This window comes from Thalia democratica, chromosome 7, assembly GCF_965202585.1.
Source record: "Thalia democratica chromosome 7, ktThaDemo2.hap1.1, whole genome shotgun sequence".
Classification (NCBI taxonomy): domain Eukaryota; kingdom Metazoa; phylum Chordata; class Thaliacea; order Salpida; family Salpidae; genus Thalia; species Thalia democratica.
The window spans coordinates 35825551-35897639 of NC_139171.1; the positions used below are offsets into that span (position 1 = coordinate 35825551).

At 28.0% G+C, this 72089-nt stretch overlaps 4 protein-coding genes and 1 long non-coding RNA gene across 5 annotated transcripts in view; 3 read left to right on the forward strand and 2 right to left on the reverse strand.

The window, feature by feature from the left end:
• The first annotated feature begins 4582 nt into the window (after positions 1 to 4582).
• LOC145841323 (anaphase-promoting complex subunit 1-like) lies at positions 4583 to 38517 on the forward strand. Its single transcript, XM_082948684.1, has 45 exons — positions 4583 to 5727; positions 7619 to 7743; positions 11775 to 11861; positions 13649 to 13749; positions 14900 to 15031; positions 16501 to 16668; positions 17015 to 17203; positions 17487 to 17651; positions 18206 to 18417; positions 18898 to 19154; positions 19635 to 19810; positions 20143 to 20208; positions 20906 to 21097; positions 21288 to 21495; positions 21797 to 22023; positions 22460 to 22522; positions 22598 to 22717; positions 22868 to 22987; positions 24628 to 24799; positions 25064 to 25212; positions 26068 to 26144; positions 27060 to 27144; positions 27419 to 27566; positions 27944 to 28157; positions 29378 to 29476; positions 29673 to 29768; positions 30253 to 30333; positions 30514 to 30631; positions 31044 to 31164; positions 31482 to 31608; positions 32099 to 32283; positions 32603 to 32792; positions 33321 to 33470; positions 33867 to 33999; positions 34322 to 34506; positions 34846 to 34942; positions 35201 to 35296; positions 35504 to 35604; positions 35738 to 35837; positions 36220 to 36405; positions 36875 to 37012; positions 37222 to 37309; positions 37554 to 37648; positions 37958 to 38117; positions 38335 to 38517. The coding sequence occupies exons 1-45, from the start codon at positions 4583 to 4585 to the stop codon at positions 38505 to 38507; spliced, it is 7317 nt and encodes a 2438-aa protein (XP_082804810.1). The 3' UTR covers positions 38508 to 38517.
• Positions 38518 to 40722: 2205 nt separating this feature from the next.
• Positions 40723 to 45216, reverse strand: LOC145841324 (gap junction delta-2 protein-like). Its single transcript, XM_082948685.1, has 11 exons — positions 45184 to 45216; positions 44771 to 44861; positions 43970 to 44082; positions 43548 to 43646; positions 42974 to 43093; positions 42726 to 42833; positions 42291 to 42452; positions 41769 to 41872; positions 41380 to 41502; positions 41027 to 41079; positions 40723 to 40766 (listed from the first exon to the last, which is right to left on the reverse strand). The coding sequence occupies exons 1-11, from the start codon at positions 45214 to 45216 to the stop codon at positions 40723 to 40725; spliced, it is 1050 nt and encodes a 349-aa protein (XP_082804811.1).
• A 5153-nt stretch (positions 45217 to 50369) lies between these two features.
• On the reverse strand, positions 50370 to 54893 carry LOC145841325 (gap junction beta-1 protein-like). Its single transcript, XM_082948686.1, has 10 exons — positions 54861 to 54893; positions 54447 to 54537; positions 53646 to 53758; positions 53180 to 53278; positions 52607 to 52726; positions 51921 to 52082; positions 51398 to 51501; positions 51032 to 51154; positions 50674 to 50726; positions 50370 to 50413 (listed from the first exon to the last, which is right to left on the reverse strand). Exons 1-10 carry the CDS (start codon positions 54891 to 54893, stop codon positions 50370 to 50372), a joined length of 942 nt encoding a protein of 313 aa, XP_082804812.1.
• Positions 54894 to 62271: 7378 nt separating this feature from the next.
• LOC145840714 (uncharacterized) lies at positions 62272 to 63780 on the forward strand. Its single transcript, XR_014370117.1, has 3 exons — positions 62272 to 62622; positions 62820 to 62987; positions 63495 to 63780. It is a non-coding gene; the product is annotated as an uncharacterized LOC145840714 (long non-coding RNA).
• A 3860-nt stretch (positions 63781 to 67640) lies between these two features.
• LOC145840207 (TBC domain-containing protein kinase-like protein) overlaps positions 67641 to 72089 on the forward strand; it is a 9980-nt gene continuing 5531 nt past the window's right edge. The window contains exon 1 of the mRNA XM_082947375.1: positions 67641 to 67843. The gene's annotated coding sequence lies outside the window, so the exon portion shown is untranslated. The remainder of the gene's footprint in view (positions 67844 to 72089) is intronic.

Genomic DNA, 72089 nt, shown 5'->3' on the forward strand with positions numbered 1-72089 from the left:
TATATTTTATATAATATATTTATGTATATACGTATATAGCATTAGAATAACTCAAAGTAAAACATCTGTTTATTTGCTATCAGTCTATAATAACATCAAATAGATACAACTGTAAACGTTGTTTATATTCTTTTAAAAGCAGTATGGCTCACTTGTTTTGTGTCTAAATCAAAGTCAGGCATTACTTAGTCATATTTTAAAGTATTAACACAAATGACGAAGCTTAGATTAAGCTATTAGGTTAATACTATTAGTCTTTTTTTATAATTATAACTCTGAAAAGAGTTCAATTCCTAAATGTTGCGAAGTCCAATTCAAAAAATATATTCTAAACTACTTGCTTGCATTGAAATTAAAAAAAAAGTCTAAGAGACTATTTTCAAATAATTTTGACACTTTTAATAATACCACTGAATACTTATTTATAAAATTGTAAAAAGAAAATAAATTATGATCTTTTTAAAATAATGTTTTTTACGAATACTTTCTAAAAATAACGTGTTTGAACGGTGTATCTTAAAGTTTGCAGTTGTGCATAGTAGTGTGCATGTATATTGTTTAATCACAGAAAGTATTTTAAAAATAGAAAAAAATCATTAAGTTTGTATTTTATTTCAAAATATATTTTAATTTATGTTTAAAACAGTTTTTTTTTTCAAACTACGCGTATATTTTATCAAAATAAAGAACTGAACTATAATAGCAGTAGTCTTTATTTGAATAATTCAATCACTTTAGGATTGTGAAATATTTCAGTTCATTTATATGTTAGAAAGCAGTATTTCTTTTATTATTACTTAGCAAGGTGAACAAAATAAAATAATGTTTTTTAAATATAAAAATAAACCACTGTAATATGTTAGTAAGGTTGTGCGTACCACACGTCATTGAACTTGATGTTTTATAATACTACAAAACTATTGCTACATAATTTAAATGAGTGTTTCAAAATTTCCAATGGTATTATAACTTTATGTAGATTATCTAAGTTTAGACACAATATAATAATTAATAGCTCATGATTGAGTCGTATTGTTTTTACCTTTTGTAGCTGATAAGTACAGGTTTTGTTATAGTATGTTTTAAAAAACTAATGTTTTTGATTGTTAATTTGTGCGCAACACTATTATATAAAAAGTACCTAAAGTAGTAGAAGCAGAGAAAGAGATATTTTTCTAAATAATACTTTTTGTTGATTAAATTTTAAATTTCAAGAATCATACATTCTAGATCTTAAAATGTAACATGTTGGCATAAACAAAAAGAACTCAAAGTTTAGAATTTAAAAAAAATAAAGTTAGTTATTTTGATTCAAGTTTAGTTGCTTAAATATTTTGCATAAAATCTTATACAAACAAAAAAATAGTTTTGTTTTATTTAATCCAAAAAAAAAATTTTTGATATAAGAACTATCATTTAATGTTTATTTTGTCATTAATTCAAATGTTTGTTTTTGTTTTGTATTTAAAATTTTACATTTATAACAAAGTAAACAAGTATGAACTACAATGTTAATTTATTTTTGAAAAAATATGTATAAGCTAGTTTAGTTTTCAGTTCACGTTTTGATTTTGTAATAACTAAATGTATTAGCTATTTCATATATTTAAAACAATAAAAATCAGTACTATATAAATAAATATATCTTTCTTGGTTGAGTTTATTCACAAACTAATTACAAGAATGATAAAGTCTGTAATTCAAAACATAGTTAAACTAGGTAAATACTTATACATCTCCCCCCAGATTTTATCTACGAAGGAGATAAAATGGTAAATTTACCTAGCGAAACAAAATTATTTTAAAACAATTTGTTACAACTTAAACACATTTTTCAGGTCTAAAATTCAACGAAACTAAACTCAAAAAGACAAAACATTTAAAAAATTACGATTAACTTAGTTCACTATTAAATGATTTGTTAAAACAAACTACAACTTAAATAAACAAACAAGCTGTAACAAAAATTTAAGACTTAATCTTAACTTTTCTTCACTTTGCTGAATACAAGCACTCAAAAACTTAATTGCTTCAGCGATTTGAACTTTTCAGCTTTGAAGAACGAAACCACACGCCACTCATCTAATTAACTTGAAACTTCACTTATTTTGCCGATAAACATCTTTATCATAATTTCGACTTCAAACAAAGTAGAATGTGCATTACTGATGGCATTAAACACTGAGGAAATACTGCTACACTTGTTTTCCAAATACTCGATACCAACTAATAGTTCGAATTTTTGGAAGTCAATCCCTGCGTCCTCATCCAAGATTACTTTGAACAGATGGCTGTTAGACAAGTCTACTGCAAAGTCAACTACAAACTTTATGACGTCACCATTAGACTGAAACTCATTCATTAGTTAGACCATAAAACATTAATTTACAGTTAGCATTCCAACTTGACAATAAATGAATATCAGCAACATTGGTGTCACGAAGCTTTTGAAAAGCATTATAAAGTCTTAGACGGAAACGCTGCAAATAATCCGATAATTTCACACACTCATCCCGGACACATTATTGTTCGCAAGTAAACTTTGGTGGTCTGTTTGCTTTTCTGTATAAAATATAAGTCAGAAAATATAGATCTAAGCAAATCCGAGACATTCCGGTTCAACATCAATATTGAAGAAAACCATTAGTACAGTGAGAAATTACTTAATTCTTTTTCAAAAAGAATCTTCCTTCTGGAAACACAGAACATCAAAATTTTTCTTGAAATGTTTTTTCTCAACTTTACCAGAAAAGACAAACTTTTACAGTGGTATGTTTGCTTTTCTCAGATAAGGGATATTACTTAGACATTTGCAAACAGGAGGGGTAAATCTTCTTAGAAACTTACGATTTTGAACAGTTAAGCGACCTGATCCATCAACTTTGACAACACATTGATGACAGTCCTTCACTTCCACCACCACTCCACTTTTCCCCCACTTACTAGGAAAGTTACCTGTTTGATTTAATATCACGACATGATCACCGCAATTCAAAGGTGGCAATGATTTTGTGTTCTTTCTGACGTAAGGTAATGACTTCTTATCATTTGGAGGTAGGTGAGGATTGCTTTGGGATTTGTGCGGTTTCCGTTGCCATCCAGTGTGTAGAAATATATTTTTCTGTCCCTGTACCTCCTTTTTCTTCTTGACGTTTTTACGCTCGAACATATTTTTCCTACGACCTCGGCTGCAAATGTTATCAATGTTTTGTGTATACAATCCACCAACTAGAAGTGCATTTGACTCATCAGCATAATTTTGGTGACTTTGATAAACTTTTTTACGGGACTTTATCCAGCATTGTTTGCAGGCAGAACACTCAATATACCTCATATTTTTACTGCTCCAAACAAATTTATCAGTTGATTTATTACATATGCCACAAGTTGTTTTACCACTTGGTTTTTGTGTGGTTTTCTTTGAGGATTTGTATGAGAAAACTGAGGCTGTAACATCAGGTTTCGACATTGCATCACGTGCCATCTCTTTTCCTTCGATAAAACCGATTGTCTCATTGACATTTTTCTCATCTAGGTTTTCCCATCCTAGCACCTCTTTACGGATATCCTCATCGGCTAAACCTGTTACCATGACATCTTTTAGGATTATGTCTGTAAAATCTATCATTTGATTACAGCCATCCTTTGGGCATTTACATGTATACGAGCATGTACTGGCTTTTCCCTTTAAACGGGCGGCAAATGATCTAGTATTTTCAGTCAAATCCTGTCTTGCACTAAGAAAGTCTGATCGTCGTACAACAACTGAAACAGGAATAACTGCAAGCTGCTTGATCATCCTTAAAAGCTCTTGCTCATTTAAATTTACTACATCTTTATGTCCTTTTAGAATAGCATCGCCTAAATCTTCCTCACAGCACTGGTACAGTTGACGGCGTTTTTCTACATCTGTCATCTGCATGCTATCTTTAAACATAGTCCACTTTTGTACAAATATGTTCCAACCCTCTTCACTGCAGTCTGTCCCTATTCGAGGACGGTCCATCTTTGGAAGCTTTGGTTTTGAAGAATTTGCATTAATGTGAACATTATTGTGAATGATAAGTAAAGCGGCAACTACAGAAGCATCGACGTCTGGTGTTTCATATGTGCAACTCTCAAGAGGGCATTTAATCACAGGCATTATTGATTCAATTCAGCTTGACTTTATCATAAATAAATATATCTTTCTTGGTTGAGTTTATTCACAAACTAATTACAAGAATGATAAAGTCTGTAATTCAAAACATAGTTAAACTAGTTAAATACTTATACACAATATATCCACTTTATGTTTGTTTTTTTTTTTCTTAAGTTTTAATAAATTAAAAACATACTTCTAAAAGAGTTTTACAAAAAAAAGTTTTTTGTTATGTTTTTACAGCATATACAGTATCCATAAAGATTAGTTTTGTTTTATTTAAAACTTACTTATTTTGATTTGAATAAAGTTTTGCAAACAATTAAGCTTTAGTAAATTTTCAAATTACAATATAAAAACTTAAATATGTCTTTATTTTTAATAAAAAAAATTTTCATTATGTTAAAAGCAAAGTTTTTTTTTAGCAGTTTAGATAACAAAATGCCGCGCAACATTTTGAGAAGCTTGCAAAGCAGAGAAATAGGTGATTCCCCAAACTCTGAAAAGTTTTGCGCTTCCAACTACTTCAACGAGGGAATGTTGGGAAGGCTGAGGGTGGAGAAGTCGGTTTCGATCGTCAGAGACACTTCCTGCAACGTCCTCACTTGCTCCTCCTGGAACGACGACGGCTCGCTGCTCTCATACGGCCAGTACAACAAGGGCATGCTCATATACAAACCTCTGCAGCCTTGCCAGCAGAAGATCCCCATCTCCCAAGGACACTTTCTCGTCGACTCGATTTTCCTGGCCAAATACAACCGCTTGCTGGCGACGGCGTCGAGGAGCTACTCCGACGCTGTTTGGGAGGAAACCGCGGGACTTTGCTTCAACGAAACCTTGAAAGTGTGGGACGCGGAAAGGGCGCAGTTGGTGAGGAGTTACAACTTCAGCGGGTTCATGCACAAGATACAAGCGTCCGGCGCCAACCCGAACTGCTTGTGGGCGAACCGCAACCCGAGGATCGACTCGATGGTGGAAGTGGACGTTCGCGATTCGAAATGCAGGAGCTTTCAGTTGCACGAAAGCGACGGAGCGAGGGAGCTGACCCACAAGCGCTTCGACGTCAACCCGGTGGACGGCAGGACGGTGGTGGTGGGAGAAAACAACAAAGTTTGCTTCTACGACCGGAGAGCAATGTCGTCGCAGTCGCGAGCTCTGCCTTTCAAGACGATTGACACGGGAACAGTCGACAAGTCCGCCCTGGCGCGAGTCACCTTTTCTCCCGACGGCGGCAGCGTTTTCCTCACAAAAGTATCCGGCTTGGCTCCCAAGCACTTCATAAGAAGCCGCGGGAGCGATGACTTCATCGAGCTCAAAATGCCCGAGGTGTCCGAAATGGCGGGCATGGCGACGGGAAAGTCCTTTTTACTGGGCGACGGCCACGTGATGTTCGACACTTACTTCTGCAACCACTGGACAGTGTTCGAGTACGGAAGGGGTAGCACGGGCGCGAGGTGCGTGGGGAACGTTGAAGCGCCGCACCAGCCCGACTTCACCTCCAACGTGCCGATAGTTGCGCACCCGCTACACTGCCTCATTGCTGTCGCCAACCAGGGGTTCATTCATTACATTTCCCCTACTGATCTGTGATGACGATGTGCTATGTAATAATAATGGTAGAGTTTGAATGAAGGAAAAAGATTTACTTGAATAGTTTCAAGTCTTAATTTGAAGACATATTCTACAAATACTCGTTTTGAAAGTGATATTTTTTTACTCCGAAATTATTTTAACTAAACTATTCTAAATGTTTAACATTGTACAAAGCTAAAATGAGTAAAAAATTATGAAAAATATTTGTAAAACTCAATTTAAATCTGTTTAAACATTTTTCGTTACCTTGAACTATTTATTAGACTTAATTTAATTTATTTAAAATTTCAAAACTAAACTTGGTTTCTTTGCAACAATTTATAATGACTAATAAGACTTTTGTACTAGTTTTAGATTATCTACAGCTGCATTTTTATTAGGTTAAACGAAACTGTTGTTCCTGTATGTTTCGTGAGAATAGCTTTATTAAAATATTTACTTTTATTTTACACTATTTATATGTTTAAATCCTTAAACATAACATAAGTTAATCGTTTAAAAGAATTAAATTTTAATTTCTAAGTGTGTTGTTAAAATATTGATAGATATTTATTTTGAATACCCATTATTTCAAAACTTTCGCGGACAATACTCCACAAATAGTTCTTTTAATGAAAATATAAAACTAAAAGTTATTAATTAAAAAAATATTATACAAATATTTTCAAATAATTAGCTTACGTGTTAATGTATTATTCATTGTCGTTTTAAACTAATTAGGCATTTTGTTAAATAGTTAAACAACAACTTATTGATAAAACTAACTATTTTTTTTTTATAATTTAAGTAACAAACAAAGTATTAAAGTACAAAAAGATACTCATATACTGAAACAAAAATATAATTTACAGTTTTAGTCGTTACAAAAAAACTTTTGCACAAAAACATAGCTCTGTATGCAATCTAATCTTGTATTTTAAAACTTTCTTATTTGTAAAAAATTTAGAAAATGGAGCATAAAGTAAAAATAAATCTTTAAAAAACTATAAGCAAAACAAAATGATTATATGAAAACTTTAATTTAAAACCTAACTTATGGAACACTGTCTAATATTGTGATATAAAATAATAGCTGAAAAAAGGATAGTTGAAGTTTGTCTTATATTTTTTATTATCAAACTTGTATACATATTTATTCTAAAATATAAAATAATGTGATTAATTAAACTTAATCACTTTTTACAGAGCCCACTTGAAGGGCTTTTAAATGATTTATTAGGTAAATGCGATTTAAAAACTCCAAAACATATGTTGCATGAAGACAAAAAAAATTCTTTAATCTTCAGCTGGTTGAATTTAAAATAATTGGCACTTTGGTAAACGAGGATGCAAAAGTTACACAAATGGTTTGTAAGTAATTTTAGTTTTGTTTAGATGGAAGACTAATTTTTGCACTAAATATTTCTACTGTACAACATTCAAATTTACGTTTTGTTTTTATTTTTTGTTTAGCTTTTGCATCTTTGTTTACCAAAGTGCTAATTATTTTAAATTAAACCAGCTGAAGATAAAATACATTTTTGTCCTCATTTTAGCAATATTGGGCATTTACCCAAAAAATTATATATTTATTTATACATAAAGGCCCGCTATCAGCTGAGATCGGCTATGCGTAATTGTGCATACAGAAGAAAAATAAATGCCTATAATAAATATAAAGCGCAGTGATGCAATAAACAAAACAAAATGATTACAGATAAAGTTAAATAAAAATAATTATACTTTTATTTCTTTATCTTCTTTGGTTTATTCTTTTACTCTTTCTTTTAGTTTTTTGTGCATAGTAGATGTCGATTTTGCGCGGTCATTTACAAGCAACTCCCACTTATCAGTTATTATACTTAAGATTTTTAAGTCGCACTTGCATACATCCTTAAAACGCAGTTTTGGACGACCTCGGTTGCATTTGCCAACGACCAATTCGCCATACAATAGAGACTTACTTTCGGATTCACTCAGCACCCATCCTCAGAACATAACCAAGCCAGTGAAGCCTGCGCTGTCAGAGGGTAAAGTATATGGTAGTAAGATTTATACGTTCCAACACTTCCTCATTGGTGATCTTTTGTAAACTTATGATTTGTATAAAAATATTTCAATTATGAGCATCTTGTCTGAGCTAAAGAAAAACACAAAAATAAATATATTCAAGACTTTTGAGTCAAAAATAATTAATTTACCTGTACTATTGCAATTGTCTATACTTTTTTATTGATTTTGTTTACAATAAAATATAAATACAGACGAGTTAAAAATAGTTAGTTTTGTTCATTTTCGAAAGAGGTGTCTAATTTTTTAAAATTTTCAATTGTGCTTTACCTTTATTTATTTGTAATTTGTTTTAAATGAAACAAATCAAAGTTCTCAATCAAGTTTAAATAGCTTTAAGGGGAATTTTACCTATTAATTATTTTTACAGTTTATTATTAACATTGTTTAGTTAATTTATTTATGTATTTTTTGTAATTTTTATAGCATTTCTTATAGCCTAAAAGTTTTATAGATTGTTATTTTTAATTTTAACGTTACCGAGTGAAAATTGATAACAGTTGTTGATGCTGCATAATAAATCTATTCTACAACATTAGTTTATCCTCCCTGCGATTATTCTTGCTTATAAACTTTTATGCATAAAAAGTTAAGGAAACAATTTAATTGAAATTAAAAATATGATCTAAAATTTTTGAGAATGAGTTGTAGTGCTAATTTCTAATTTATCGTTCCAAAAAATTTTAAGGCTTGTGTAATTACTTTGAATCAAACTGTAATTTTTGGGATATACATTTATATTTAATCAAAAAAGTTATGTTTAAAATCAATATTAAAAAAAGTCTATAGCTTCTAATTCGGTTAGTAATGTTCAAAAGGCTCACATATCTGGCTCGCCCACTAAATATGTTGGTCACCCCCGTTTAAAACAAACTTTAAATAATTAACGAGCTTTAGTTTTCAAAATTACCAGCAAACAACTTATTAAAAATGCATTTTAGTTTCAAATATCAGGATACATTTTTGAAGCAAGCTAGAAATGTTCCAATGTTATCTAAATAAAAATATAAATAGATTCAAGGAATGCAGTATGAGTTTAATGATGACTTCTATCTGCTACTTGTTTTTTAGATTTTATTAATTATGAAATTTTCTTTCATTTTAAAAATTTTATTTATATTATTGTTTTAAATTTTGAAAAGTAAAAAAACATAAGAAGTGTAATTTATTTTCCTGTGGCTGTTGTTTTGCCATATTGAATCTTAAAAAAACTGTTATTTAGTGATTTTTTTCTGGTAAAACAACAATTTCTCTATTGTTTAAATTAATAGATAAGTTTTAATAAATTGCTAACAAAAATTTTGAATTTTATTTCAAAAGCGATTATCAAGTTTAAATGGTTGAGTAACAAGTTTTCTTGTAACATATTTTCATCTATTTTGTAGAATTTTAAATAGGTTAAGACTAATACTTATTTTATTTTATTTAAAATTCTGCTTTTCTAAGACAGGTGTAATTAAAAAAAAAAGTTTTTTTTTAAATATAAAAGTTGATACTTTTGCAATACATGTATAAAATACTTTTTGAGTAAACAAATAGAAAAAGCAACTAAAATATTTTATAATTTTTTTGACAAGTTGACAATTCAAAAGTAAAATGTAAGTTTACTTTTGAAAAATAGCCAAATATTTAAAAGCTTTAAAGTTTAACATTAAGATTTAGTGTTATAAGTTTTTTTTTTGCAAGTAAAAATTAAAAAAAATTTTTTTAGTAAGATTTCATTGTTCAACTAATTCTAAATGATAAAAAGTTAAGTTATTACAATGTTGCATGACAAGGAAACATTATTATTTCTGTTTGTTCACTTGTGGATGTTACCTTGTTAAACTTACTTTTAAATTGGTAATTGATTTTGAAATATATATAACTCAATTTAAGATATATTAGCCATGAATTTAAGCAATTCTTATAGCTTTAGTTTTATGTAGGTCCAAATTAGTTGATATCTAAAAGTTGTATGATTTTACTTTATTCTATTATTTCTATAGGTCTCAATTAATGGTTTCAGAAAGTTCAACTGTTATATTTTTCAATGTTACCTTTAGAATATCTATTTCACTGATCCTTGAAAATCAGAAAAATTTCCATAAACATTTTAATCTATTTAAGTAAACCTTATATATATGTTAAGAGTTTTTTTTTATTTTATCTCCTAATCAGATTTCACCACAGGAATAACTAAGAAAAAGTATATAACCATTCTCTGGATTGTGGTCTTCTTGAGTTAAAAAGTAAGCAAAAACTATGATTGCATGTTCTGCTTGAGTGATTACAGAATAAAAATAAAAACATGCTACTATTTCATAATTAATTGTATTTTAAACTGTTTGTTATTCAAATCGTATCAAGTGACTCTTATGTTTTGTATATTTGCAATTCTTTAATTAATATATATTTTAAAAGTCAAACTTCTTATTTATTTGCTTATTTAATAAATATTTGATTATCTCATTTAAAGATGTTTAACTTAATAAATAGTTGCTTGTTAAAAACTCATATTAGTTTATGTAATAGCAGGTTACAAGGCAGAAGAAATCTATACTTATGGAAAAGCTTGATAAAAAAGCAAAAATAAATCATTAAAAGATTATCTTCCACAATTCTTAAGCATTTCTTCTCAAACTTAATCAGTCCAACCCAAACTCGAAAATAAAAAATGGATTGTAGGACCTTTAACATTTTTGAATAAAATTAATTTGTCAATAATAAGTTTAAAAGAATAACAAATTATTTTAAATTTGCACATAAGATGGTATTACTATAACTTTTTAATTGTTACAGTAGGATTTTTATTATAATTAAATAAATTTTTCTTGGCATGCTTTCAAATAAAATACATTGTTAGTTTTTGTAAAAATATGCTTTTACCTCCGTTTGCCCTTAACTTATACTAGTTCAAAAGTTTAATAAATTAATGTTTATAATTAAATGCAAAATATTAGCTAATTTACTATTTTTACCTAATAATTTCTGGAAATGATATCATTTTCAAAGTCAAGCTATTTTTATTTAAGTAACACTGTGGGTTCAGCTGAAAAAAGAGAATTAATTTTTTACTAAAACTGATATTTAAAGTCTTTTAAAAATGAAACTTTGAAGTAGCCTAAGATAGTATAAATTGTTTTTTCAACAAAATATAAAATTCTTATTAGGAAAAAGTTTTCAGATTTAAAGTAGTGGCTTTATAAATTTATTTAGCTTTTTTTTTTGTTCTATAAATAGGTTTATTTTATACTTAAAAAGAGGCAATACTAATATATTTATATTTTTTTAGTTTTATAACAGCTTATAGGTGTGAAATTAAGATTTCATGTTTAAAAAAGATTCAACTTATTAAATCAAAAATTTTCAAAAATTTGCGTTACATTTTTTTAACAATTACTTATTCATATACAAAGTTTAGTTGTTTCAAAAGCTTCCCTAAATTTTTGTTTTACAGCCCTAGAGTTTTTGAACATTTAGTTGGAACGTTTTTTGAACAAAATCTGGGATTCAGTTTGAAAAGAGCTTAATTAGTTTTGTTCATTATTATTTCTCTATTTTTTAATTAAGAAAGGCAACAAAAAATAGCACATAAAAAATATTGTTTGAATACATTTTGTAAAGTATCTTTAAGAATCTTAAACTAAATTACATTTTAATTATCTTTGAATTTATTCCGTTTTTGTCATAATTTAATTGTTATATTGATAAATATTTATTAAACAAGAATTAAAGTTAAAATTTTTCAAATACATGATGTTATCTGTTAGTATAGTTGAGATATGAATAGTGTAAACAAAGCAATACAGAATACATTCTTTTTACCAGAAGTATATGCATTATAACCTTTATAATTCAATTTTAAAGTTTATTTCAAAAATCTTAATTATTTTAAAATCAAGTTAAATTAAAATATATAGAACTTTCTTTAAATATTTTAGACTAATAATATGTTTCATTTGTTAAATATTGTTTTTCCAGAATTTATAATTAAATTGTTTGTTACAAGCTGATGACTACCTGATAATGATGATAGTCACAGTAGAGCCAAAACAATTCATGCCTAATGGTCACTATGCTATGATGAACCATCCAGGTATTTTAGCTTGAAATAATAAATACTCTATTTCATTGCATTTATATTATATAGTTTAATTTTTTTAATCATAGAGTTTCTTGTATTTTTGGTAAAGTTTATAATTTTATAATAGATATATCAAAATTCATACTCAGCCAGGTAGTATTGTCAATTAAGGCCATAGGGGGGGTAGAAGCCATTTTTTGACCAAAAATAACATATAGACTTATATTATAGTAAATTTCATAATCTTTCAGATGCTTTTTTTAGATTTTAAAAATATTAAGTAACTTTTTTTTTATGACCGGTTATATAAAGGGTTGTCTTTATAAAGGGTATATAAAGGGTAACTTTAAAGCCGTTTTTCTCGAGTTTTTAAAAACGGGCTTTAAAATCTATCTTCTCCTTCATTTTTCAAGCAATCTTCTTCAAATTTTCAGGAAATGTTCCTTACATTATGAGAAAAAAACGTTATTTGTGAATTTTAATAATTTTGAATAATAAAAATTTTATGACAAAAAAAAAAAAGTGATTTTTTATCAAAAAAAATTTTTTTTTTTCAAAAAAAAGGTTTTTTTACTTAAAATTTTTTAAAGTCACAAATAACGTTTTTTTGTTATTGTATAAAGAATAGACTGTTAAAGTTTGAAGAAGATTGCTTGAAAAATGAAGGAGGAGATAGATTTTGAATGCATTAGTCTTTTTTCGCCGTTTTAGTTTTTCCTTCCCCATAAGGAACCTGTTATGCGGCCCGACTTTGGCCGGTCATATCTCAAAAACTAATTCGAATTTTTAAAAACGGTAAAAAGCAACTTGAAGCTTAGTAAAAACTCTATAAAATAAGATCAACTTGTAAAAAACATGGCCTACTCCCCCTATGGCCTTAAAGTAATGTAATGTGTATTTATCTAAAAATTTTTAAAAAGTTTAGAAAACAATATTCTTGTTGCTTGTAAAAAAGATATTATTTATTTTATAAATCATTTGTAAAAGATGGTAAACATTTTAAATATTAATGTAAGACATAATTAAAGAGTTAAATTAAAATACATTATTTATCTAAAAAAAATAGTTTGGAAATCTTTTTTCAGATATATTAGTAATTATAATTTAAAAAAAATTTGTTATAGTTTTTAGTCCTTAATTTTAGAAACAGCAAAATATAGTATAAAAGATAATGTGATACTTAAATTACTTAATAGTAGGTCATATACTGAAATATTACCTATTTTAACCTTTTTATCGATATTATATTTGTTTTTTCATATAAATTCATTAAAAACTGTGTATTTAAAAAAAATATATTTAGTTTCAAAACAAACTATTTAGAAACATACAGAGACTTGGTATCTAAAGGCATAAACTAGAGTAGAGGTGGGCACATTGTATAGCCTACTACCATATATATAACATGCAAGTCATTTTTTGTTAAGAATAGCTTGTGCTAATCAAATGAGTTGGGAGTTTTAAAACATTTATTTTTAAATTTGATCATAATTTGATTTTAATTTTACAAATATGCTATCTTTCATTACAGTTTTGCTTTTAACGTGATTTATTTACTTTTATACTACGTTTTTACAAAGTATTGTACCTGCAAGGATTTTTTCTAAGTAAGAGTCTGGCCTGATAACAAAGTTCTTAAAACTGAATGAGTTTTTGATATTGATAGTAACAGTTAATTTATTTGGTATTTTGTAATTTAAAAACTATAGCATTTCAGATGAGTATCTTAAAATATTTTTATGCTAAGTGCTAATATTTATTATAAAATAAATTTGTTTCTATTATGCTAATATTTTAAGGTCTTCTGAGTTTGCATATGAACAAACATACAGCGTTATTTGAAGAGCTAAAAACTTTTGTTGGGTCATTTAGCCAAGTCTCACTGGAAGAAAACTCGAATGTAAGTTATATTTGTTGTTATTTTCAAACATGATTTCTACACTCTTGTGGAAGAAGAAATATTTTCTACACTCTATTTTAAGAAGAATGATCTAGTTTTGTTTTAAAAATATGTTGTTTTTAGAGTAGTCCTTGTTTTAACACTTAACTGTTTATAGTTTTAAATTTGTTTATTAAGATCTATTTTTTGTTGATTATTTTTATTGCTTATACCACTACTTGACTAAGTTTTTCCTTTTTTAAAAACTTTTAATTTATAAAAATGAATTAAATTACGCGTAAATGAAAATATATAATTCAAAATTTTCTTGGCATTGAAAATTTAGGTTACATGATTTCAAATACAATTAAAAAATAAATTTTTGAGGGAATGCATTTAAAATATCTATTGAAAAGTTAGTGATAAAATTTAAATTATAATAAATGATAAAATGTTTTGCAGATGGTTAAATTGAATTGTTTAATTAGTATAAATTGATATAGAAACAAATTATACAGTAATTTCCTTTATTGTACCAACATATGCTTCTGTGTGTTAACGAATCAACACACTTCAACTGGGTTGTTAATGGAAAGAAATACTCACAACACACAGATTAGTTAACACACAGAAACATATGTTGGTACAACAAAGGAAGATTACTGTATAATTTGTTTTTATTTATGTTCCAGTGAACTTGTTTTACTAGGATCTTTTGTTAGCAAACGATCAAATCTATATTTTTGAACAGTTATAAATTGATATAGTCATTTTTTTAAATTATTTTGCAAGGATATAATATGCAAAAATAATCACTCTTAAACATAAATTTTTCAAATAAAGATAAATCCAGTAGATATACTTTATAAATATATTGTTTTTGTTTATTTTCAAATTAAGTAAACTGAAAAAATATTTTTAACTAATCATTACTAGACTTATGTTTCAAGATATAATATCTTTTAAGTTGTTAAATTTACTTTTATTTTTTAAAATAATTGAAATAACACTTATTTAATTGCAAGTATGAAATAATTTGGAATTGTGTAAAAAAGTATAAACATATTTTGCGAAATTAATAACAGTAGACTGCTGTAATTAAGTACATAAATATAGAGGGCTTTCATATGTTAGCAAAATAAATCTTGTTTTAGTAACCCAATTGTTATAGGATGACGCAGTGTGGAGACTGCGTGATATTGACGGTCACACGGAAGAACTGTATTTTTCCCAACACACTCTCATATGGAGCAGGAACTCCGAGATTATCAAGTCCTTCACCGTTGAGTCACGGATACAGCATGTAATTTTTATTAGTTTCATCTTTGTATTTTTTGAGGTTTTTATATTTCAAACTATTACTTAATTGTGTACTGTAGTTTTTATATTTTATTTATATGAAATTTTAAAACAAAATCTGAAATTCAATTAACCTAGTTATGATAAAACTGTGTTATGTATTTTAATAAATGTTAGAATATTTTAATAACGAAAAAAAGACCTTTGAATAGTTTTTTTTTGATAAATTACTTAAATAATCTTTTAGTTTTTATTTGAAACTGAAAAGTAAAAATTAAATATTAAGGTTTCTAGTTAAGTAAAATAACAGCATAATCCCGCACAAAACTATATCAGTTTACTTAGTCAAACAAATACTTTTTGTTACAATAAATATTTTATAGTTTGGTGTTCTGAATAAGTACACGTGTTTGTTGAAGTGTTGCTTATTTAGACAGAGAGTAATACACATTTTAAAAACAAAGTAACTCTATAAAAATGTCCAATTGTTTTTTATTGTTTATCTATATAGTATGTTAATATTAGTACCAAAGCTGTAAAAGCCATAATTAAAAACAACGTTTTAAAACTCAATTATCAGACAGCTTGTACCTTGTTTTTTTTATTGTTGCAATTGCTCATAAAAGCTTCAAAACAGACTGTCAAGTTAAGTAAATCAAATAATATTTTTAAAGCTTTCGTCGTTTTTTTACACAGGGTTCCCACTTCCCTATAAATTCCTATAAATTTGCAATATTCTGAAAAATCCCAATATATCCATAGAAAAAATAAACAATATGTGAAAATCTCTATAAAATACATTTTTTTGCTTGGTGATTGAAATTTGAAAGCCAAAACAGCGACACCATGTGGTGAAAAAAATTCGTAAAAATAAAATGACTTTTTTTGACCATAATCTTTGCAATCTCAGTACAAAACTGTGACTCTGTGGCGCCGCTTAGCAGATAGTTTTTTTAATATTAAATACAATTTATCTAAAGCTCGCTTATTTAACTAAAATTAGAACTCATAAACTCTAGAACTTTCGTAAATTTCTTATTAAGAATGTGCTTAAAAACGTTTATGACATATTTTACTTTATGAACCTTAAAAATATTTCGTAATGTTTAAAATTCATTGTTTTTTTGATAGTTTTGCCATAAATTTGCTATATTTTGTGGATTTCTCTATAAACTTTTTTTGAAATTTTAGTGGGGACTCTGTACACTATTATCAATGAAAAACGCCATCTGTTTTTAAACAAAGTAAAATTCTTCAAAAGAAATAAGCCGTTTTTATTAATCATGTTTGGTTTATATCATTTGACAGTCTGTATTGAAGCTCTTACAGCCATTTGATACAACTGTATTGTATCCTATTTCCTCACCAGTTTTAAAATTTCAATAAACATATAAATGACTACAAGAGCTTTGAACTGTTTGAACTTTAAAACATTGTAAGTATAATGTTTTAAAAAGTAACAATCAAACGCAGGCGGTGTGGTGCAGCTTCCTGGTGAAGGAAAGGGACCCGTACATTTTCAACGACGAAAAGGACGATTCGCCCGCTGAGAGGTTTCGCGGGGTGAGCATACTGTGCGATGACGTCATTCACACGTACGGAGACGACGGGCAGGATCACGTGACCAGGCTTCCTTTTTACGTGAGAGTTGATGATTTGTTTAACAGCGGTACACGTTGAGCACATTGAGTGGTTTTGATGTTCTGTGCAAATTCTAAAGCTTAAGTTTGATTAATTTTCAAAACACTCTCTCAAGTATAAGTTGAAAACGCAAAAAAAAAGTACCGCTGATCATAATAACTTCTTACGAAAAGGTACTGTTGTGTCCGCCTTAAAATTAAATGTCCGACTTTTTAGAAATACTAGACACAAGTACTTACACTTTAATTTTCTAAAAGTTATTTAGTGAAAAAGAGTACAGATTTTAGTATTTGAAGCTTTTTTATTCGAAAATATAGTTTAAGCACTCCTTTTGTGTGTGGAACAGGTGAAAAGCGTGTGGACGAGTGACTTCGGGCTGATACTCGAGACGAGGTCCACTTCGTCCAACGGAATAATCCAGCCTTCGGTGGACACGACCATGAACGAGCAGGACCTGATACCGCCCGTCAGGTTCTTCTCGCTCAAACACCCCAACCGCGACTTCTTTCCCATCATTTCCAAAATACAAGGTTCAGTTGATTTTTTGCTTTGAGAATATATTCGGAACATCTTCATTTAGTTATGCTGAATGTAAGAATTACTGTTTGATGAAGTTGATTGAAAGAAAGGTTTTTATAAAATATTAAATTTTAGGTAAAGAAGTTGTAAATAGCCTACCAGTAAAACTCTACATTTCACTGGTAGTGGTTGTATAAGTAAATTTTAAACCTGCAACCTTAATTTTTTAAATGCAACCATCAAATAAACACAAGCCAGAGTTTTTCATGTTACTATTCAGTTTTATTTTTTCAGGCAAGGTAGGGTACATGAACAAAACGACGGAGCGCGTAGTTTTTTGCGAGGACAATTTCGTTCTGACCTGCGAAACGTCGACCGGGGTGCACACCGTTTACAGGGCGGAAGGAATTTGCAGGGACGACGCGGTTCAGCTGGTCAAAATGCACAACGAGTCCTCTGAAAAGGTTTGAAGTTTAAATGGTTTTTTTTTTGAACTTTTGTTATTTCAATCTCCAAAGTTTTTTTTTTTTCATAAACTAAACGTTGTGTTATAGAACCGAACATGTTTTTACTCTGTTCAAGTTGTGACTCATGCTTTATTATTAAATGTATGACATAAAATTAAGTGTAGTTTTATTTTGTTTACACGTTTAAAACTTTGATTCATAACTTAGTTTACCATATTTTAAGATTCTTAAGTGTGATTTTGTTTGAAGAAAAAAATTAAATGCAGAAACAACCATTTAATAAAAAAAAGTTTTTACTGAAATAGTTAACATCATTCTGAAGCAAGTGAAAAAACTGAAATTCAAGTTTACATTTGAGTCAGATTTATTCAGCAAATATTTATAAAATTTAAACATAGTGTTGGGATTTTAAAGTTCAGCATTAAAAGATTAACATTTTTGAACGTGAATAAAATGGCGAATTTTCTTTTGTATAACTTATCAAAAAAAAAAACATCAATAATTTAGAAAAGTTTAACTTTTTGTTTTTCTCTTTCATTCCCTCCCCCCAGCACTCGTTCAACTCGGCACAGGTGTACAGCGACGCGGCGTTCACGACGGGGGGAAACTCCCTCCACAGGGGGTCGCACAGGCGCGACGTGACGTCATCCACCGTGACGTCGATGAAGGAGGGCACGACGACGATGTCGATGACGCCGAAGACGTTCGGCGGGGGCAGGAGCGGCAAGAACACACCCATCAGCATCAGCAGGCTGAAAACAAAGTTTTTATTTTTTTGTTTATTAGTTGCTGCGAATTGTACTTTGTAACAGTGAAAATGGGATTTAATGAAATAAGACTGATGTAGCTTGTTTTTGCTTTTTATTGATTTGAAATTATTTTGTTACGAATTTTAATGTTAACAAGTTATTTGTTGCTGCTTCAAAGTATAAAAAAAATGACACCTTTGTCAGCATCAGCAGGCTGAAAACAAAGTTTTTTTTTTACTGAATGTATTTTTACTTGTTTTAATAGTTTTTGTTGTATTTAGTTAGTTGCTGCAACTGATATTTGAAAAAATGGTTTAAATTAAACATATAAATTAAAAAATTTTTTTAAACGTTTAAATTAATATTTTTACTATTTTTTAAATGTTGATATTATTTTTTTTCGATAAATTACTTTTTCATTAAAAAACTAAAAATCAGTAATCAAACAGTTATAAACATCAAAGTTACAATTTTTTTAGTTTTTTTCTCCGCAGCAAATACTTTTACAGCAGCCTGCTCAACCCCGCCAACGCCTCCCACAACAGCCAGTCGCATGGCAACGCGTTCAACTCGCCCAAGATGGTGTCCAGGGAGAGCTGCGGCAACTACGGCGACGCGGGCCAGGGGGCGGCGAGGGTCGGGCACGACGGTTGCGATGGCAGCGCGGAGCCCCTGAAACCCCAAGTTTGCTTCCACCAGGTGTGGAGCGAGAAATCGGCGGGTTGCAACACGAAAGGCGGCCTGGACAACGGTTGGTGAAATCGTGCATTTTGATTGGTTTAAAGAAAATGCTTATTAAAAAAACAATTGGAACTGAAGATAAGTTGTAAGATAATTAAAAAAGATTATATTCTAAGTTGATTTCAATTTAGTTAATAACATCTTTTTAAATTAAAGTGTTTCCTCTGCTAAGTATCTACAAAGGTATGGAACAAAGAATAATTTTATAACGTAAACAAGGTCAACGTTGTAGCACACACAAAAGTATTTTAAACAAACATGTTTATATTTTATTCAAATTTTTATTCATTAATGTCATACAATGTGCCTTATCTTAAATTTATACAATTTGAGTTGAAATTTTTTGTTCTCTGTACCTTGTAATATTTACTTCACCTGCACTCGATTGTGGCATTTATAAAACTATGTTTTGTTAATGCTTCATGTCACTACATTAATACTGAATTGAAACTGCAACAAGTGGATGAAACTTCGTGTTTTTTCGAAACAGGGCAAGCGTCGAAAGCGTTCCTGCTGGCCGGTCTGTGCGGCGAGGAGTACCTGTACTACCTGATACCCACGCTCAGCCAGCTCAGGATCGTCAAGCACTCCAAGACGAACGACGGCAAGTCGACCGTGTTCGGAAACGTTCATTGCATGCAGGCGAGAGATGCACAGCCGTTGAAGGTTTTATTGTCTTTTTTTGTCTTTTTTCTTTCGTAACCAGTACAAAAAAGTTTGAAAATTTGTTGTTTTAATTAAGTTTTATGATCAACTCACTCACTTATAAGACAACGTCCAAGTATTTACTAGGTTTAAGAGTAAGTTAAATTTAGTTGTTTATTTATTTTAACAATGCAGTTGTTTAGTTTTCGACTTAATAATTATAAGTATATTAATAATATTAAAGTATATTAATAATAGTATAAGTGTTTACTAGGTTTAAAAATTAGTTTATTTTAGTTATCTCTGTATTTTATATTACAGTTATTTAATTTACAATACAATAACTTAAACAGGAGCTGAAAATGGTAGCAGTTTTGGATTTTACAGGTCATATAACACTGTACACAGGAAATACAAAAGTTCGTTTTTGTTGTAAATTTATACTAATGATCTGTTTTTGCAGCAACAAAACAACCTTCTATTATTTAGCTTTCTATCTTTTAATTTTTTGTTATTTTTCTTATAGAAAGTCTGACTTTAAGTTTAAAAAGTAAGAACCTAAAACTAACCCATAAAGTCTACAACAGTCTGTTTGATAGTATACATTAGTTGCAGTTAAAAAATAAATAGATAATTTTATAGTTTAGATACGTTTTTAACTAATTTTCGATTTTATAAACTAATAACAAAAAAGTCTTAGATCGCTCTTCCAGACAACTATTTTTTCACATCATAAATTTGTAACAGCAAACATTTTTACCGCAACCTAAACTTTTATTTAAGCTTAGACTTGGAAAAAAACCTGGAATTTTAACAATTTTCACATGTTTAGTAGTAAAATTTTGATTTGACTCAAAAAATCTACCATATAAATAAATAATTTTTGTCATCATCAAAAATTTTTTATTAAAAAACATATTTAAAGTAGCTTTACAGTATCTTTTCAACGTTTTTATACTATTTAACACAGTTTCTTACCTTAAACCTAACTTCAAACTAAGATATAGACCTAAATTTGTGTACTTTGAAAAACTTTGAAAAAATTTGGAAAAAACGAGTGGCAACCCTGAGTATATAACTATTATTTATGCTCTCAAGCAAAAACAAATATTCCAGATTCAGTCGATCAACATGAGCGGTCTTCCGGCATCGACATCCGGGAGGCTGAGCGGCGGAGGCGGCGTCAACAACTCCTTCTGCAGCTCGTCGAGTCACGTGATGAGCAAGTCGACCAATGAGCAGCAGCCCGTGTCCACGCCCGCCCACTCCAACAAGTTCAAGAGCAACTTGGCTCACATAGGCGCCGACGTTGGTTTTCTGTAAAACTTTCGCATTTTTTCAGCCTTGATATTTGAATAGTCGGCCGTTTGATTTACTGTTTAATGAAAACAGGTTTAACAAGTATTGAGCAAAACAAGTGAACCATGAATTTGTTTTAACATTTAGATTGAAAATTCTTGATCACATTCAAAACATCAAGTACTCGTTTTCATTTCAGGAAAGTTTCCTGTCTCCGGTGGCCGAGGTGAACCCGCCAGTGGAGAACATCAGCATCCACACGGTGGACGAGTTCTCCTACAACACTTCCAGCGTGACGTCACAGTGCGTCGGCCTGTACGACGTCACGCGGAACACGATCGTCCTCGAGCTGAACAACAAGAGCTTTTACAAGGCGACCATTCCCAACATCTGCTCCACCAAACTCGGTTAAACTTGTTATGTCAACTGTCGATTTGTTAAACTTAGAAGTCTTTTAATTTTTGCAGTTTGTTAATTTTAGCGCAAATTACTGAATTTTCGAGCAAAAGTTGCAGGTGACACTTAAAATGTGTATGCTAGGACAATGCCGAAATAATGGCTCACGTCTTATTAATTTATCGCATCCGAGTATTAATAAATCAAAGCATTAGTCTTGCTTTTTGTAATAATTAAAAACACAAAATTAAGTCAATATTTTTTTTTCTTTTATAGTACTGCAAATGTAGTTTTAATCAATCATCGCAACAGTCGATTCGAGCTTGAAAGCGCTCAAGTGCGCCCTGCCCGGCGAAACTTTCACGAAGCTGATCGGCAAGTGGTACGTCGCCAGGCACTCGCCCGGCTCCATGGACGGGTGCGGCAGCGAGTGGGCGCTGTTCGCCAGGTTCCTCATGTGCCAGTTCCAGCTGAACCAGCAGGCCAAGAACAAGAACGCCTCCCAAGTCTGCCAAAAGAAGAGCTTGCCGGCGAAGCAGGTTTTTGCGGATGTTTAACATGCAATCGTTGCATTTGAGTTTTATTTTATAAAAAAACACAGCCAGTTTAGTGTACATTTTTTTAAATGGAATGGTTATGTTTGTGTTTAAATTTATTAAAATATTTTGAGTTAATTTCTAAAAGTTTGAATTGGTAGAATTTTACAACCAAGCCAAAGTAGCTAAAGGACTCAAAGTCATTTAAATGTTTTTACCAAACCCAAGTTAGAATGCATTGTCAATTGTACTTAAGATTTCAGTTGTTAAATTTTTATCAATAGTGTTACCAAATTATTTAATTAAATACCACAGAAAAAAGTAAATTTTAGTTTTATTTTAGCAACTTTAAAGTCTTTAACTCCAAAAAAGTTTTTTTTTCCAAAAGCATCTTATATATATAAAATATGCAAATCAAATAAAAAATGTTTCATCACAGTTATCACCGCAAGCTGAAGTGCAAGTTAAAAAGGCCAAACAGAACGAAGCTCCCAGCGATGGTGTTAGTTTACTGTAGAAATAAGAAATTAGTAATTAATTATTTTTATTTCAAGTACATATATGTGTTTTATTTCAGGCTTGGGAATACCTCTTAAACAGCGACCTCCACAAGTTGATGACCGGGCAACTAAGAGGAGTTCAAAAAACAGCTGCAAATGATAACGACGAGGCTCTAAATTTTTCAGCACACTCAATGGTTGGCATTTGAATTAAATGTTAAATTTATGTATATTTTTTTTTAGTTTAGCACTGACTCAGTAAAAGAGTACATTAAGTAAAAATGTGATAAATTAAAATAAAATTGTTGAGTGTATTTTTTGTGGTCGATAAACTTATTTTTAACCAGGGGTTGTCAATGTCTCAGCATCGTCACAGCTTTGAAGTTTCTTCAGTTTCGTTTGAGGGTAAACCCCTCAGTGACCAAATTGTTCTTTCTGCATTCTGCGCTTTGCATCTTGTTTTCGAGGTTTGTTGTTTTCTTTGTAGTTTTGTTTAACCAGTAAATGCCTAAACGTGTTTTTACTGTAATTTTGTTACCTTTAGTTCAAATCAAAAGAATGATAAATGTTGTACACAGGCATAGATCAATTTGAAAAGTTTAGTTTCTAGTTTGTTAAATAGTTTTTTATTTAAATGTTAGTCATCAAATTACTTGTTTTACGTTTTATTAAAATCGCTAAGTATTAAAAAAAAAACTTTAAAAAATATTTCAATTAAGACTTGCATCATAAAAGTGAGTATTTTAACCATCAAAATATTTTGCACCTGCAAAATTACAGATCTAAAACTTTATTTTTTTAAATAGTTGTTCAAAACCTATTACTAAAGCTGTGTTTAATCAGTTTCACAGTCATAACATGACACTTAAACTATGTTTAAAATGTAGATATAATTTAAATTATCTGAATAATTAGGTTCCATCAGGCTAGTTAAATTGTTTGTTGTAAAACTTAGAAAACTCTTTTTAATTTTACTGCAAAAATGACTCTAACGATGGTATATGTTTTGATTATTAAAGTTTAGAATAACATTCTTTCTTATTAAAGTTTATAACACTATGTTTAACTAAATTTGAAGCCTAACTATTAATACAAATTTTATTTTTGCAGCCATCACTACCACAGTACTTAAATTCTTAAAAATAAAATAGCATAACTCATTAAATCAGACTAGCCATTAGGCACTCAGGGTGTTTTTGTCCAAATAGTATTAAATTTGTTGTAATTTAAAGCCGGCTGCGCCTATATACATGTAATTAAAAAACCTTACTTGCATGTACACAGGCATAGATCAATTTGAAAAGTTTAGTTACTAGTTTGTTAAATTGAAATTAATTATTTGAATATGAGGCATCAAAATATTTGTTTCAAGTTTTTTAAAATCACCAAGTAAAAAAAAATATGATTTCAATTAGGACTTGCATCATAATTGTGAAAATTTTAACTATTTAATTGTGAAAAATCAAAATAACTTGCACCTACAATATTTAATCTCTAAAACTTAGTTTTTAGTTAGATAATTCTTCAAAACTTATTACATAATAAAACTGTGTTTCAACTTGAAAAATAGTTTAAAAATCCTATCAGTTGTAATAGCGTTTCTATTTTCACAGTCATAACATGACATTCAAATTATGTTTAAAATGTAGATATAGTTTAATTATCAGAATAATTAAGTTCCATTAGGTTAGTTAAATTGTTTTTTTTTTGTAAAACTTAGATATTTTTTTTTTAATTTTACTGCAACTATGACTCGAACGATGATATGTATTTTGATTATTAAAGTTTAGAATAACATTTGTTCTTATTAAAGTTCATAACACTATGTTTTACTAAATTTGAAGCCTAACTATTAATACAAATATTATCTTTGCAGCCATCAGTACTGTAGTAATTAAATTATTAAAAATAAAATAGCATAACTCATTAAACCAGTTAGCCTTTAGGCACTCAGGGTATTTTTTGTCCAAATAGTATTAAATTTGTTGTAATTTAAAGCCGGCTGCGCCTGTATACACGCCATCCAAAAAACCTTACTTGTACGTTTAAGCATTGAAAATACTAAAACTGTTTCTTTAGATTAGAATATTGTATTGTTTTTCAACAGGAGCAGAAGATCAACGAGTTGACGATGGGCAACGCGGTGGCGATGTCGTCGTTCCTGCACGAGCTCGCCAGCGAGTGCCACATGCACAACTGCCTCCGCTGCTACTCGCAGCTCAACCCCGCGCTGGCTTCCGGCCACGTGCGAGACGACCATGTCGCCGACGAGAGCATGGGTTCGTTGTTTGTTGTTAATTTGCGGCGGGGTGTTTTGAAATTTACTTATGAAAGTGAAAAGGTAACAGTCCTGTGGTCGAAACCAAATAAATAATAATAAAAGACAAAACTGATATGACACTAGTGAGTAATCGGTTCTGCTAAGTTAACCCTTTACTGTTTTTCTTTTCTTTTTTTTTGTGCTAAAACAGAGTACTTGCAAGAAAGCAGGTTCGGGTTAAACGTCTCCATAATGACGGATTTTAAAATCCCCTCCGCAACAGGTCTGGACCTGAAGATGCCCGGATGTTTTTCGCCGAAGATGGTGGCTTGCGTGTTTGAAAACTTGAACTTGCTGCTGAAGAACGGAAGGCTGAACAAACCGTTTTGCTTTCTGCCGCAAATCACGCCCACCGTTGAAATCGTGTTGAAAGTTTGTGCCATTTTTCTATGCGCTAGTACTTTTAGTAAACGACATCATTCAGTGTGTGAAACTGATTGTTTTTCAAATAGTTTAAGCAACTATCTGTAAGTTTCATTACTCTCAACTTGATTGTAATTATATTCATATAGTTTCTAAAAATTAGAGTACGGATTCATGTTTTTAAATTTAAAGTTTTTGTTTGAATTTGTTTTCTCTGATGATTAACTAAAAGAATAAAGACTATTTTAAATATTAATATATTTCTAATACTTGTAACTGTTAAGTATTACTTGTGTGTTTAGTTTTCAATTTTTTTAGATACTTAAAAAAGCACAGTAAAATAAAGAAAAAGTAAGTTAACCTGTTAAATAAATAGTTTTTATATAATCTTTGTTTTTTTAAACATTATTGGTGTTTATAACAAATCAATTTTATAGGTACTGTACAATGTTAGAAAGGTTTGAGTAGTTTATTAAAAAATTATCCTGCATCAAAAAATAACGTAGTATCCTTTCTCTAAATGAAACTATATATTTCTCAAACATAACCTGTTTAAGTAAAGTAAAACTTGTTGTAAAACTAAAATTAATAAAAAAACAAATAGCTGTAATCAAATAATATTTATTTTTCTAATTTGAGGGTTGCCAAAAAACCTGTAATCCTTGATAAGCCTGTAATTGACAATTTAGACTATACAAATCTGGAAAAACCAGGAATTAGTGAAATTTAAAAAAAACCTAGAATTTTGAGCAAAAATCACTAAAAAAACATGCATTTTTTTGTTTCTTATAAAATACAATTAATAATAACACCTTAGTAAAACTATATGATGGCTTGAATTTATAATAATGTTTTGTTTTCTAGGTCTACGAATGTTTGTTTTCAGACAAAACCTCGTCAGTAATCACTCCTTTTGTTTCATCAAAGAAAACATCTAAAAAGTAACTTTTTTTATTCAACTTAATACTTAATCTGAATATCACTGTGTGCAATAACTTTTGGGTATATAATAATTTTCAGAATTGTCCGGAAAAAAATTTCTAAGAATGATTCGTGAAAAATTCTTTGCAGTTGATTATTGTTATAAAACTCCTGAATATCTAAGCAATTTGAAAAAAGTTTAAATACTTATTTTATTTCTTTAAAGTGTTATTGGTACCTATACCCTAAACCGAATAAGTTTATCTGAAAAAAAAGTTGAGTACCTTTTATAATGAGTTGTTTAGTTGACATTTGTCTAAAATATTAAAATACAATCCAGGCAATTTGTTTTTATACATTTAAAATGCTTCATCAGCTTTCAATTTTATAATTTTTACGGACTTTATATGAACTGATAGTTACTAATTGTTTACCTGAAGCGATTATAAAGCATTAGCAAGGAAATTTTTTTTTTATAAGTTAAAGAAAATGTAACTTTGTTGGATTAATGTGTTTATTTGTTTTTAAAAACTAGTTATTATAATTCTATAAAAAGCTAAGTTTAATGTAAACCAATTTTTGTTTTAAATGTCTTTTTGTAAAATAAATTAGTATTAGCTATTTATATGTTTCTTATGCTTTGTAGTTTGTTAATTTCAGCTGAATAACTTAACCTAGTTTTAAATTTAAATTTAAAACCATGAACAGTTTAAATATTTGTTTTCATAAATGACAATTTAAAAAACCTATTCAATTCTATATCTTAGAAAATGTTTAGTTTTGATATTCGTATTAAAAACGTTTTTGGATACAGGTGTCTGTAGAAGATAGTTTTTATAATAATTTCAGTTGTTTTTATTGTACAATTATTTATTTTAAACATGATTAGCTTTGAAGGTAATTCTAAATTTATTTGTTATTATCATTTTGCACAGTGGAAAAACAGATGATAAAATTTTGGACAAAATTCTCACTGTTAATGAAGACGAAATGAATAATCAGCGTCTAAAATGCAAAAAGGTGATAAAATTTAAATATCTTAAAAACACGAAAAAACTAATAATAAAGTTTATTAAGAAAAGAAAACAGAAAGTAAACTTTTTTTTCCTGATGTCTCATAAAGAAAAATTTGTAAATAGATTTAGAATTTTACTTTTAAATTTTTTTGAATTTTTCAATAAAAATCTTATAAAAATAAACTTAATGTGTATGCTTACTTATTTAACTGCGATAATATGTTTAAAAAACGATTTTATATATATCTTTTTATATCTAAAGTATTTTTAACCACCAGGTGTTGCACTACCTGTCTGAAAAGGGGATCACCAAGCACCTGATGGTGTCATGGCAACCAGGGGTGTTGCTTCCGTTGCTGCACATATTTCAACTGTACGCCCAGGATCCCCACCTCGATCTCCCTAGCAACGCGTTTGCATTGCTCGGTTAGTAAATAAAAATATGTTTGAAAGAAAAAAAATCAAATAGATTCTATCAAATATTAAATTTGAAAAGTTAATTACTTTATTTATTTTTATAATTTAATTATTGTAAGACATAAGTTGTGTAGTTAAAGTAAAATTTAGAAATAATTAATAGGAAAAGGCCACTGTACTTAAAACTACCTTTATTACCAAACATGCTAAAATTTCACTCCAAATTAGAAAAATGATTCTATTTGAATAAGAATTGAAAATGTTTGTTTTTTAATAAACGAAAGATCTATTCTAAGTGGTTGTAAAAGACTGTGACTGATTTTTTTAATGGTTCTTACCATTTTTATTTATATTTATCCAAATTAGAAATTGTTTAAACCAATCAGAGCGGCGGGATTTCGTTTCTCAATCGTCTGAGGGCGCCTCCACGTGGCAGCATGCCCACCTCCACCCCTCCACCGACCCGCTTAGGTTCATGTGGGACTGTGAAGACGGTGATGATTGTGACGTCACAAGGGTCACCGAGTTCATGCGGAGGATGCGGGAGGACGACAACGTCGACAGTTTGGGGGAATCCCCTGCGGACGACAACGTTACCAGGTGGCCATATTCGTTGTTGTTATTTTTGAATGTCAAAACAGTTAAGTGTTCTTTTCGGACAACAAAAGTTTTTGTTAATTAAGTTTTAGGATTAATGATTAAAAAAAATATAACTGATTTAAAATCCAAAGCCGTTGTGTTATGCATATTTGCTAGATATTTTGAAAATTGTTGTTAATTTAAGAACATGAATGATTAACTGAGGCCTTAAAGACTAAACATGGTTAAATTAAATTAATTCGAACTCGTCTTTAAATATTTTATTAAACAGACTAAATTTCAAAGTTTTGTCGTTTGATTTTTATCTGGGCTAAATCGGTTTGAGTCAGTTTTTGAAAATGTTAGGATAATGTCAGTTTTTGTCAGTAAAATACTTAAAAATTTCTAAATTTCTAAAAAAAGTTTCGATCAGTTGTTAACATAATTAAATAGTGAATTTAATTTAAATAAACATTTGGTTTTTATACGCAAAAAGTAGGGGTTCGCCAGATTCAAACTTTTTAATTGACACACCAAGGAATTATTTGCAAATAGGTGAGTATATTTATCAGTAAGAGGAGAGTATCTTAAAATTGAGTGTTGATATAGTTGAAGCTATTTTGAAAGTTCTAGATTAGGTTAGCGCTTATAATAAAAGTTAAATATGTCTCTACCGTTAATATGACATTCAAGCTCCGAAGTTTGTAGTTTAAATTCCTATTTCTTTAGGCCAAATCTAACTAAGTCAATTAAAATTGAGAAAATGAAAAATGTGCCAAAAATTCCTGAATTAATAGGCCACGCTGTTACAATTGAAATGTCAGTCTAAAACGAGGCATGCCAGAGTAAAATTGCAAAATTTACGTAGAAACCCTGTTTTATGTTATATTAATGTTTTCTGATAAAATTGTGGGGTTAATTTTTGAACTTTAGGGGTGTTTTTGATTATATTTACACTTTAAACAACTTTTGTTGATGTTAAGAGTACACTTAAAAAAGTGTTTAACAAAATTGATTTACTCAACTTGCATTTCTAAAAATAAAATTGTATCTGTCTAGTTTTATACACTAATGATCACTTTTTGTTAGCAAACATTAGTTTTGAAAGCAAAAATCACAGCCAGTTTTTAATTATTCACTACGAAATAAAAACTAATATGTACATCATAAGTTTTTTACATTCTTGGTTAACTTCGCCCCTGTACAGTCTACATTTTTTAACCAATGGCATGTTGAAACAGGTTGTTGTTTCCAAATGATCACCGTTTGGAAGATGTGAGGAAAATGCTTGATTGCTCACAAATCGTACACCTGCACTTCGAACAAGACCCCAGATACGAGTTTGTCTGATATTTGTAATGACATAACTTTTATTTATTTGAGTTTTTTTTGTTGACTTTTTTGTTAACATGGTGAATTTTTATAATCTTGATTTTAAAGTAAATTGAGTTAACTTTTAGTTAAAGCAAGATTTTCTATTCTTTGTACACGAAATAAATTCGATAATATTTCAAAACTTAAGCATTGAACACACAGCACTAACGGAATGCAGACAAGAAAGCACGATGCGGCATTGGAACTGGCGAACAGAACAATGGCTCTCGCCATCGGGAGAGGAATGGCTAATTTCAGGTTCGTTTGGTTCAAACCACGTTACCATGTTGTTTTACACAAAATATAGAAAATGTTGTTTTTTTCTATAAATATAGATTCTTTTTGTAAGGGTTGCCATAAAACCTGTAATAACCTGAAGTTTGAAAGTATAGCTAAAAAAACGTGGGAGAATCTTAAGTTTTGTACGAAATCACTAAAAACTTGGAGTTTTAAACTGTTTTAAATACTAAAACATAAATATAAGATACATATAAGGTAGATTTTCAATATTTTTATACCATTTAAGACAGTCTTCTACCTTAAATTTATATTTATACAAAAAGCTTGTACTTTCAAATACCTATGCAATGTAAGCAATTCAGAAAACCTGGAAAAAAATTCAAAAAATTTAATATGGCAACCCTGTTTAGTTGTTATACATTTTTTATGTAATATAATGTAGTTTAAGTTTTTGATGAATAATGTTACAAAAAAAATTTTAAGCATTAAAAACAATCGACAGATCACAGATACCTTCAGCCACGAGAGGCATTGAAGTGCCGGAGCTGCAGCTGAAGCCGAAATACGTTGACAGCAAGAACAAGTGAAATATTTACAAACATAGTACTTGTGTATTTGAAAAGTTTAAATTGTTAACTCGAGTCTTGAATTACAATTTTTAAAATGACTAAAACGTTTTTTACTCAATTCGTTCTACAAAAGTAAAGTAGTTAATTTTTTTTTGAGAACTTTTTAAAAAATATCAACTCGTACATGTGCGCAGTACAATGGACTCGGCGAGCCACCACCCTTTCATAGAGATCGAAATACCGCTCACCGGCAAACAATGGCCTCTGTTTCACAACGGCGTTGCTGCCGCTTTGACTGCTCAGTGCGATAAGGTTGTGATTTTATTTGTGTCGTAGTAAATACTTTCGAGCCGCATAAATATGGAATAGAAATGCTTATTTTCTGTCGTTGAAAAGCTATAAAAGTTAACTTGATTTGTATCAAGCCTTAAGCTTTATGTTTTGTAAGTTTAGATTCTTATTGTAACATTTTAAACAAATATTGTAGTTTAGAGGTATTAAAACATAAACCATAAAAGTTTAAATGTATGATAAATTTTATCTGTCTAGGTTGTTTTGTTTATTTTAAATTAAGAAATTTTATACTTAAAGAGTCTCAATAAACGTATTTTAATAATTTTTATAGCAATTTAACTACTTAATGGCGGCATTTTCATACCTACTATACTTCACTTAAGTATAAAAGTTCACTGTTTTTTTTTTATCAAAAAATATTTAAATATAGGTAACAACGAAAGACTGGATCCACTTGACAAAACCAGAGACTACAGGAATTGATCCGTACGACCTGGAATCTAGAGAAAAGTTAAAAGATCCTAAAGAAAAAAGAACTAATGAATTCGCAGGTTTTTAGCGTCATCAATTTTTCTATTACCTTCAACTACTTTTTGGGTTTAAACTAGCTACTACGTTTTGTCTATAACTTTTATATAAACACATTTTTAAACCTACTTTACACCACATAGAAGTGACATTTGAACCATTTTGCAAAGTCAATTACATTATAAATAGTGTTTTTTACTGCTAGTTTGCTTAATTGAGTATCTCCTTTGATATAGCATTTTTTAACTTATAGGTTTAAAATGTTTTTTTTTCAAATGAATTGAATTAAAATTAGGATTTAAAGAGTTTTACTTAAATAATTTATTAAGATAACTTGTAGGTATTTTGTTTGGCTTGGGTTTGAACAACACCTTTGCTGAACCAAAATCGCTCAATTTGCACAATTACCTCAAAGAAACGCACAATTTGACCACAATCGGCGCCCTTCTTGGTATTGCTGCAGACAGGTTAGATAAAATAGTTGCGAAATTAATAGGAATATTTTTTTATTACAATTATATTTAAAGCAAAAACACTTCAAGGTTGAAAAAGTATAGATTTATGTAATCTTTGTTAATTCTTTTTTTAATTAATATGATATTTTTGATAACATTTAGCTTTTAACTTTTCTAAAACTATTCACAAATAAAAACAATTTACTCACTATAAAAAAAACATTTATCTTGTTATTGTTAAAGCCTGCATCACAGCTTTTTAAATGACAGGCAACAATTTATCTTTATCTTCTGAAAAAAAAGAGAAGAAAAACAATTCATTACATTTTTAAAAGTTGTGTAGCATTTAAACTTCCCATCCTCTACAAACGTACAACACGTGCGATTTATTGTGCGCACTGCTAAAGGTCAAATTTTCATCTTTTAATCACACATTATTTTACAACATACACAACATCGTAAACAACATAAAAATGAATAATAAAAAAACACTTTCAATCAGCGTGGGAACGTGCGACGTGGAGGTGCTGCGGATGATAACGGTCCACCTGCCGGTCATGCTGCCGGTCCACACCACCCCGGTCGACATTCCCCGCGAGCAGCAGGTCGCCGCCCTCGTCTCCCTCGGCCTGCTGTACACGGGCAGCGGGTCCGCTTACGTCGCCGGCGTCCTGTTGAAAGAAATCGGTTAGTTTCTGTTTTTTTAACATTTATAGTTTTCTAATGAGGTACAAGTTGTTTATATTTGTTGAATATTAAAAAAGAAGGTATTGAAACAAAAAAATATATGTTGTACTTTCCTCAGTCATCAAAAGTTATGCTTAAAACTATTTTGCCTGTATTGATAATTTATACATAAGTCAAAAAACCATTATAGAAAATAATCATTCAAATTTTACTTTTTCACGTAGATATCAACATTTTGTTATTACCAATCACTATCAGTGCCTAGTATCGTAAAACTTTCTTTCATAAAATCGTGTGTTTTTTCAAGTGTTGCAAACAGATTGCTCGCACACGAGCGAATCGGAGCTGGTCAGGGACAGGGAGGCGTACGCCCTGTCCGCCGGTTTCGCCCTCGGCCTCGTCTCCCTCGGCCTGGGAGAAAAGTGCCCGAGCCTGGGCGACCTGTCGATCAGCAAGAAGCTGCACCAGTACATGAGCGGCGCGCACAGGACCAACTCCGGCTTCCACTCGTCAGTTGTTCACCTTTTTACTTGCATGTGCGGGGTTGTCAAAAAACTTGGAAAAGCCTGGTATTTAAGAAATTATTTAAAAAAACCTAGATTTTTGAACAAAAATCCCTAAAAAACCTGGAGTTTAAACAGTTTTTATATGGGTAGTAATAAATTTTCGATTTGACACGAAAAGTATACCATAAAAATAAAAAAAATTGCCATCATCAAATTTTTGTAATTTAAAAACACATTGAAGTAGCTTTACAGTATCTCTTTTCAATGTTTTTATACTATTTAACACAGTTTTTTACCTTAAACTTAACTTTAAACTAAAAATAGACACAAAAATGTGTAATTTTAAAAACTGGAGAAAATTTTCCAAAAACATTGGGCAACCCTGTTACATGACTTTTGTACTACTTAAAGCTTTTTTACATTTTTTAATGTTTTATCAGAACAAAAACTATCTTTAATGACTTCATTAGTTCCAAAGTTCTTAACATTTATTGCAATCAAGACTATGAACTGTTAACTAATTTAAACCAGGTCAACGAAGCTGATTGATGAGCACCACGTGTTGGACGAAGTGCCGAAATCGAGCGGGCAGATCCTGGAAGGCGACAAGTTCAACGTCGAAGTGGTCGGCCCCGCTTCCATGATGGCCCTCGCGCTGATCTATCTCAAAACTAACAACCAGTTTGTTTCGTTGCTGTCAATAACAAAAGAAGTGCAGTGTACATTTTCATTGTACATTCCGATTGTAAAAAAAAATAATTGAAATTACATACTATAATGTTTTTTTTCAGTTTAGCCGGTCTATAACGTCACAAATCAGCTGAAACTGAAATAACAGATTAGAATTAAGAATTTTTCAAAGTTTCAGTAAATTTACACTTATTTTATTAACATTAAAAACATAAGCCTACTATAGTTTTTACCTGTGTAAATAACAATCAATGTTTTTCAATATAAGTTTTAATGTATTTTCTACTGCAACTCATCAGAAACTTACTACAGATGTTCGAAGTAAAACATAAAATTTATTTTATTTTTATACATGAATTTAATTTTAAAATCAATTAACAATTTCAGATCAGTAGCAAGTTGGTTGGACACGCCATCAACGTTGCTCTTCCTCGAAAAAATAAAACCCCAACATCTGCTGATGCGAGTTCTCACTCACTCACTTGTCATGTGGCATCAAGTTCAACCCGACCAACAATGGGTTTAATTAAATTGCTATAATTTGTTTGACATTTATTGTTTAATTTAATGAATTTTAGTTTAATTTAAAGTTCAATTAATTATGTAAATAATTTAAAACTCATTTGCTAATGCTTTCGATCAAACTACTTCGGAAAAATTAATTTTTTAAAGTTTTATAACATAAATGCTTCGTTCATATTATAGTTGCTTGTGACACAGAAAGATAATAAAAGCTAAACTTGAAACACATGTTTTTAAAACTTACTGCCATAGACCAATTCAAAGAGATTTTAGCGTTCTTTTACATGTATTGATCCTAAACGCATTATGACGTCATATAGGTGACGAGCAACTTGCCGGACATGTTCACAAAGTTCATTCCGAGCGAGGACGGGGTCGAGGAGTTCCTGTTGAAGTGCGAGCGTCACTACTCGACCAATCAGCAGCCGCTGGAGTACGACGAGACGACCATCATCCAATCGTACGTCGCCATCATCGCCGGCGCCTGCCTTTCCATTGGCTTCAGGTTTTTGTTGTCTCGAATTAAATTCAGTATTTTCAACGTTTGTTTCTTGACAAATTATTTTTGTTTATCTCAACGTTATTGATCGAAAATGGCTGAACTTTATATAAAAATTTTATTCAAAACTCCTTAGTAATTTTGCAAAAATATTTTTAATTAATTTTACAATGTTTGTTATTTTATTTAACAACTTTTTTGTTTACAATTAAGTTGTTTTAGTTTATCACAGTTATCTAAATTTTAATAATTGTTGTACTCCAGTTTGTTTATAATTTTATTGCGTTTTTAAAATTTGCTTCCAACATTATTTCACAGTCATACAATTAACAACAAACTTTTCAGATTTGCAGGAAGCCAACATAAGGGAGCTTTTGACACAGTTTACAAGTACACAATAAGTATGCTCAATTTCAACAAGGAAAAATGTAAAGTTGCTGAGGTTATTCTTTTTTGATTAAAAATAATGATTATTTAGTAAAAATTATAAACAAAATTAGTGTCGCTTAAACTTGCGACTTTTTAAATTTATCAAACTGATATAATTTAAGTTGTTTTGGTGAGAAAAAGTTTCAAGCACTTTAATTATCAAAAATTTATATATATACAACAAGTTTCATTACGAACACATTTAACAAGATAAAAACAATTCGTTTGAATATTTCTTACTTATGACGTAACACACGAACAACTATCGCAGGTGATCGGCAAGCGGTTGTACGAAACTTGCTTCTCCGCCTGCCTGCTCGGCTTGACCATGGTCGTGGCCGGGAGCGGCAACAAGAAGGCTCTGCAGGTGAGCAATTCAATATACATATTTGTATATTTATATTATATATATTATATTATTATAACTTGTTTTGTGAAGTCCGTTGATGGTGAGAGAGGCTCTCCGTTTTCCGTGCCACCACTTTGCTTTTTGACGCGTGTTGAACGCAGAAACAGCAAAATTTTATTTTATTTTGTATAAACAAGCACGTGTAACTTATGTGCAACTTGACAGGTTTGCAGGCACGTGCACCACAACACCTGCTCCACCGTCAGCTACGGGATGCAGATGGCCGCCCACATGGCCATCGGGTTCCTCTTTCTCGGACAGTGCAGGTCGGTCGCTAAATAGTTTAAATTCTTGTGTCATGTTTTGCTTCATTTAAGCTTTTTGGGTTGTAATCCGAAGGCTCTGGTCGGTTTCTTAATATTTGTAAGCTGTAATCTAGTTTTGTTTTTGCTGAAACAGGTACACTCTGAGCACGAGCAACATAGCCATCGCCGGCCTCCTCATGTCGGTTTACCCTTGCTTCCCTGGAAAACCTCAGGACAACAGATACCATTTGCAAGTTTGTTGACATTTTTCTTATAATATAATTGTGTGTTTATTTCGTTTTGAACTCAGTTTTTGCTAACTCGTAACATTACTACAGCTCTAATTTGTGCGTTTGCTTCTTAAAAGTACTTCAACTTGTGCTCTTTTAATTTTTAGACCACTTAATGAATATAGATGTTAATGTTTGCTTTATTTTCTGAAGTAAAAAAAAATATTGAAAAAAATATCGTAAGTTTGTTAACGATAAAACTAGACCTCAATGTTAAGTTGGAAACTTAAAGTTTCAAAGCATTTCTTTTTGTCCTTCAAAAGCAGTAAAATTGTTCAAAACTATTTCGCAACAAAGTTCTACCTATAAACTCAAATATTTATAGTAACATCGAAACAATTTGTAGGCGCTGCGTCACATGTACTCGCTGGCTTGCGACAAGAGGCTGCTCGTTCCGATCGACGAGTCGACGTCGAGGCCGACCTACTGCAAGCTGCAGCTTCACTTCCAACCGTCTCCCGGCCACGCGGAAGGATTGAAGTTCAACGTGGTCGCTCCCTGCCTCATACCTCAACATCAACTCCTCCAATCCGTTTGTTTATTCTTGATTGAAATTTTAATGGTTTTTGTTTTTGGCCTAACATGTTTGTTAGTAAATTGTGTTTGGTATCTGTTCAGTTGTTTGGTTAATTATTACTTTTTTTTTAAATATTTATTAAGCAAAGCTCATTTATGTCACACTGAGTTTTGGTTAGGTAAGACCTTGGCAGCATTTTGTTCATTTTGGCCAAATTTTTCTAGAAAAAGCTTCCAGCAGGCCGCACTGTATAGCAAAAAGTCTTCTGCGGGTCTCAGATGTTTTAAAAGTTGTAGTGGCCAGCAATTAAATACTTTTTTAAAGCAAAAGTTGAATAAAACACTAGTAATTGCTGATCATTAAATCAGCATCCTAAAAGTTATTTTTTACTACAATTTTGTTGTTTTATTGTTTTAAAGTACATCTCAGTTTGTTGACTCCCAGTAAGGTGCTAGTAACTGATGATTTTTTTAATTAAACACAGGTAACAGTGGACGACGAGCGACACTGCACAATCCACTGTGACGTAACAACGCAATCCAACAAACTGATGTCTTTCATGGAAGATGGCATGTACGTTCAGCGTAAGCACAACAAAAACTCCTACATCAAACAGCCTAAAGTTTATTAGTTACTTTTTAAGTAATGTTTGATGGTTTGGTTATTGAGTTAAATTATAAGTAAAGCAAAATTTTAATTGTTAATTGGTGTTGTTTAAAAAATACTTAGTTTTCAGATTATTTCGATTTTTTTTTTTAATCCTTGTATGGTTTAATTATACTTGACACAAATAGTATATGTATATTATATTCAAGTGGATTTTATTGACAGAATTTTTCAACGTACGACTCGAAATCTCAAAGCAACAATAAAGATCTCGTATCATTTCTTCTAAGCAGTGTTTGTAGAAAAAATGGAGGTAAGCTGTTTTTAAATTTGTCTCATAAAATTTATTTTGTACCAAATTGTTACATTAAAAATTATTGTTATTATTAACTACACATTTACTTACTTGCTTGTGTTTTAAATATGTTTTACCTTATTTAAAATTTAACTTTTCTTATACGCAAGTGATGAGACAAAGTTTTTTTCACTGAATCAGTTTACAACAACCGATTGCTTTAAATTTCACAGCAATCAGTTTCAACTTTTTGTTTTCACAGAAAAGAAAAATGACGACTTCGTTAATTCACTTTCAATAGTAAAATCACTGCGAATAAAATCGACACTTCAGCCCGTAGTTCTCACTCTATTGCAGGTTCATTAACAGCTTACAATTTTCTATGTTTGTTTTTTTTTAACAAAAAAATATAAATTAAGTACTCAAACCTTGAGTTGTTGTATTTATCTTTAAATTTAAAAAATGTTGTAATTCTGTATACTATCAGTTTTGAGTCTTAAAATTTGTTGGTTTAAATTTTTGTTGTATTTAATATAAAGTATGCTAAAGTACTGTAGAATTTTTAGGCAAAATAATCTTACAAAACAACTGGGCTTAGTTTCAAGTAGGCATTTGCAAGCTTGTATTTTTGTATTTTGTAATACATAGCTTCGAGTGTTGCAACAGATATGCGACAAGGAGGTGGTGACGGCAACCGAAATGAAGCAGATAGTTTTACTCCGGTCTTACTCGAAGCTCCACTCACCGCCTTCGTCCAGCATAAACAAGCTGAGCTCCGTACTCGCTCGGAAACTCGACACTTTCTTCGCAAACTTTGACGTCAGAGGTTTGAATGAGTTGTATTTGAAATTAACCGTAACCTTGCTCATGTTAAAAATTAATCTTTATAATTATGTTGTTAGTGAAAAAAAAACACAGTCCGAGTTTTAGTTTTGAATAGTAAAAGAAGCAACTTTTTGTTTGTTTGTTAATTTTTTTCAAATATAACGTGCGGGTTGCTTCTTACTTGACTTTTTAAAAGTTAAGATTTGCTTTTCACACAGAAAAAGGAGATGTGGCAAAGTCGGCGGAGGAAATCAGCAAGGAAATATCGCGCGCAGTTTACAAAAAGTTCACTTCCAACTCGCAAGATTTCACTTTGGAATTGGAAAATTTAAAATTAGACGACGTTGTTGTTCCTGACAACTTGATGCAGTCTCTTATTAACATCCAGTAGTGTTTTGATCGGTTGCAATTCAATGTGTGTATTCTATCATGAAACAAGGTATAAAAACACATGTAATAAATTTCAACCGTTTTTAGTTTGTAGAGTTGGATCCTGGATTTTTTTTAATGAGTATTATAGTAACAAAAGGGTTTTGATAATACAATATATTGTTAATTTCAACATAAAATAAATATACTAAAAATAGTTTAATAGTAAAAAAAAGATTAATAAGAGAGATTAACAAAATTATTAATTTTATGCATCTCATAAAAATTAATAACAGTTATAGTTTAAGATTGAAATTTATAGTCTTTAAATTTGAGATGTTTTCTTTAAATCTTATAAAGTATTTTGTTAGTTTTTGCATTTTAGTTACATTTTCATAATTAGTTAATTACACTCTACAGTTAAGTAAAATTTCCACATTTTAGAATAAATAAAAAGTTTATATTTTAATCACAATTTCTTTCAGTTTAAAATTGGTATGAGTTTATTCAGGAATCATTTTCATTAATGTATTGAAATAATTTTTTGTTATTACAATATTTTTAAGTTTGTGTTTTTGTTTTATTCTGTTTAATAAAAATAAGTTCATAAATAACTACTTCATACAACAGTTAACTAGTTGAATATTTTTGTTTTTCTTTATTTGATTAGTAATATATATTTATCAAAATTTAGTGTACAGTACATTGCTTTATTTTGATCATATAATGATATAAAACAAAAAGATTTTTTTATTTTTGTTTCATTTGGTAAAATACAACTTAGTATACTTTTATCATATATACCTAATATTACATATTGAAAATAAATTAAGTGTCTTTAGTAATATAAAGGAATCAAAGTTTTAATAGACTCATTATGAGATGTTCATACAATTATTTTGGCATCAGTTTTAAAGATTAAGCTTTTAACAGAATAAACGTCTGTAAACTTTTCTTAACATTAATAAAAACTACCAATTTTATTTTACTAACATTATAGATAAATTAGCTTTGCAATAATTTTAATGCGGCGTTAAATCTGTATATAATAAAGGTTATCTTTTTTATGTTTTTGAATAATATTGTTCCTAAACTATCTCAACCAACTATGCATTTCAAAAAATTGTTATAATACTCGGCAAGATTTTTAAACACCTATTAATTTAAAATAATTTCATTTAAATCGTATATATATATATGAATTAAAATTTATAGAAAATTACATGCCAACTTCTACACACATTTCAAAAATAAAGTCTTTAATTTGTTCGAATATTTACAACCAGGAAAAACAATAAAAAGACAAAAATCCAGAAAAAATGGTGGTTTTCGAAAAAAAGTCTGAAAATTTGATAAAAACATGCTCTTTTAATATATTTTATCATCACTAAAACTGCATTTTGCTAATGTTGTTTTTTTTTAAATATTGCTTTTGCAGTTTATCTTTTTTCAGAGTCTAAATGAACTTATAGAGTAATTTTAAAATAATATGATCTCACGTAAGTATTTACTATGTGGTAAAGAACAAGTTTAGTTTTTGTTTTAAGGTGTTAAATTAGAATTACTTGTACAGAAAACTAATACTTTATGTATAGGGTTTTCAAAATCAGACTAATCATTGTTGTTTTTCTTTCCAGATCACTTTATAATACTTAGGTAAATTTCTTATACGTATATGATATTATAATTATTTTAAAGTCAAAACCAGCATATTTAAAGAATTCATGGTTTTTTAAAAAAAATCTAAATGGCTCATTAAAGATGATGTTAAAAAGAATTTTTAAATGCAAGTGGTGTTCATTAGGGTCGAACTATAAATATGGCGACCTTTGAGTTTTCAGCTAAAACTTTTTTTACCTGTTCCAAATACCATAAAAACACCCTGTGCAAGATTTTAGACGACTTGAAGAAAGTTTCACCTTAGTGGAATTCGATTTTCTGAGATTTTAGCTTGAAGCTTTTTTAATTTTGGCAATTACCACAAAAAAACATTGTGAGTAAATTGAGTAAAGTTTTATGGTGGTATTTGTTGAACATAAAAACTGGAAATTCAAAAAGAAATTACAAAAAGTGATAAAAACTACATTAAAAAACGTCAGATTTTTTTTCAGCTCTGTCTGTGGCAACCCTGTACAACAACGATATTAAAACGGTATCAAATTGGAAGTAAATGGCAAAATATAGCCTGTCATAATGAACTAAAAAGTTTTCAATTATATTTTCATGTTCACTTCAGCTTACACACTTTTCGGTTTCTCTTCACTGACTTTTCGCTTCAACTCTAAAAGTATTTTATTCCTTTAAGAACTTTTATATCATACCTAATAACGTTTTGACTAGTAATTTTAAAGTAGTATTATGTAGTTAAGTGTTAGCTTTTGATTATACTTCCGGAAAGTTTTAATTTTTTCAACATGTTTAAGTCCTTGAAATACAAGTCAAATATAATAGAACGTTTTGATCATTAAAACATTTGTTGTTTTATAAAACAAAAAAAAAACTTGCATATTTTTAAAACAATGTAACATCTATAAAAGTAACCTCTCAAAGAAATATTTTGCGCAGGCAATGTGCTTTCGCTTTTCACATCAAACCTTAATTAAATTTTAATAATAGCATGTTATTGCTAAACTTGGTGTTTATTGGCAATTTTAGAGAGTTAAATAAAATATTAAATGTTACAAAATTAACCTGTTCATATGCAGTTGTGACAATAGTAAGATGTTGTTTTATACTTATCTAAGGTAAAGTTTTCTTGACAAAAATCTAAGAAAAAAGTGTTAGATGTTTCTTAATAGACTAAATTAAAATGAACTTTAACGTCTTTGAATCCACCCGAAATAATATATTATAAGAATTTATAGTAATGGGTAGTGTGTATTTAAATAACAAACTTATTGCTGTCAGCATCAGTTGAATTAAAATGACGCTCGCACCTTCCTGCGGCGAGTGAACCATTATTTTCGTTTAAGATGGCTTGTTTTTGAAGGTCATCCAAAAATTTTCTTTTAGAAAAACTGTTTTATGAGAAAAACGTTGATTATGGATTAAGTAATATCAACAAGTATCTAAATCACTTACTACTATACAATATTTTATCACAATATTATCTAATATACAATATTTACTAAGCAAACAAAATCAACTTTTGAAAGCGCTAGTTTACTTCTTTTAACGGTACTAAAACCTTTCATTTCAAAAGTAGAGACAAAATTTATTTCAAGTAAACAATTCATTTTAACTAGTACCAAATACTGTTTAGTTTTTACGACTTTTTTTTAACCTGGATTGTGTAATGCTGTACAGTTTGTGGACTATCTCATATGCTGTTATCAGCATACAAACGAATCCTAGTATGTTCATGTATCTCAGAAAAACTGTTTTCTCCTAAAAATCATTTAGTTAGATGTTTAACATTTTTGAAAAATAACTCTAAATATTAAAAACTAAAATATAACTGTACAAGAGGACACGTTCAAAATTCAACCGACCAAAACCCACCCAGTCAAATTCCAAAACCGCTTACCGGTCGAGGGTAAGGGGTAACAGTGATAGTAAAAAATAAATAAGTAAAATTCAAAAGGTATATAAAATAAATTAATAAACAAGGAAAAATCGGGTGGATTTTGACGCGGGTGGATTTTGATAGTACACCCTGTACAAAACTTTTTTTTGTAAGTTACATTGCTGAATACTTTTAAGTTATGCCAACGTTTAAAAATTTCAATAAATATCCTTACTTAACTAAGTTTAAGATTTGTTTCAAAATGCATGCTTTTGTAAAATAAAAATTCACAAAACTTACGTAAGGTCTCGAAATCCAACATGGCACGAAACCGGTAACGTCATCACTTGCGTGCTGACTGCAGGTAAAATAAACGTCATCGTTTTCATTGAGCATGCAGTAGTACGCGCCTGGAACTACCATCCACAAAAACCTTGTCAAAGCAGATTCACTCACGCCATTCTTTCATTGATTATGTATGAGTATTATAAAAAAAAATTATTTTCTGTGAAAAGTTACAAGCATTTATAAAAAACTGGTAATTAATTAAACTTGAAAAAAAGTTCCGAATGGTAAGATTTTTCTTCTAAACTTGTAATAGATTTCATCTACATTTAATAAGAAAAGTTTTCAACAAATTTTATACTTAAATCTTTAGAATAAAGCTTGACAGCATCTACAAAATTTCTACTACACTTTTTACTAAACTTGAAAAAAAAGTATTTTTATGCTAACCTCAATGTTGAATATTTTGTATCCCAAAACAGTAAAAGCAATTTCGATAGCTAGACGTACGATGAGACTGCTGATCAAAAATATTCTAATCTTTTGTGTTTCAACGACCTTTATTTAATACAAGTACTGTGTTAAAAAAACAGTTTTTAATAATAGTTTTAATAATAGGTTTTTAATAATTTTTGTTGTAAAACTTAGCAAAACTAAGTTTAAGTTAAATGTCATTTTAAGGTTTTTATTTTCCTCACTTTGATACTGTCCTCATTTTTACTTTCAGCCAAAAAATCAACATTTTTCGACTTTCTTTTGTACACTTTTCCAATGTCTTTACGTAGCTTTTCTAAACTTTTCGATGGGGATTTTTCTACCTAGAGTTTAATATATATACATTGTATATTAAGCGAGCAAACAGTGCTGAAATAACTGGTTCTAGGACCTAGTCTACGAAAAAACTTTTCGATAATCGAGTCTTACACCTTTTAGATACAATTTAACGTCTTGTCCAGGACAAAAGCTTCAAAATTTAATAATAAATTTTAATAAAACTTTTTAATAGCTTAAAAATTTAGTTTAAAGATAAAACACTATTGTTTTCTTTTTGTGAGGCTTACAATAGCAAAACCCAACGAATAAATAAACTATAAAAAATTCGGTATAGTGTAATGTACAAATTTCAATTAATTTCATCAGTAACTATGTTATGTAGAATAAACTTTAAAATAACTTATAGACTAGAAATCTGTAACATTTTTTTTTTAATTTTAATTTAAACCCAACTTTTTTATAGTTTATTTTGTATAAAAAGCACTTTTTTACACTTACTTCAACATCTTCAGCTTTCTCATTTATTTTTTGTATTTGACTTTCTACATAACTGGTATATATGTGAAACAATATAGTAGGAGTTGCCACAGCTAATAACTGAAAAGTATCGATGTGTAACTAGTTTTTAACCTTTACATTAATAATTGTTAAACATACAGTTTTGTAATTTTTTCCAGTAAAAAAAGCTACATTGTTAAATAAAAAAGCAAATACTTGCTCTAAAAACTTTAACAACTTAAAGGAACTCAATAAAAAAACTTTTATACACTTTACGCTTAAGTTATTTTATACTAAAAAAAATTGTTAAACTTTTTTTTTAATCTTTAAATTAATTTGTATAAAAGTTATGAAGAAATGTTAATGACCATGAAGAAAACAATTAAATATCAAATACTCGAATTGAGATATATGAAACATACTTGCAAACTCCAGAATCTAAGGTGAGAAATTTTAGCAAACTGATTATAACACATGCTAGTACAACCAACAACCTCTGTACTGCACTTGAACATTTTAAACTCATCTTCGTACACTGAAAGTTTCTTAAATTAAGCGAGTATTCTACTGATGAATTTTATTTAAATTAATCATGTGAAACAATTGATAACCTAAAGTAAATACAGAATAAAAACTAAAAGTATAAAATAAAAATTTATTTATTTTTATGAGTTCAGTGTTATTTATATTTATGGTAAGCCACGTTAAAATGCACCTCAACTTTTAGCTCACTTTATTAATTTAATTTTTGCTTAAGCAATGTTTACTTTTCAAATTAAATAGAAGAAAAAAGAAAGCTACATACAGCTTTTATTATTATTATTGTTCTTATATTGATTTTAAAACTTAACTGAAATTTAAACTTTACCTTAAACTCAATCTTAATATTAAAATATATTTTTTTTAGTTTTTTAAGTAAAACTTTGTTTTTATTTTAATTAATTGTTTAAATGCTATTTTCCATGACTGTCACATATCTTTTTAAATTTATTTAAGCACTGATGAGGTTTTTGACCAAAACTTTGTATGTAAAATAAATTCTTGAAAGAATAAGTTCATTTACATTTTGATATCAAAAGTTAATATAGTATTTTTAAATCTACATTTAAAAGTTTAGATAACTGCTATGGTTAGTGGTAAAATAGCAAAATTAAAGTATTTAAAAGCAAAAACATAATAGTATAAATTTCTTAACTTATTAGTAAAATCTCATTTAAACTTACCGGCTTTTCCTATTGTGTTTATGACACCCAATCTGTATATAAACACAATAATGTACCATAGCTGTCCTAATATAGTGCTGTAGTTAGTCATCTGTTTAATCAAATTTTATTACATGACTTCACTTTTAACAAGGTACAATGCATAAAAGATACTTAATACAGCAAAGGTATTGCATAAAGTTTAAAGGTGTTTCACACTAATTATTAGTTACGCTTAGCTATTTTTGTTTTATTTAGTCTCTACCAAAGTAAATAAACTATGCGAAAATCTAAGCGATAAACCTCACTAGCTTTAACAAAATAAGCTTGTTATATGAATATATATTTATTCTATTTGTAAACAAATGTATTGCTTTATTAAAAAAAAAGTATTTTCTTTGTCACGATAAAATAAAATTTTAAAAATTGTATACCTGTTTTGTAATTTTGTCTATCAACTCCCACATTTTAAGTTAACTAATTACTTTAAATGGATCTATAAACAATATTAAATTCCGTAGCTAGTAGTTAACATTTGAAAAAAAAAAATTAAAGTTTTTGTTTAAAAACTCGATGAAAAAAACTATAAGTACTTATGCATAAGTTATATAAAAATTGTAAACCGTAAGTAAAACTTATTTTAAACTCTTTTTTTTTTTGTAAAATAAACCTTATATTTCTTTAAATTAATTCAATCAAAATTCAGAGTTTATGAGTTTTATTCATTTTCCTAAAAGTAACTCTGTTCTGTAAACCGTATTAGAACAATTGTTTACATCCCATGATACTTTAGAGAAGTTTACTAGCTTATAAATAAAACTAATTTGTCCGACTTTAAGAAAATTTCTTAAATTAATGGTTATAGTTCAAACGCTTTTTTTTAAACACTAAAAAAATGACTTAAACAAATAAGTGATAAATACATGTATATTTATTTGTTTTAGTAAACACGTCTAAAACATTTTTGTATATGTTTTATTATATTTATTCTTTCAAAAATTTATTTTACATACTAAGTTTCGGTCAAAGACCTCGTCAGTACTTAATTTGACGAGGTCTTTGACCATAACTTAGTTTATAAAATAAATTTTTGATAGAATAAATATATTACTTCTCCTCCAGCAGTTGAGATCTCTCTATTTGTTTTCTTAAAACCAAAACATATAATATGTTTTATTATAATAGCTTCAAAATATGAACTAAACCTAAACCAAAGTACTAGCTTTATTCAAGACTGTATCTACTTTTTGAAGTTCAGATACTGTATGTTTTAAAATATTGCTTAACCTTCTCAGCAAAAATATCTTTTCGGTGTTTTAATCAACTATCTCATACTAAACTTAAATTTTTATCCACATATATAAGTAAGACATTGCTGAAAAAAAATAGTTAGATTATTTTTATATAAAAACAAATTATGCTTTGTTTAAACTTTATCTCGAGCTATACAAATTGCACTAATTTTAAATCCTTGGCAGCATTTTGTTCATTCTGGCCAAATTTTTCTAGAAAAAGCTTCCAGCAGGCCGCACTGTATAGCAAAAAGTCTTCTGCGGGTCTCAGATGTTTTAAAAGTTGTAGTGGCCAGCAATTAAATACTTTTTTAAAGCAAAAGTTGAATAAAACACTAGTAATTGCTGATCATTAAATCAGCATCCTGAAAGTTGTTTTTTACTACAATTTTGTTGTTTTATTGTTTTAAAGTACATCCCAGTTTGTTGACTCCCAGTAAGGTGCAAGTAACTGATGATTTTTTTAATTAAACACAGGTAACAGTGGACGACGAGCGACACTGCACAATCCACTGTGACGTAACAACGCAATCCAACAAACTGATGTCTTTCATGGAAGATGGCATGTACGTTCAGCGCAAACACAACAAAAACTCCTACATCAAACAGCCTAAAGTTTATTAGTTACTTTTTAAGTAATGTTTGATGGTTTGGTTATTAAGTTAAATTATAAGTAAAGCAAAACTTTAATTGTTAACTGGTGTTGTTTAAAAAATACTTAGTTTTCAGATTTTTTTGATTTTTTTTTTAAATCCTTGTATGGTTTAATTATACTTGACACAAATAGTATATGTATATTATATTCAAATGTATATTATTGACAGAATTTTTCAACGTACGACTCGAAATCTCAAAGCAACAATAAAGATCTCGTATCATTTCTTCTAAACAGTGTTTGTAGAAAAAATGGAGGTAAGCTCTTTTTAAATTTGTCTTATAAAATTTATTTTGTACCAAATTGTTACGTTAAAAATTATATTTTATTAACTACAAATTTACTTACTTGCTTGCATTTTAAATATGTTTTACCTTATTTAAAATTTAACTTTTTTTTTACGCAAGTGGTGAGACAAAGTTTTTTTCACTGAATCAGTTCAATAACAACCGATTGCTTCAAATTTCGCAACAATCAATTTCACCTTTTTGTTTTCACAGAAAAGAGAAATGACGACTTCGTTAATTCACTTTCAATAGTAAAATCACTGCGAATAAAATCGACACTTCAGCCCGTAGTTCTCACTCTATTGCAGGTTCATTAGCAGTTTACAGTTTTCTATGTTTGTTTTTTTTTAACAAAAAATAAATAAATTAAGTACTCAAACCTTAAGTTGTTGTATTTATCTTTAAATAAAAAAATATAATTCTGTATACTATCACTTGTGATTCTTGAAATTTGTTGGTTTAAATTTTTGTTGTATTTAATATAAAGTATGCTAAAGTACTGTAGAATTTTTAGGCAAAATAATCTTACAAAACAACTGGGCTTAGTTTCAAGTAGGCATTTGCAAGCTTGTATTTTTGTATTTTGTAATACATAGCTTCGAGTGTTGCAACAGATATGCGACAAGGAGGTGGTGACGGCAACCGGAATGAAGCAGATAGTTTTGCTCCGGTCTTACTCGAAGCTCCACACACCGCCGTCGTCCAGCGTAAACAAGCTGAGCTCCGTACTCGCTCAGAAACTCGACACTTTCTTCGCAAACTTTGACGTCAAAGGTTTGAATGAATTGTATTTGAAATTGACCGTAACCTTGCTCTTGTTAAAAATTAATCTTTATAATTATGTTGTTAGTGAAAAAAAAATCACAGTCCGAGTTTTAGTTTTAAATAGTAAAAGAAGCAACTTTTTGTTCGTTGGTTGATTTTTTTTTCAAATATAACGTGCGGGTTGCTTCTTACTTGACTTTTTGAAAGTTAAGATTTGCACTTTTCACACAGAAAAAGGAGATGTGGCAAAGTCGGCGGAGGAAATCAGCAAGGAAATATCGCACGCAGTTTACAAAAAGTTCACTTCCAACTCGCAAGATTTCACTTTGGAATTGGAAAATTTAAAATTAAACGACGTTGTTGTTCCTGACAACTTGATGCAGTCTCTTATTAACATCCAGTAGTGTTTTGATCGGTTGCAATTCAATGTGTGTATTCTATCATGAAACAAGGTATAAAAACACATGTAATAAATTTCAACCGTTTTTAGTTTGTAGAGTTGGATCCTGGATTTTTTTTAATGAGTATTATAGTAACAAAAAGGTTTTGATAATACAATATATTGTTAATTTCAACATAAAATAAATATACTAAAAATAGTTTAATAGTAAAAAAAAGATTAATAAGAGAGATTAACAAAATTATTAATTTTATGCATCTCATAAAAATTAATAACAGTTATAGTTTAACATTGAAATTTATAGTCTTTAAATTTGAGATGTTTTCTTTAAATCTTATAAAGTATTTTGTTAGTTTTTGCATTTTAGTTACATTTTCATAGTTAGTTAATTACACTCTACAGTTAAGTAAAATTTCCACATTTTAGAATAAATAAAAAGTTTATATTTTAATCACAATTTCTTTCAGTTTAAAATTGGTATGAGTTTATTCAGGAATCATTTTCATTAATGTATTGAAATTATTTTTTGTTATTACAATATTTTTAAGTTTGTGTTTTTGTTTTGTTCTGTTTAATAAAAATAAGTTCATAAATAACTACTTCATACAACAGTTAACTAGTTGAATATTTTTGTTTTTCTTTATTTGATTAGTAATATATATTTATCAAAATTTAGTGTACAGTACATTGCTTTATTTTGATCATATAGTGATATATAACAAAAAGATTTTTTTATTTTTGTTTCATTTGGTAAATTACAACTTAGTATACTTTTATCATATATACCTAATATTACATATTGAAAATAAATTAAGTGTCTTTAGTAATATAAAGGAATCAAAGTTTTAATAGACTCATTATGAGATGTTCATACAATTATTTTGGCATCAGTTTTAAAGATTAAGCTTTTAACAGAATAAACGTCTGTAAACTTTTCTTAACATTAATAAAAACTACCAATTTTATTTTACTAACATTATAGATAAATTAGCTTTGCAATAATTTTAATGCGGCGTTAAATCTGTATATAATAAAGATTATCTTTTTTATGTTTTTGAATAATATTGTTCCTAAACTATCTCAACCAACTATGCATTTCAAAAAATTGTTATAATACTCGGCAAGATTTTTAAACACCTATTAATTTAAAATAATTTCATTTAAATCGTATATATATATATGAATTAAAATTTATAGAAAATTACATGCCAACTTCTACACACATTTCAAAAATAAAGTCTTTAATTTGTTCGAATATTTACAACCAGGAAAAACAATAAAAAGACAAAAATCCAGAAAAAATGGTGGTTTTCGAAAAAAAGTCTGAAAATTTGATAAAAACATGCTCTTTTAATATATTTTATCATCACTAAAACTGCATTTTGCTAATGTTGTTTTTTTTTAAATATTGTTTTTGCAGTTTATCTTTTTTCAGAGTCTAAATGAACTTATAGAGTAATTTTAAAACAATATGATCTCACGTAAGTATTTACTATGTGGTAAAGAACAAGTTTAGTTTTTGTTTAAAGGTGTTAAATTAGAGTTACTTGTACAGAAAACTAATACTTTATATATAGGGTTTTCAAAATCAGACTAATCATTGTTGTTTTTCTTTCCAGATCACTTTATAATACTTAGGTAAATTTCTTATACGTATATGATATTATAATTATTTTAAAGTCAAAACCAGCATATTTAAAGAATTCATGGCTTTCTAAAAAAAATCTGAATGGCTCATTAAAGATGATGTTAAAAAGAATTGTTAAATGCAAGTGGTGTTCATTAGGGTCGAACTATAAGTATGGCGACCTTTGAGTTTTCAGCTAAAACTTTTTTTACCTGTTCCAAGTACCATAAAAACACCCTGTGCAAGATTTTAGACGACTTGAAGAAAGTTTCGCCTTGGTGGAATTCGATTTTCTGAGATTTTAGCTTGAAGCTTTTTTAATTTTGGCAATTACCACAAAAAAACATTGTGAGCAAATTGAGTAAAGTTTTATGGTGGTATTTGTTGAACATGAAAACTGGAAATTCAAAATGAAATTACAAAAAGTAATAAAAACTACATTAAAACACGTCAGATTTTTTTTTCCAGCTCTGTTTGTGGCAACCCTGTACAACAATGATATTAAAACGGTATCAAATTGGAAGTAAATGGCAAAATATAGCCTGTCATAATGAACTAAAAAGTTTTCAATTATATTTTCATGTTCACTTCAGCTTACACACTTTTCGGTTTCTCTTCACTGACTTTTCGCTTCAACTCTAAAAGTATTTTATTCCTTTAAGAACTTTTATATCATACCTAATAACGTTTTGACTAGTAATTTTAAAGTAGTATTATGTAGTTAAGTGTTAGCTTTTGATTATACTTCCGGAAAGTTTTAATTTTTTCAACATGTTTAAGTCCTTGAAATACAAGTCAAATATAATAGAACGTTTTGATCATTAAAACATTTGTTGTTTTATAAAACAAAAAAAAAACTTGCATATTTTTAAAACAATGTAACATCTATAAAAGTAACCTCTCAAAGAAATATTTTGCGCAGGCAATGTGCTTTCGCTTTTCACATCAAACCTTAATTAAATTTTAATAATAGCATGTTATTGCTAAACTTGGTGTTTATTGGCAATTTTAGAGAGTTAAATAAAATATTAAATGTTACAAAATTAACCTGTTCATATGCAGTTGTGACAATAGTAAGATGTTGTTTTATACTTATCTAAGGTAAAGTTTTCTTTACAAAAATCCAAGAAAAAAAGTGTTAGATGTTTCTTAATAGACTAAATTAAAATGAACTTTAACGTCTTTGAATCTACGCGAAATAATATATTATAAGAATTTATAGTGCTGGGTAGTGTGTATTTAAATAAATAACTAACTTATTGCTGTCAGCATCAGTTGAATTAGAACGACACTTGCATCTTCCTGCGGCGAGTGAACCATTATTTTCGTTTAAGATGGCTTGTTTTTGAAGGTCATCCAAAAATTTTCTTTTAGAAAAACTGTTTTATGAGAAAAACGTTGTTTATGGATTAAGTAATATCAACAAGTATCTAAATCGCTTACTACTATACAATATTTTATTACAATATTATCTAATATACAATATTTACTAAGCAAACAAAAACAACTTTTGAAAGCACTAGTTTACTTTTTTTAACGGTACTAATAACCTTTCATTTCAAGTAAACAATTTATTTTAACTAGTACCAAATACTGTTTAGTTTTTATGACTTTTTTTGAACCTGGATTGTGTAATGCTGTACAGTTTGTGGACTATCTCATATGCTGTTATCAGCATACAAACGAATCCTAGTATGTTCATGTATCTCAGAAAAACTGTTTTCTCCTAAAAATCATTTATTTAGATGTTTAACATTTTTGAAAAATAACTCTAAATTTAAAAACTATAATATAACTGTACAAGAGGACACGTTCAAAATTCAACCGACCAAAACCCACCCAGTCAAATTCCAGAACCGCTTACCGATCGAGGGTAAGGGGTAACAGTGATAGTAAAAAAATAAATAAGTAAAATTCAAAAAGTATATAAAATAAATTAATAAACAAGGAAAAATCGGGTTGATTTTGAACGCTGGTGGATTTTGATAGTACACCCTGTACAAAACTTATTTTTGTAAGTTACATTGCTGAATACTTTTAAGTTATGCCAACGTTTAAAAATTTCAATAAATATCCTTACTTAACTAAGTTTAAGATTTGTTTCAAAATGCATGCTTTTGTAAAATAAAAATTCACAAAACTTACGTAAGGTCTCGAAATCCAACATGGCACGAAACCGGTAACGTCATCACTTGCGTGCTGATTGCAGGCAAAATAAACGTCATCGTTTTCATTGAGCATGCAGTAGTACGCGCCTGGAACTACCATCCACAAAAACCTTGTCAAAGCAGATTCACTCACGCCATTCTTTCATTGATTATGTATGAGTATTATAAAAAAAAAATTATTTTCTGTGAAAAGTTACAAGCATTTATTTAAAACTATTATTTAACTAAAATTGAAAACAGTTCCGAATAGTAAGATTTTTCTTCTAAACTTGTAATAGATTTCATCTACATTTAATAAGAAAAGTTTTCAACAAGTTTTATACTTAAATCTTTAGAAAAAAAGCTTGACAGCATTTACAAAATTTCTACTACACTTTTTACTAAATTTGAAAAAAAGTATTTTTATGCTAACCTCAATGTTGAATATTTTGTATCCCAAAACAGTAAAAGCAATTTCGATAGCTAGGCGTACAATGAGACTGATGATCAAAAATATTCTAATCTTTTGTGTTTCAACAACCTTTATTTAATAAATGTACTGTGTTAACAAAAACAGTTTCTAATAATAGGTTTTTAATAACAGCTTTTTAATAATTTTTGTTGTAAAACTTAGCGAAACTAAGTTTAAGTTAAATGTCATTTTAAGGTTTTTATTTTCCTCACTTTGATACTGTCCTCATTTTTACTTTCAGCCAAAAAATCAACATTTTTCGACTTTCTTTTGTATACTTTTCCAATGTCTTTACGTAGCTTTTCTAAACTTTTCGATGGGGATTTTTCTACCTAAAGTTTAAAAAATATTTATACATTGTTTATTAAGCGTGTAAACAGTGCTAAGACCTTGTCTACGAAAAAACCTTTCGATAATCGAGTCGTACACCTTTTTGATAGAATTTAACGTCTTGTCCAGGACAAAAGCTTCAAAATTTCATAAAAACTTTTAACAAAACTTTTTAATAGCTTAAAAAGTTAGTTTAAAGATAAAACACTATTGTTTTCTTTTTGTGAAGCTTACAATAGCAAAACCCAACGAATAGATAAACTATAAAAAAAAGTCGAAATGATTTAATGTTTAAATTTCAATTAATTTCATCAGTAACTATGTTATGTAGAATAAACTTTAAAAAACTTATAGACTAGAAATCTGTAACATTTTTTATTCGATTTTAACTTAAACCCAATTTCTTTTTGTGTTTTATAGTTTATTTTGTATAAAAATCATTTTTTTACACTTACTTCAACATCTTCAGTTTTCTCATTTATTTTTTGTATTTGACTTTCTACATAACTGGTATATATGTGAAACAATATAGTAGGAGTTGCCACAGCTAATAACTGAAAAGTATCGATGTGTAACACTTACTAATTTTCAATTTTAGTTGTAGTTAGTTAATGCTTCAACTAGCTTTTAACCTTTGCATTAATAATTATTAAACATACAGTTTTGTAGTTTTTTCTAGTAAAAAAAGCTACGTTGTTAAATAAAAAGCAAATACTTGCTTAAAAAATTTTAACAACTTAAAGGAACTCAATAAAAAAACTTTTATACACTTTACGCTTAAGTTATTTTATACTAAAAAAAATTGTTAAACTTTTTTTTTAATCTTTAAATTAATTTGTATAAAAGTTATGAAGAAATGTTAATGACCATGAAGAAAACAATTAAATATCAAATACTCGAATTGAGATATATGAAACATACTTGCAAACTCCAGAATCTAAGGTGAGAAATTTTAGCAAACTGATTATAACACATGCTAGTACAACCAACAACCTCTGTACTGCACTTGAACATTTTAAACTCATCTTCGTACACTGAAAGTTTCTTAAATTAAGCGAGTATTCTACTGATGAATTTTATTTAAATTAATCATGTGAAACAATTGATAACCTAAAGTAAATACAGAATAAAAACTAAAAGTATAAAATAAAAATTTATTTATTTTTATGAGTTCAGTGTTATTTATATTTATGGTAAGCCACGTTAAAATGCACCTCAACTTTTAGCTCACTTTATTAATTTAATTTTTGCTTAAGCAATGTTTACTTTTCAAATTAAATAGAAGAAAAAAGAAAGCTACATACAGCTTTTATTATTATTATTGTTCTTATATTGATTTTAAAACTTAACTGAAATTTAAACTTTACCTTAAACTCAATCTTAATATTAAAATATATTTTTTTTAGTTTTTTAAGTAAAACTTTGTTTTTATTTTAATTAATTGTTTAAATGCTATTTTCCATGACTGTCACATATCTTTTTAAATTTATTTAAGCACTGATGAGGTTTTTGACCAAAACTTTGTATGTAAAATAAATTCTTGAAAGAATAAGTTCATTTACATTTTGATATCAAAAGTTAATATAGTATTTTTAAATCTACATTTAAAAGTTTAGATAACTGCTATGGTTAGTGGTAAAATAGCAAAATTAAAGTATTTAAAAGCAAAAACATAATAGTATAAATTGCTTAACTTATTAGTAAAACCTCATTTAAACTTACCGGCTTTTCCTATTGTGTTTATGACACCCAGTCTGTATATAAACACAATAATGTACCATAGCTGTCCTAATATAGTGCTGTAGTTAGTCATCTGTTTAATCAAGTTTTATTACATGACTTCACTTTTAACAAGGTACAATGCATAAAAGATACTTAATACAGCAAAGGTATTGCATAAAGTTTAAAGGTGTTTCAAACTATTTATTAATTACGCTTAGCTGCTTTTGGTTTAATTAGTTTCTACCAAAGTAAATAAACTATCCAAAAATTTAAGCGATAAACTTCACTAGCTTTAATAAAATAAGCTTGTTATATGAATATACATTTATTCTACAAGTAAAAAAATTGTACTGCTTTATTTTAAAAAAAGTATTTTCTTTATCACGATGAAATAAAAAAATTTAAATTGTATACCTGTTTTGTAATTTTGTCTATCAACTCCCACATTTTAAGTTAACTAATTAATTTAAATGGATCTATAAACAATATTATATTCCGTAGCTAGTAGATAACATTAAAAAAAAATATAAAGTTTTTGTTTAAACACTCGATGAAAAAAACTTTAAGTATTTATGCATAAGTTATATAAAAATTGTAAACCGTAAGTAAAACTTATTTTTAACTCTTTTTTTTGTAAAATAAAGATTTTATGTCTTTGAATCAATTCAATTAAAACTCAGAGTTTATGAGTTTTATTCATTTTCCTAAAAGTAACTCTGTTCTGTAAACCGTATTAGAAAAATTGTTTACATCCAATTATACTTTAGAGAAGTTTACTAGCTTATAAATAAAACTAATTTGTCCGCCTTTAAGGAAATTTCTTAAATTAATATTTTTGGTTAAAACGCTTTTTTATTAAAACACTGAAAAAATGACTAAAACAAATAAGTGATAAGTATATATACATTTATTTGTTTTAATAAACACGTCTAAAAAGTTTTATATGTATTTTATTATAATATCTTCAAAATATGAATTAAACCTAAACCAAAGTACTAGCTTTATTCAAGACTGTATCTACTTTTTAAAGTTCAAAGACTGTATGTTTTAAAATATTGCTTAACCTTATCAGCAAAAATATCATTTTGGTGTTTCTAATCAACTATCTCTTACTAAACTTAAATTTTTATCCACATATATAAGTAAGGCACAGCTGAAGAAAAAAAAAATGGTGAGATTATTTTTATATAAAAACACAATATGCTTTGGTTAATATTTTGTCTCGAGCTATACAAACTGCACTAGTTTTAAATATGCTTACAAAACAATATAAATTGTATTATATCTTAGCAAACACATAAACATAATCGTAATGACTCCCTAACCGCAACTTAAACAATTTTACATGTTGACAAAATAAATCCTTAATGCAAACATGTTTAAGCGAATTATTTAATTCCGTTTGTACATGATTTTGAAACAATAACTAATCAGTTATACTTGTTTGTGATATTTAAGTAAGCTTTGATTTAATGTTTATATTTAATTTATTAAAAACATTTTTTATTATTACAGCGCTTAAACATATTAGTTTTGATAGTTAAATAGATTTATGTCAACATAAATATAGTTAACATCGATAGAATGTTAACTCTGTAAGATTCAAATTTGAGTTTTTTTTTTATATTACTTTTTTTTCAAACTTTTAAAAAAATTTTGGAAGCTTAAAAACTATTAATTTATTAAAATGTGTTTTTGTTTATAAGCTTTTGAAGTGAGCTTAATGTAACAAAAAGTAATAACACAACTAACATTTAAAAAACTAAGTTTTTTATACAAATTACTCATAGTTTTATTTATTTCTGTACTTTAAAATTTTTGTATTTGTATATCAAAAATTTCCTTAGTAGTTAAAAATTAGTTTGACTGAATATGTACTAAGTTTTTTAATGTTAATGTTTGTAGTTTTTGTGTCAATACTTTGATATATAAAATTATATATATATAAAAAACAGTCACTCCCTTTTCAATATACAAGATAGAGAAAATAGTCTCAGTTATAAACATACTTTACTAGTATCGACTTCTGCGTACCATTAATTCTAAAATTTTTGCAATTTTTTGTTTTTAAAAAACTTTAGTTTTATAATGAGTGTTTAATAATAACACAACTAACATTATAAAAAAAACGATCGAGTAAACTGTGTTTTGATTTTTTATTTTAAATATAGTTTTTGTTCATTAAAAGCAAAGGGAATATAAAATTATCTTACTTTTTTTATAATACTTTTTATATTAAATTAAAAAAATAATAAAAAGTAAATACATCGGAGTTTTAGATAACTATTGTAAAAAGGACTTAAAAATGTAATAGAAAAACTTATTAATAACCTTTAAACACTAATAAAAATGGGTAGCTGTCTAAATTGCACGAGCGTACAAAATTGCACGAGGGGACAAAACTGCACGGGTGCACAAAATTGCACGAATATACTTTTGCACGAAGATACTTTTGCAGGAGGGGATAAAATTGCACGAAGATAAAATTGCATGAAGATAGTTTTGCCCGAAGGGTCACTTTTGCACGAGCAGACAATTTTGCACGTAGACAGTTTAGCACGGGTTAGTTTTTTTATTTTAATATTTTTATTATCATTATTTTTTTTTATCACTGTTACCCCTAACCCTTACCCTCGATCGATAAGTTAATTTATATTATTATTTTTTTAATTTTATCGAAAAAAAATTGTTTAATTTAATTTTTTTTGTTTTATTTTTTTTTCTTCTATTACTGTTACCCCTCCTAACCCTTACCCTCGGTCGGTAGCTTTTTTTTTAATAAATTTTTTTTCTTTTCTCTTTTACTATTACTTTTACCCCTAACCCTTACCCTTGGTCTGTAATTTTTTTTTTCTTATACTTTTATTAAATTTTTTTAAATTTTTTTTTTCTGTTTATTTATTTTTTCTTTATTTTTTTACTCTCGTGCAAAAATGTAACTTGTGCAAAATTGACCCTTGGTGCAAAATCGTCTTCGTGGAATTATGTTCCCTTTTGCAATTTTGTCCCTATATTTGTACTAAATTTATTTATTAAGGAAAAACTAATTTTGTTTAAAAATACAAACTTAAAGGTCTAAACAAACTAAACAAATATTAGATGTATTATTTTTTATTATTTACGCAAAGAAAAATTAACTTAATGAAATATATTTTTAAAATTCTGTTTTCATTATTTAAACAATAGTAACTGCTCTACATACAAGAAAACATTTTTCTTAATCTCTATAAGAGTCAAACTTATATAACAATACTAAAAACAAAACTTAAATAATTTAAAGAGGAGTAACAGTGAAAAGCATTACATGCATTTGTTATTAAATGCAAAAAAAGATAATCAAAGTTTAGCTGAAACTGTTGCACATAGTAAACCTTCTAAAAACGACGAATTTGATATATTTTTTGAATTTCTGCAGCCAATAACTTTTAATTGTAAAAGTTTAGTTTTTAAATTTTATTAAATTTTTTTTTTTTTTAATGCACAAGTAACAAATATCTATAATTAGTTTGCAGCACAACTTATGAAAAACTAAATAAAATTATAAGCTTACAAGCCTTATAAAATCATTAATTAAAATTTGAGTAAATATGTTACTACAATTTAAGTAAAATATAGTTTACAAAAAATACGCATAAACGTTAAAGTTCTTTAAACAAAATCATATCAAGCTAGTTTTGAATTCAAAAAAGTTGAAAATATTCAAGATCGTCTGCAAAAGTTTTTAATTATAGGTTAGTTAACAAAGTTAAGTTTTAATGTTTTAGCTAAAACTTTTACAGTTAGAAAACATAATTCTTTTAGGCTTTTAACTTTTTTTATGTTAAAAACTTTAACCGGATGATTAGTGTAAAATATAGTTAAATGCTCATAAATGGTATCCTCACGAAAAATTATGCTATAAAAAAATTATTTTGCTTAAATTTTAATATTTGTCAAAAATCCTATTTTTGTTTACCAAAAGTCTTATACCATAAAATTTGTTAAAATGTTAAATAACAATGTTGTTTAATGAATACTTTTTTTAAATTAATATATAAACGAAAAATACATTTTTTAAACTCTTGATTAAAGTGCATCTTTAAAAAATTTGTATCTAAAACTTATAGAAAATTTTAGGTTACTTACTTCTAAGAAAAATAAATCAAAAGTTAATTTAATTCAATGTTTGAAAAAGTAATGTATTTTATTAAACTCCAAGTGCTATGTACAAAGTGTATATTTTTTTGAAGTTTTTGTTTATTTTGGTTTGCTTAAAAATATTTTATGAAAACAAATTGAAAAAGCTTTACAAAAAATAATATTTTCCCATATATATCAGTCCTGAACAAGACGTTAAAAGCTCTCCGTGGTGTGCGACTCGATAACCGAAAGGTTCTTCGTGCACCAGGTCCTAGGACCAAACTTTTTGAACACTTTTTTGTCGTTCAATAAACTTATATTTACCTTATTTTGTAAAACTCTGTTTAAACTATAAAAATTCTTACAACAAGCTAATTACTTTTTAGACTTTAGTTTTATATTTTTTATTACCTTAAAACAAAAAATATACAGGATGTGTTCTATCTTAAATTTTTACTTAAATTTTAAATTATTAATAATATTTTTTTTAATTTTAACCTCTTTAATAATAAAAGTTAAGTAAAAATAAATACATTTTATATTTTTTTATATTTTTGAAACTATTTTGTTTATACATAATTGTAAAAATATCATTAATTCTCAAAATTGATTATTAAACTTTTACTTTAATCAGTATTTTAAGACAACTATGCATTGTTTAATTTCAAGCAAGTTTAGAATTGTTCGTTATTGTTTTGTTTTGGAAAATTTTTGGTTGCTGCATTGAAACTGTTTTTTCTTTTGTTTCCATACTCGTTCAATATGAAGTATGCTTGACGCTAAGTCTTACATTAACGTTATGTTGTTGATCTTTAAGCAAAGGAGTGTCTATTGTTTTATTCAACTTTAAATTTATTACCCTTTCCTGACAACAAAAAAGAGATTGAAGTTGAATAAAACAATTAACACTTCTTTACTTGCAGATCAACAATATGTTGTTGTGCACTTAGCGCCAAGAAAACGTAGATACTGAACGAAAATTTTAAAGTTTTTTAAAATATTTCTAGTTTTTGTACAAAACTTTTAAAGATTTACTTGTCTTAACTACAAAAGTATGTGTACATACGTTTTTTATGAAAATTAGTCTCTTATTTTCAGCTTTTTAAATGTACACTGCATTTTTTGAAGAAATTATTAAAAAAAAAAACATTTCTATCAGTTAAACTTAAGTAAACTTATGTAGAGTAAGTAACTTATTTTTAACCTAAACTAAACAGTTATATTGTTGTCTAATAAAGTATGTAAAAGTTTTATAAATTTCACAGCTAAACAAATTACTTCTAGATATTAAATTTGAAGCTAGTAGAATTTTATATTTAGAAAGTTCTAAAAACATGTAGAAAACAAAAATACTTTAAAAATTTGATGATAGTAAACAATTTTGTAGAATAAAGCATAGGTTTTTGTAGACGGTCGTGCAGTTAAATTAAATGCTAATTGTTATTGTTGGTGAACATCTCGGCTTTGCAGATAACACCTAAAATGTTAAATATCTAACTATTAGTAAAAAAAAAATAGTTAACGTTAATAAGTTTCACTTAACTTGTATGTTCAACAAATCCATATTACTAACAATTTTAAAATTCAAAAATAGTAAATTCAAAAACTTAATTATACTTCGAAGAAAAAATTGATAATAATTTTAGAGAACTACTTTTATTTTTACAATTAAATATAAACAAAATAGTTTTAAAAGTTTAAAAATATAAAATATATATTTTTTTAAATTTTATTGTTAAAGTGATTATGCACAAAGAATGCTTTTTTATACAACATATGTATTAATTAAATTATTTTAAACATGCTAAGCGAAACGATTTTATGGTTGCTTATTAACTTATGCACTAAATATAAAATTTAAGTTTACCTAAATACTTTTTACTTGATTTTTTTAAGTACTAAAACTCTTAAACGTAAATTGTATAAAGATATAGGCTGGTAACTTGACAACTTACATTGTTAGTGTTAGAATTTACAACATGTACTTGTTAAAGTTTCAACAGCAAGTTTGAACTTATGAAAGTAGATGTTTGAGAAAAATTTTCAAAAGTTTATAATAAGATTCATTTATTTCAAAAATGAAAAAATAAATTTAGTCATGAACTGAAGTATAAGTTTTACTTAATATATTTAAGAATTATATATTAAAACGAAATTATGAAAGTTGTATTCACACTAACTAAGTTTGTTGAAAAAGACAGAACTTATCTTTGTTATTATTATTTATTTAAATATATTAGTAAAAAAAGTACTCTTAATAGTTCAACCGCTTATTGTTTTTTTTATAGTAATTTTCGTCCGCTAATTCGAAACCAAATTATTGGTTTGTTTGATTACAAACACGAAACTTGAGTCTGCAGAGAAAGAACGTGTATTAGTTTTAAACAACATACGAGTATAAACCACCAGGTACTTTTTTAACCTCATTTGTTTGATGGATTAAATTTGAAGAATTTCTTTAGGAATAACAACGTATTAATAAAAAAAAAATTTCACACGGAAATGCCTTCCGGTAGTTGTAAAGTCCCTATGAAACAATCAGTGACTGCGGAGATTTATAGTTAAAACATAAAGTTTTCTTCAACTTTCTTAAACTATAAAATAATTGCTGTTTTTTTTCGGAAATGTGTTCCATTTAATAGTATTAATAATAACAGTCTTTAAAAACTTCACAGTAGTCCGGTTTAGTTTTCTTTTGATTTAATTAAGAAAGATTATAAAATGCAATATCTAGAGTTTTTAACTGTAAAATCTTAACAAGTTGTCGGCTTTGAAAAGTGCACTTAAAAGTTAAAACTAATCGTCAGAAAAAATGATCTCTTTATAATAATTTATCTTAAGGAAAATAGACTTGTTCCTAAAAAAGTACAAAATTTTAATATAATATACTAAAGTTGATATCAAAATAAAAGTACTTGATAGTGTTAGTTAAACATTTTTTTTACATAAAGTTAACATGCATACAGAAGACTTAGGAAACTAAAATTAAGTTTATTGAACAACACCTTAAGCTTTTTTTTTAAAGTTAAATGAATGAAAACTAGTTAAAGATTGCTAAAATTTTTAGTTGAAATACTTTTTTAGAAACAGTTTTACATTTAAATTTAATTAATCACATTTCTTTAACCATAGTTTTGCCAAATATGATCAGTTATAATGTTAGACACTTATTTGTAAACAGTTTGTATTAAAGAGAAGTACTTTAGCTTTTTAGAATATGTAAGATAGGCTATAATGTTTTGTTCTATAAAAATAACTTATAGAACTAATTATACCTCAGTATGTTAAGACAAATATGCATTGCTAATTTCAAGCAAGTTTAGAATTGGTCGTTTTTTTTTTTGGAAAATTTTTGGTTGCTGCATTGAAACTGTTTTCTTCTATTTCGATACTCGTTCAATATAAGGTTTTCTTGGCGCTAAGTCTTATAGCAACGTTATAATGTTGGTCATTAAGCAAAGGAGTGTCTATTGTTTTATTCAGCTTTAAATTTATTATCCTTTCCTGACAACAAAAACGAGCTTAAAGTTGTTGAAAACAATAGACACTCCTTTGCTTGAAGATCTACAATATATTGTTGTAGCACTTAGCATCAAGAATACTTCATGTTGAACGAGATTGAAAACAAAAAAAAAACAGTTTAAATATCGCACAATCAAACTTTCTTTAACAAAAAAAAACTTTTTTACTGAACGAGTATATAAACCAAAGTTTTCAGCTTTTTTCAACACTACATAGCATTCGGAAATGAAGCTTGTCGTGATTTTGATTGCCGAACTTTTGTGCGCCTTTTCTGCTTACAGCCAGAGTTGCGCTGACGACTGCAAGATTGTCTGTGGCAGCGACCTTCCCCCAGTGCTTACCGGTCCGCCTGGCACGGTCAGACGTGGCAAGCACGGACCAAAAGGACAGAAGGGCGAAGTCGGGTTGCCAGGGGTGACGGGGTTGCCAGGCAAAGACGGACTTGACAGGAGCAATCAGGTGTCTTAAATTTCTTCGACCATGCAGATTATGAAAGAAATCGTGTACAAAGGGTTCAGCAGAGAAATTGCTAAAAGTAAGAATAATTAAAGATAATAAAACTTTTAAAATATTGAATATAAGTATAATACTTTTGGATACGGGTTAAATTGAAATAGATTATCTAAAATCAAGAAACTTATAAATATTTAGAAAAAAAGATAACTATGTACTTATAACTGTACATTTACACAGATGTTTAAGTATTGAACAAACAAATTTTCAATCTTGTAGAGTGTGGACTTGGAATGCAGGACATGAATACTATAAAAGACGGGCAGATAACGTGTGGATCTTATCATAGAAATTGGGAAGATCATTCGTGCAAGCACGCCAGACTTTTTGGAACAACCGGCGTTTCTGCTTGGGTTGGCGGTTACTTGGCAAACCAATTAACCAATGGTAAGCAGAATACAACATTCGCTGTAGTGTGAGCTTTACAAGTACTTTTGTTTTAAAGTTATAAAACTTTTATGATTTTTTAATAGTTATACACATGCTTGAGAACTTTTATAAACTTTTAATTTCTAAGCAAATACTTTAATAAACTATTGGTTTAATTATTTTCATTTGTAAAGCGTTTTTACATAAATTAAGATAGCAAGTTTACTCACAATTTAAGCAATTTGATATAAAGTTTAGTAAGTTCAATTTTTTGTAAGTTAAGCATCTAACTTAAATTATTTTTTCTTCAATTCGTTGATATTGATTTTTAAAAACAAATGATGTTTCTTCGACCAAATTAAGAAAAAAAAAATACTGCATAAAATAGATGACGGCCTATAATGCTAAACCTTAAAATAAAAGAAGACAGTACTTAAAGTAGTGAATACTGTTTTTGCTGAAATATTTTGGTATATAAACACTTAATGTTGCGGAATCTTATAAAATGTAAACACACTCTAACAGGTATTTAAAGGAAATACTGATACGAGAACACCAAAAACTACCTTGTTCAAGAATAAAATCACAGCTAGAGTTTTTCGAATCCATGTAAAGTCTTGGCATTTCTACCCGTCATTGAGATTTGATTTTATAAATTGTTAAGACTACTGTAATCTTTAAAAAATAAATTAAATTACTTTTAAGAATTATGACAATTTTTGTGTTTCGTATTGCTTTTTTTGAATTGATACGATAAAAAAGAACTTTCTCTTTTGCTTTGTTGTTTTAATGTTTTAATAAAATATACTTTACTAAAGGCTGTCTTTGTCATAAAATATGTAAATCAGTTAGGTATTTAGAATAAGTTACTTTTGGTAGTTACTGTACAAGCTTCAAAATCATAAAGTTAAGTTGGTTTTTCTTTAAAACCTTTATATATTTTAATAATTTAAAGGATAAATTATGTTAACTAAGTTTGATAAAAAGGGACATGTTAAAAAAAAATAGTGTACAAACGGCTAAAACAAAATATATCATTTCTTAAACACGATATAAATAACCCTTCATAAATAGATTTTAATATAAATTGTTCAAAAAATCCAGACGAATACGTATTTTAAGCGAATTCTTTAATATATATTTACTTTTGTAAATATAAACTTTTCAAATACCCTCAGGCCCTATATTATATTTCTGACTCCATTCATTGTTTTTCCAAAAGTGATAAAAGTTAGTTTTAATTAATTATTTTTACATACTTTATGGCTTAAAGTTTTCTTTTGATATTTGTTGAAAGCTAATATTTAGTTAAGTACAAGATTTTTTGTATTAAAAATGATTTGAAAGAACTCAAGAAACAGTTTTACATGAAGTGTATATATTTTGAAAACTTACTTAAACTAGTTTTAACTACATCCTCAACACGTGTCATACAAACATAATCAAAAAATATAATAACAGCCTTTTAAAATAGAAAAATAAAACTTTTTTAACTTAATATATTAGTAGATACAGTATTTTTAAAAATAAACACATTTTTATCTGACACAGTATAAAAAACTCAGTGTTATCTTTGTAAACATTTTATCACATTAAAGTTTATACAATTGGCTGATATTTTATATAACTATAACCTGTTCAAATATAAAAAACTATATGACCTGTATCGAGCTGCCTAAGGTTATTAATTTAGACTTCTTAAAAACCTCAAGCACTAAACTATTCTTGTTTAAGCTGGTACTTGATATTGTATTTGATATTGTACGGTTATATTTCATCTCTTTATCTCTCTTTAAAACTGTTTTTGATTTTTCCTTTAATAATTTGCCGTGTAGCACAAAGACTTGTATACTTTAGTAAAACGAAAATTAGGGAAAAAATCTAGCAGAAAATTGATACAAACCTTTAAAAGTCTGCCTATGTTTTACATCAGCTATTTTTAAAGTTTAATGTAATTAAAATTTTTCTATCGAAGTATAAAAACTTGACACGTTTAAAAAAGTATTTCTTTTTAGGTAACGATGTTAAACAATTTAAAACGATATTATACTATTTATATTTTGTCACTAAATTTGTTAAAAGTCTAGTTATCATCAAGTGAAGTACACAACTGCGCGTAGCTCGCTCCATCCCAAGCTTCTTCGCCATCAAAGCAGCTTGGCGGAGGCGACAAAGGCTCTTCACTTTCGCCGAAGTGTTCACCTCGAATTTCTCCTATCTTCCAGCTCCTCTTGTTCGACATGATGTTATACGCGGCCACGAACGCTCCGATGAAAAGGGCGAGCAACGCGCAGTTTTTCCTGCACCGTGCTGAACCTTCCAGCCTTTTCAGACCGAACGGCGGCATCTTTCGGGAGGTACATGCTAGTTTTCCAAAGTGGGCAAAAGAGGGGCGGTGTGTGACTAGTAAAGGGGACATGAGGCCACAACTTGAAACTTTGATACTAAATAAAAAAAGTTACTAAATCATAAGCCAACCCGAACTCGGTTTCAGACCGCGAAATTAACCAAGAATCAAGATTGCCCGAAATTACTGCAACTCTGGCTCTTGTTGAGACTGACAGACCTGTTACAGAGGCGGTTTCACAGGAAATTTAAGACGCAAATAGTTCGAAAAGGAAAACAAAGGATTAAAAAAAAACCTAGACTTTGTGTAATTTAGTATTGTAGTCGAAAAAACAAATATTACTAATTATAAAAACGTGAAATAGTTTTGTTCTTTTAGTTAAACTTATTTTTTAAAAACAAAAATTATAAAATGTAAGATATTGCTTTTAAATACTTTTTAAAATATTATGGCACAAGTTCAGGATTTCTGAAACTTGCTTTGTAGTTTCTATTAATTATGCAATTTACCTAGATAAAATAATAAATAAGGTTTTAGTGACTTTTGAATTTTATGATGTTTAATATACCCTCTTACTGTCCTAAAAACATCCATGAGGTGTAAGAAAACAAAAACAAATATTAAAAAAAAAACAAATGTTTTTATTTTACAATAAGTTAGTTTAACGTTAACTTTAATGGTAACTATACCATAATGTATAAAGTAAAACATAGACATATTTAAGTATTTCAGTCTTTTTTGTAGTTTGCTGCAAACTTAAACTTTGACAGTTGAAATGTATTTTATTGTAAAAAGTATTATAAAAAAGAAAAGTTGAAAAATAATTGGGATTTTTACTTTTTTAACTAATGAATGCAGAAAGACTAAAATGTGTGGGTTAACAGTTTTGTACAAACAAAATAAAAAATCAAAGACTTAAAGTTTTAAATACCAAGCTTAAAAAACGCTTTTGTATGAACTTAATCAGCTAAAAATCTAATAAAAAAGATACTTTATTCAATAAATTACGTAAATCTTTCTTTGGTAAACTACTATTACTTTTTATAAAAAAAAAACAAATTTGAATAGCATAAAAAAGGGACTGGTAACACATAGTCTTTTTTTATTTTACATTAAAATAAAATTTTTGTTACGCGACTTAACTTTTGTTTTAAAAGTTTTTGAACATAATATTTTATTTGGTAAGAAAAATAAACTAAAATACTTAAAATTATACAATTTTTGCAGTGACTAAGGCGTAGTGAATAGTGATAATTTGATGAGTGATTATGTAAAATAAAGTGATTTAAAACAAATGCATATATTTTAGTTGTAGCTCTACAAAATAAACCCGTCCACAAAAGTCTTCAAAAACAAATTTCTCTCAAAATGTTCAAAAGGGCCTTATATATATAAATTTATTTATGTCTAGCTCGCGAACAAAACAAGTTAGTAAAAAAAGTTTTAATAAAAGTAAACTCTCACTATTGAATCAAAATTAACAAATACTATTTTCTTATGCTAATAATTATTCAGTCTTTTTAAATGGCTATGGTTTCATTTTTTCCTTACTTTTTGAAAAAAAAAAAAAAGATAAATTGATCATTTTTTAAAACTAGCCATACAAACCTAGACCAGAAAACAAACAAATACTTGAAGATCAGCAGGAAGTTAGCAGCATTTCTGATGTTTGATATTGGTAAAACACTTCATTGTCTAATTTCAAATAACTGTTTTGATACTTTTAAGCTTTAAACCTTTACATGTATGTCCTTTAGAGTTTAAATAATAATTATTATATGTTTTCATAGCTACCCGATGAGTTTTTTTACCAACAAATACTATTAAGAAAAAGACAAGTCAATCTATTGATTTACGTAAAAAAATCGACTAAGTTTTTATTTTGTATAGGTGTAAACAACTATTTCAATACTTTTGAGCTTTAAAATTTTACATGTATGTCGTTTAGAATTTAACCAAATATTTTTTTATGTTTTTATAGCTATCCGATGAATTTTTTTACCATCAAATACTATCCACAAAAAGACAAGTCGATCTATTGATTTATGTAAAATCGACTTAAAGATACTCTTAAGTTATAAATATAATTGAATTTTAAATAGCTGAATAAAATTAATTTTTAAAAAGCTTTTTTTATATTAGTAACAAAAGATTTATTTGACTAGTTTTAGCTTAAGTTAAATTATAACAAAAAAAAAAAGAAAACTATCCGCTACTAGTGTTCAAGAAAAAAACAAACTTCAATTTTATACTAAATGTACAAAATATAACAACTTGAATTGGTACTATACTTAAAAATGAAACTAATAAAGAAGAAATATATAAGAAAAATATTGAAATAAGAAAAAAAATAAGCGCTCGAAAGTTTGGTTTAAAGACCTAGTGTACAAAAACGCCTTTTGTCATCTGATACTCCACATATTTTTGGTTCAAACCAGAGGAGGTCAGCATTAAGACATCATATGCCAGAAAATAAATCTACAGACAAATTAGATGAAAAATCTGTGGCTTAATTTTGTTTTAATATGTAAGATATTTGTGTATTTCAATTAAATAAATATAGAATGCATTTAAATGTCTTGTCCAGGACTATTTTTTTTTTCCATTCAATTTTCATATTGTTCTTCAAAATTTAACAGTTATGTTTTTTACTCAAAAAAATGTTTTACATAGTTATTAAATATTCAAACAAGTCTAACTATTAATGATAACTTTAGTTTAAATTTTCTTCCATATTCAACATACATATGCTTAAAAAATCCAACATGTGAATGTTTACAACTCTTTAAGAAATAGATAGATCTTACTTGAAAAATTGAGATAATGTTTTATTAAAAACTTATTTCTAAAAAAAATCTGCATTTTAAAACAAATTTTTAACAAATATTACTATAACTTAAATTGGTAATTCTTTGTAATAAATGATTGCTTTTATTTTTTTGAATAGCTTTCATATAGGTCAATTGATCAATAGTCTTTGTAATTTAATTTTTTTAAAGCTTGAGTTGTTAACCCAACTTAACATACTTTTTTAATCATTAAAAATACCCATCAAACTCTAACCATTGCAGTGATAAACTTTCAGATTTAATTAGACAAGTAAAATAAAATCAAACCCATCAGTTTATTTATATTTTTTTGTAGAAACTCATTTGGCAGCTTTAATATTTAAAAACTACTCAATTTGAGATAAACTTAAAGCCAAAATAGTCTAGAAATTCCTAATATCCAGTACAACTTTAACAATTCAGCTATGTAAGTACTACAAGATGACCATTTATCCTCAAATTCTGGAAACTTAAAAAATTAAAAGATTATATAAAATTAAAGAAAAAAAAACTAGAATTTTGAACCAAATATAACTTGTCTATTAAAAGTTAATTTTATTTTGTAGAGTTGTATGTTAGCTGCCATACATTTTTAATTGCTTAAAAAGATTCAAAGTAGCTTTTGAGATTTACATTTTGCCCTGACTAAATCTTGAACACCTTACCTGCTGACTGAAAATGTCGCCCACCTAAATCCCTAACCAATCAAAGTTAAAAAATAAAGTTTTATTTTGTACAATTAATTACATTATTTACAAGTTATAGCCTAACCCTTTACTTTAAGTTTTATTTATTATTTATTTATTATAAAAATAAATTAACATAGCCTATAATAAAAACAAACCTAAAATTTTGAAAGTTCTTCAAAAACGTTTTGAAAAAGAAGATTCTCATTAACATTAAAAACTTAATTTAAAGTTAAGAAAAAAAGATCAATTATAATATATTTTTTAAGCTGTAGGGGTCTAATGTTTTTCAAAAGTACTAAAACGGCTTTAATTTAAAACCCTAAAACAATTACTGAAAAATATTGTTTGTAAAACATCAAAAAATAAATGCTTTTCTGTCAGTCTAGTAAAAAGTTTTAGATTCTAAGTATGGAAAACAAGTTTATCTGAACTTCTTCTTGTGTTTGATGCTAACTTTCTCAGAATTTAAAAGAATTACTAAATATATATCTTTACCTTCATTTTTTTTGCTCAGTTCAGGCCGTGGAGCAGGAGGTTAAAACTTTTTTTTAAATTTTTTTCTTTTGTTGAGTTTTGACTAAGCTTCACAAAAGTTCAGGGTTGCCAAAAAACCTGGATTCCTGGAAAAACCTAGAATTTGACAAATTAAGCCAAAAAACCTAGAAAAGATGGAATTTTGAACAAAAATCACTAAAACAACCTGAAAAAACCTGAATTTTTAAACAATTTTCACAAACAAAAGTAGAAATATTTTGATTTGACACAAAAATTTATCATATAAATATCATTTTTTTTGTCATCATCAATATTTTTGTAATTAAAAACACATTTAAAGTAGCATTACAGTATGTTTTCAATGTTTTTATACTGTTAAACTTAACTTTAAACTTAAAATAGACTCAAAAATATGTCTATTTATAAACCTTGAGAAGATTTTCTAAAAACATTTAGCAACCCTATAAGTTGCTTTTAAATTTTTTTTTAAGCCACTTTTTGAGATATAGCCAGTTAAAGTCTGAAAGTACTATAGGTTGCCTATAGGGGGATAAACTAAAACAGCTATTAAATAAAAACTCAAAAAGTTTATTTCCTCTTCAATTTTTAGAGATAAATTCCTAAAATTTACAGGAAATATTTCTTGTAAATATTAAGAAAAATTTGTTAACAAATTTTTAACAAATTGAAAATTGAAAGTTTTCTGACAAAAATACCAAATACTCTTTGTTTAGCCAAAAAAAAGTTAAAAATTTGACAATTTCTTATGACAAATTTTTCTAAAAATTTGAGGTAAAATATTTTTTTTGGTTTTTATTTATTCACTATTTTAGTTTTTTCCCATGAGAAACCTTAGTATATATCTCAAAATTTTGTTTGAATATTGAAACTCTGTAAAAAGAAGCATATAGCTTACTTAAAACTCTACAAAATAGAATGAAGATATGAAAAAAGTGATTTACCTCATGGCCTTAACCTCAAGTTTTCAAAAAACACTTATTGCATTATGAGAAAATTCTATTAAATCAATTTTAAAATAGTAAATACAGGGTTGCCACACACTCAGATATAAATATAGGATAACTCAGAACAGTTTGGATTTTTTGAAAATATCGGGTAACTATGTCTAACTTGAACAAAAAAATAAAAACAGGACGACTCAGGAGTACTTGTATTTTTTTTATAATAAGCTCAAGAAAGTTTTAAGAAAGAGAAAAATCTTAATCCAGTTTGTTTTCTAGTTCTTGAACGAGATTTAGTTATTCTAGTTTCTATATTTAGATATTTGATACCAATTTTTTTAGAGACTAGTTTTCTATTGAATTTGAAAAGTTAATAACTATTTAAAAAGTATTTAAAATATATTTAGAGTATTTCAGAAAAACTCAGGATGACTCTAGACCAGGGGTTGGCAAACTGCGGCACGCGGGCCAAATGCGGCCCTTGAAGGGTAAATCTGCGGCCCGCGAGCACGTTTATTTTTTAAATGGAAAGCGGCCCGCGGAAGAAAATTTTGTGGTCGCAAGCATGTAAATGTGGCCCGCTGAGCAAAAAAATATTTTAAGATAAACTTTTTTGGTTTTTTGTTTAATTTTATTAATTTTGTTTAAAGTCTCTGTTTAACATTTTAAAACAACTAAAAAACCTACAGTGTCAGCTTAAAATTGTGAAAAAGACATATTAGCATTCCACTAGGTTTTTTCTCAGTTTTATCATAACTTTCTTCTTACAACAGAAAGTTTAGGTATTTTTTAATGTTTTTTAAAACCAAGTTTCTTTTTTAGATGTTTTATTACTAAAAGTTATATTTAAGTGTGCACAAAAACATTAAAAATAACATATTAGTAGGAAATAAAGTGTGGTTTATTTTGATTTTTACACTTTTTAATTTTTTTATAAGTTTTTTTAGCACTTTAAATTAATTCCTATGCACACAAATGTACAATAATGCTCTCATTTTAATCGTTATACTGACAATTCTTATAATGACCCGATCAAATCCAACCTGAGTACAATTCCCACTCGAAAATATATTTAACTTTATTTATCTACTCCTGTTATTTCTAATATATTTTGTTTATTTTTATTTATTATTAAATCATTTTTTACTACCCCTGTTACCCATTACCCTTGGTTGGTAAGCGGTTCTCGGATTTGATCGGATGGGAAATGAGCGGTTCCTATGTTAAACCACGTTTTATTCAATACTTAAATTAGATTAAGTTTAGTTAATTAATAATTTTCTAAAATTACTGTTTATACATGTTGTATCTAGGTGTGTAAAGACACATTTAAAACAATACACGATACAAATTAAAATATTTTTTAAAGGTATACATTTTAATTAAAATAAGTTTTTTTTTGACAAACTAAGTAAATTTTTATGCACTAATATACACAGTTGCTGTTTTTTCGAACTACCTCTTTAATACAAACTAAATTTAGGGATGGTAAATTTATAAGGTTTGTATATTGTTAATCAAAAAAGTTAAAATTCAAGCAATTATTAAGCAACTAAACATCTCCACACACTTAAACTATGACTCTCTGTAGATTTCAAACCTCAAGTCAGTTTAATATTTTTTTCAGTTTTTGGTTTGAATAAATATTTGTATTCTAAAATGTTAGGCTAGTATTTGGTCATTTAGGCAGGCTTTTTTGCTTTATGAGTGGCAAATTAAATTTATTATGTATGTTTTGTTCAATTTACAGTGTTGGTTTGAATTATAATGTATGTTAAACTTTAAGTCTTGCAGCTGAT

Bases quoted from the DNA above. Each gene is read 5' to 3' on its own strand.
- LOC145841323 (XM_082948684.1), top strand. From the start codon at position 4,583: ATGCCGCGCAACATTTTGAGAAGCTTGCAAAGCAGAGAAATAGGTGAT. The intron at 24,800-25,063 runs GTTCGTTGTTTG...CCTCCGCAACAG, and splicing joins TGTCGCCGACGAGAGCATGG to GTCTGGACCTGAAGATGCCC. The intron at 35,838-36,219 runs GTTTGTTGACAT...AACAATTTGTAG, and splicing joins ACAACAGATACCATTTGCAA to GCGCTGCGTCACATGTACTC.
- LOC145841324 (XM_082948685.1), bottom strand. From the start codon at position 45,216: ATGTGGGAGTTGATAGACAAAATTACAAAACAG. The intron at 44,083-44,770 runs GTAAGTTTAAAT...AGAAACTTTCAG, and splicing joins AAACACAATAGGAAAAGCCG to TGTACGAAGATGAGTTTAAA. The intron at 43,647-43,969 runs GTATGTTTCATA...GATACTTTTCAG, and splicing joins TTAGATTCTGGAGTTTGCAA to TTATTAGCTGTGGCAACTCC.
- LOC145841325 (XM_082948686.1), bottom strand. From the start codon at position 54,893: ATGTGGGAGTTGATAGACAAAATTACAAAACAG. The intron at 54,538-54,860 runs GTATACAATTTA...TTGATTAAACAG, and splicing joins TAGACAAAATTACAAAACAG to ATGACTAACTACAGCACTAT. The intron at 51,155-51,397 runs GTTCAAAAAAAG...CTCATAAAACAG, and splicing joins TACAGCATTACACAATCCAG to TTTTTCTAAAAGAAAATTTT.